This window comes from Ricinus communis, chromosome 5 (genome assembly GCF_019578655.1).
Source record: "Ricinus communis isolate WT05 ecotype wild-type chromosome 5, ASM1957865v1, whole genome shotgun sequence".
NCBI classification, from domain to species: domain Eukaryota; kingdom Viridiplantae; phylum Streptophyta; class Magnoliopsida; order Malpighiales; family Euphorbiaceae; genus Ricinus; species Ricinus communis.
Window position 1 is genome coordinate 22,298,013 of NC_063260.1, and position 55,987 is coordinate 22,353,999.

The window sequence follows — 55,987 nt, forward strand, 5'->3', positions numbered from 1 at the left end:
ACTTGACATAACCCATATTCTAACCGAATTCTCTCAAGTATTCGAATCACCCACAGACTTACCCCCAAAAAGATTACATGATCACCACATTCCATTACAACCCAACATTAAACCAGTAAGTGTCAGACCATATCGATATCCCTATTACCAAAAGACTGAAATAGAGAAGATGGTGAGAGAATTGCTGCAATCAAAATTGATAAGGCCTAGTAATAGTCCATTTTCCTCACTTGTCCTATTAGTCAAGAAGGCGGATGGAGATTGGTGATTTTGCGTTGACTACCGAGCTTTGAACAGTATCACAGTCAAGGATAAATATCCAATCCCAGTCATTGATGAACTCCTTGATGAGCTATATGGAGCCAAATTCTTCTCTAAGTTAGACTTAAAGGCTGGATATCATTAGATTCGAGTGCATGAAGAAGATATCTCAAAGACAGCCTTTCGAACACATGAAGGGCATTACGAGTTTATAGTGATGCCATTCGGCCTTACCAACGCACCCTCCACCTTCCAAAGTCTCATGAACGATCTCTTCCGACCTTACCTCAGAAAATTCATTTTGGTCTTCTTTGACGACATCTTGGTGTATTCACGAACTTGGGAAGAGCATCTATCACATCTCCGAATAGTCCTTACTATTTTAAAGACTAACCAACTGTTTGCTAAAGAAACAAAGTGCAGGTTTGGTGTTTCACAAGTGGACTATCTGGGCCACATCATTTCAGAACATGGAGTGGCAGTAGACCCAATAAAAATACAAGTTGTTCTTGAATGGCCAATTCCGACAATAACAAGAGAAGTGCGAGGATTTCTCGGGTTAGCTGGGTACTACCGCAAATTTATTCGTCACTTTGGATGTATAGCAGCTCCGTTAAATCAACTCTTGTCTAAAGAAGGATTTAAATGGAGTGAAGAAGCTGAACTAGCTTTCAATCAATTAAAAGAAGCACTAACGTCGCCACTAGTCCTATGCCTACCTGATTTTTCTCAACAATTCGTCATTGAATGTGATGCTAGTGGGATCGGAATTGAGTCAGATTTCTCAAAATAATCGTCCAATAGCTTATTTCGTTGAAGCTTTAAAGGGATCAGCTTTGCTATTGTCCACTTATGAGAAAGAAATGTTAGCCGTCATTAAGTCGATTCGGAGGTGGCGTCCATATCTCCCTGGGCAAGCGATTTATAGTCCGTGACCGACCAAAAGAGCCTTAAGTATTTACTAGAGCGTTGAATTACCACTCCCATGACTCGGTGGCTTCCGAAAGATCCTTGGCTATGATTACGTGAATTGAGTACAAGCGTGGGTCCGAAAATCAAGCCGACTCACTTTCTCGTGTGGTTGAGTTTCAGTTTCACATCCATTTCAAGGCCATGTGCGGATTGGTGGCCAAAATTACAAGAGGAAGTGCAACAAGACCCTTTCTATAAGAAGTTGAGTTAGTCACAATCACTCCAACAACTAGTGCAACGGGATGGAGTTTGGTTCAAACATGGGAAAATCTACTTGAGTCCCACTTCAACCTTAATCCAACAAATCATTGAAGATTGTCATTCATCACCAACAGTGGACATTTTGGATTCCATAAAACTCTCTCACGCATTAAACTTAGTTTTGGTGGCCTAACATGCGTCGGGTAGTAAAGGAATTTCTACAACAATGCGAAACATGTCAACGATACAAAACTGATTGCATGAAACCAAATTTATTTCAGCCATTACCCATTCCAAATCGGGATGTGGATTGAGGTGTCAATGGATTTTATCGAGGGACTACCAACGTCAAATGGCTATTCAGTTATCATGGTGATTGTTGATCGCTTAACAAAATATGCCCATTTGTTGCGTTAAAACACCCATACACTCATTACGTTGGCTAAAGCATTCATTGCCAATGTCGTTCGCCTCCACGGTGTCCCAACATCTATTGTCGTTGATCGAGATAAGGTATTTATCAGTTCTTTTGGCAAACACTATTCCGATTCTGAGGGAACTAAGCTATGTATGAGTTCAAGTTACCACCCCCAAACCGTGACGGTGGTGAACCGCACTTTGGAACAATACTTGCGATGTTTTGCAGGTGACCAACCACGAAAATGGTCTGAATGGATTTCTTGGGCTGAATTTAGCTACAATACATCCATTCATTCATCCACCAAAATGACGCCATTTGAAGCCGTTTATGGCATTCCACCACCACATTTGCTAACTTACATTCCAGGTACTTCCCGCATTCAAGCTGTTGATGAGTACCTACGTGATCGTGACACCATTCTACGTGAACTCCGTTATAACCTTTCATTGGCCAGACAACGAATGAAATGTCAAGCAGATAAAAAATGACGGGAAGTCTCTTTTGATATTGGAGACTATGTGTATCTTAAGCTCCAACCATATCGTCAAACTTATGTTGCCTTTCGAGCTTCAATGAAATTGGCCCCCCGTTTTTATGGTCCTTATCAGATTATTGAAAAAGTGGGTATAGTTGCATATCGGTTAGCCCTTCCACCAAATTCTCAAATTCATAATGTGTTTCATGTTAGCATGCTGCGCAAACATTTGGGTCCAGTACACTCTCCTATTTCAAGTCAACCTCCACCAGTGTCTGATGATTCCATTATTCTTCCACAACCTGAAGCTATACTTGATCGCAGAGTCATTTAAAAAGGAAAATATCATCCCAAGTCTGAAGTTTTAATCAAGTGGAAAGGAGCTCCAAGAGAAGATGCCACTTGGAAAAATGAATGGCGCTTTACCAGGTCATATCCAGGTTTTATCCTTGGGGACAAGGATTCTTGAGTGGGGAGGAATGATACGTGGCCTTGTTTACTCTTAGCAAGACTTAGTCAGTAGTTGTTACAATTTATTCCACTTAATAAGCTAGTTAGAACTAGTCCTAAGCATGTTTACGTTATTGTTTTAGTGCAGATGTGCCAGGTGAACTGGCCTTAGTCTTTTCCTCATTTATAGCCTTGTTTGTTAAATTTTGAGCTGTAAGACTATTATAAATAGTCAGTCTTGAGTTCAATAAAGGACAGCAAATACATTACAAATATCCTTCTTCTCTTCTTCTCTCTTCCAACTTCTCCACTTATAATTCAGTTCCAACAGATTTCTGCAAGATACCAATACTAGGACGCAATCGTTGTGATTTTACTCTATTACTCATTTTCCCATGATGGCATTAAAATAAAATGAACCTATGAATAAGTTTAAAGAGATCCTAAATTTAAATTTTATCTCAACATCTAAATAAACATCCTATTATATTGTGTAATATTAATTTCTTGGATTAAAATATTTCCGTCATAAAAAAAGTATTTTTTATGTTCTATTTAGTCATTATAATCAATTGAAATAATATTATAGATTATTATACGAACACAACTAAAACCATAATAAACACGAAGGCAAGAAAATAAAAGACGGATTGGGCGAATTTCCAATGGCAGAAGCTGCTAGAAACTATAAGATGAAAAGAAAAAAAGTTTTTCTTTTTTATACATATTATGTAAAAGTTTAAAACACATTTATAAACAGATTATTAAACTTGAATATATTATATTTATTTACGGATTAGCGAGTTACCAATAAAAAGTTGTGTGCTAAAGACATGATTTTTTTTCCTAACCAAAACATATAATTTCTTTCAATAAGTATATATTTCAAAACAGTCTACATGCTCTGAAAAATCATTTAGTATATAATGAATATATGTATTATTCACATCCAAAGCATAGATTAATTGTTTTAATATATTATGTTATTAAACTTAAGGAAGAGATAAACGTGGTGTAGGCAATTGGAACTCGACTCCATAGCTATAATATTATTCCATATACATACGCTTTTTTCAGTATAAAGTTTTTGGCTCCAGAATATATATAATAGGGGATGGGGTATAAAAAATTTGGACCCGAAGGATAGGAGGCTAAAAGAACCCTTTGTGATTATAAAAAGGTAGATTTCTTGAAATGGTAATATATATAAATACTTTCTTCATAATAATATCTTTTGATTTCAGAAGCTTCAATATATAGTTACTTGCACTGTTCAAAGAAGGAAAGTGTAAATTGGTTACTTGCACGTAAACGACAGAAATAAACAAATGAATATTGGCTCATAGGCTTTTTATTTAGACGAATGGTGGGATTATATGGATTTCTCATCATAATAATGTTTGTCCAACGTATTATATTTATATTAATTAGTTTTAAACCATGAGTTAATCGGTTAATATATAGTAGTTATATTGCGACTTAAAAATAAATAATAATATATGCTACATGTTATGATTATATATATATATTAAAAAATTCATAACTCTATATGACTAATATGATTCACTTACGGAATTTTCGAGTTTATGGGCCAAAAAATTACTTATATAATCACGAGCATCAAGCCAGAAAAATAAAGGGTTTTCTTTTCCATTTCAGAAATCATCAACCCAAACAATAAATTAATATGATATTCTTACTGCTAACCTGAGGATAAAAACTCTGCATCCACAAGTTTACACGTAACTCCAAAAATAGGGTAAAATGTTGATATCAATTATAGTTTGACTTTTATTTAAGGAATAATAATAATAAAGAAAACAACAAATATAGGGTCGTTTTTTCGTAGGAGATCAGCCAAAAAGTGCACTATTTTTAGTGGAGCAGTAGCAGGTTGTTGTCATGTTAGCATTATTAAATATTAATCTGATTTAGAAGTTGTTACTTGAAAAACTCATTTTATAATAATATTTAAATTGCTGAAAATTCATCATAATAAAAAAAATAAAAAATAAAAAAGTTGACTCCAGTGATGAAATTATATTTCATCATAAAATAAGATAAAAAAAAATATATAAACTAACTATAAAAGCCACCCATTAAAAGAAATCCTCATACTATAATTTGTCAATCATGCAGGAAATGTAAAAGGGTGATGCTTAAATGACACGTGGACAGACTTATATAGAACTGAATAATCTCTATCTCTGATAAGTTGAATGTAGACATTAGACAAGCAGCTTTATTAATTTTGTTTTGTTTGTAAAATATTTAGATTTCCCAATCGGAGAAAATGTCCATATCAAGGGACACACTGTGACTAAGGCAGGAACCCAATAGCCACCAAAAGAAGGTGCGCAATTGACATTTTTGGAACAAAATTTTGTTTTTGCTTTTGTTGTTTAATTAGTGGTCGGAATCTGAATGTCAACGAATTGAAAGAAGTTGTTTGAGAGCAAATCCGTAAATTGGCCTTGGCAAAAGTGATGGGTGCCTCTTCTACTTGTTCATAGTTCCACATACTAATTTATGTCTCTTGTAAATTGGCCTCATTAATTTGACACGACTATTTCTAATCCAAACGTAAAATCAAATCCCAAAACACAAGTTCTTAATCCAAAATCAAATAATGCTATATTATTATGAGAAAAGTATTCATCAATTGTATTTTATGGATCCCTCATACGGTGTGTTTCTCCTATTGTAGAAGAAGTTTGTTTTTATTTGAAGAAATAATATTTGATGATGTCTTCATTGTTTTTTTTTAATTAATTAATTAATTATGATTTATATATTTTTGCATTCTTTTATTTCTATTAGTCAAATCAATAAAACTAATAATATTAGAACTAAAACTAATTATATAACCAATAAAAATAAAATTAAATAGATTTTCCTTTTTGTGATTAAAGGTTTTGATGTACAAGTAGGATTATTGTTGGTTATCTCATTAGTATAGCACACTACCTGTCACTATTCAAATAAATAGTCTTTTCTTTTTGTCATTAATTTATGAATTTGATTGATAAAATTCACTTAATGATTGATAAATTACTAATTTGATTCATCTTATAAAAACATTTAGTAAAACTTTCATAAGAACTTGCTGATAAATTTGTCACATAGAAATTTTAAGAATTAGATTTGTATTATTCACGTTAAAAAAAAGGAAGAATATAACGATTACTAAATTTAGAAATGTAAAAATCGTTTATTCTTTTTGTCAGTTATTGACTAAGAAGTTCTAATAAATATTAATTAAAGGGAATGTTTAAAATAAAATGTACTGCTAAAATTAGAGTTTTAATTATAATTTGCAACTCCTTTTTTTTTTTTTTCTTGAAATGGGTTTGAAAACATATGTTTTCCTTAAACCACGTTGGTAATTGGCTAAACATGATTAAAATGGTTAATGTCCTCAACTTAATTGAACTCTTTACTAAATAATATTATAATAGTTATAAAAGGAAGTTTATAAATATTAGGCATTCTGATGTCTCAAACTCAGTATTCGCAAGTGTACGAATTAAATAATAGCATGAATAAATTCACCACGAGGTCGATCTCACAAGGAATTGTAGAATATATATTATAAAAACCAATTATCATACAAAATACTAAAAATAAATATAAACACTCTAAGCCAATGTTTTGAGAATAATTTTAAAATTTAAGAAATAAATTAAATAACTATATAATAAATATACAACTGAAATAATTAATGTAAACTATATGATAAAATAATATTTAATCTAGCTTACATTTAGTAATTTTCTTATTTCTCTTAAGTTCAAATCTAATAAATGAGACAATGATATGTTTTTTTCTTAAGTCACTCAAAATAATGATGCAACTTAGGTTTCTTATACCAACATAGATTAAAGTGATGATGTTTCAAATACTTTTAACCTAAAGATTTTTATAACAAATATTACTATTAAATTGATATGATGATCAATCAATAATAATAGATGAAACTAATACAAATATGAAAATAAAAAAATTATTCATTAAACTCATAATATATAAAGTTCATATATAAATAAAAAGTCAAACTAAACACCTATGAAACTTAGTCTGACATATTTAATCCAATAGTCATTATAATTAAATAGAAATACATAAGATTTATAAAACAGAAGATAAAACTCTATCAAACTCCAGAAGTTATTCAGGGAATGAAGAAGAATGATTTTCTTGAAAGAACAATGTAAAAACTAACTAAATGTTATAGAAGATGAACTGTAGGAAATTCGCAGAGAGAATAATAATAGATCCTCTCCCTTGTTTAATTAACCTTTACTTATTATAGATATTCCTTTTTTTAGAGTCATTCTCAACATAATACTAATATAATTATTTTTTTCACAGTCTTAAATAAAATAGACAATTTAGAAAATAACTATTTTTAATTACATCATAACTAATTAATTTTCCTTTGATGAATTCGCTTGGGCCGCAATATTGGCAGTCCACGTATCTTTATTCCGAGCTTTTTATAGTCGCAGTCTAATTAAAAACTTATTTACACATATTTTACTCATATTCTTCTTTTTTTTGCTATTATCTCCTGAAATTAGACAAAAATACTAAAGTGGGATAAAAAACATATATTTCTATATATTATGTATATAAAACATATCAATAAACTACTAAAATATTTTAATTAACTGTTATTTATTTTCTTTTTTTTTTTCTTTTTCTCACCCTGTCCCGATGAAGTTATCAAACTACAATTATAGATCAAGTGGTCTATAAAACAATTAATTCAAAATCCAAAATCCAAAATCCAAAATCCAAAACCCTTATTTTACCTTTTCTTTGAAAAAAAATATAAATCTAGAATTTAAAAATAGATAATAAAACAAAAATGAAATAATAATTACATTAAAAAACACATAAAGTAAAATATTATTTTCAATATTCTTCAACAGTAATGATAGTAAATTCATCAATAGTCATTGAAATTTGCTCCACTCGGTATAAGACTATTTGGTCTCTATGTGATTCGGTTTGTATAAATATCATCAACAATCTTTTATTATTTTTAAGAAATAAAAATTCGAAAAACTCATTATAGTGATGAACAGAAAAACCTATAAATTTCTATTTAAAATGATATTAAAATTAATAGAACATAAAAATAAAAAGGAATATAATAATTCTAAACATCACAAGAAAAACTAAAATATAAATTAGAAAGAAATATAAAAAGAGAAATATGGAGTGGCTAACAGCATGATTACGAGTATTGGTGGTAGCCTGTATAAAAGAAGAATGAAGAGAAAAAAAAAAATATTATCTCAACTTTTATACAGAAATATTATTTTTTATTTTTATTTTATTTTTAAGCTCACCAATTTTGAATATTTCAGCCACCGGCTACCTAAAATGATTGCTAGAAATTGCGGCCATGATTGAAAGGATCTTAAAGGAGATTGGTTGGTAGTACATTGAAAAATAGGAGCAAGCATATCTGATATCAACCGAGTTTGAATATTGCGTATAAAAATAATCAAGAACTTCCAATCTATTACGTCTCTCATCAGAGTAAACATGTGCAAAGAAAAAGCTTCCTTTATATTTAATTAATAAAATGGTTTTGACGATCCATTCGGACCGCTTGAAAGACATTTTGCTGAAACCAAATTAAGAATTGATTGCCATGCATTGGAAAAGGAAGTTAAATTAATAAGAAAAATAAAAGTTTTTTTCTATATAATAAAATAGAAAAGAAAATCTCACTGGACAGTTTTTAAAAAAACATTTTTTTATGACTTTTTCTCAAATCCTTTATATTTCCTTTTTCAAAATCTTTTAAGTAATATTTTTATTCTTTTATAATTTTATAAAAAATATTAAAAATATCATTTAGTTTGAATATTTGTGAAATTAATCAGATGAATTAGATTTATCATTTTTATAATTGATATTTATAAATTGAAGAATATTATATATTTTATTTATGAAGTATATTTTAATAATATAAAATTATGTATTTTAATAAATATACTATAATATATTAAAATATAATAAAAATATCGTTTTAAGGTAAAGAAAAGATAATAATTTTATGTTGATTTTAACTATTTAGATTTTTTATGACAATAAATAGTGGATATGAATGGATGGTGGAAATGATGTTGTTATAATTTTATTAAGAAAAATGATATTAAAAATATTAATAAAATTTAAAAATATATTATAATACAGTTTTAAGAAAATATATAATTAAAACGAATTTTAAATTTTAACTTGTAAGAAAATTAAACTATAAAAATAAAATTTTGCAACTCAGTCTTTTTGTATTTTAAAAAATTTTAACCACCTTGAATAAAGTTTAAATTCATTTTAAATATAGTCGATATGATACAATTTTAAAATAAAAAAGATTGTAAGTTATTGTTAGATATAAAAGTCATATATAATATCTATAGTATAATAAGAGATTTATGAGTATAAATAGTAAAAGTTGAATTGACTTTGGGTATTGCTATAGATTTATTTGGTTAGTCCAATATGAAACCGTATAATGTAAAATCGGATTAATTAAAATTAATTAAGCTATAGAGTTAGATATACTGATTCTTCTCTTAATGGATAATAGAAAAGCAAACTCAATGAAAATAATTATTTAGATTCTAATGGATTTTTAAACTCTCTAATTTTCTTTAGAAAAATAACACGAACATTCTTCTAAAAGAACATTCTTCTGAAAGTATCTATCGCGCCAATACAGCACTTAGAGAAAAAAGAAAAAGAAAAAACAGGCAAAAACTTGCTGCAGCAGTGGTGTGCTTCATACTAGATGACCATTGCAAACCTACTAAAACATATATTTTAAGTGATTTTCCAGGAAATTCGTATTTCTTTTAGCACAACTAACATTTAATCAAGGGCTTTATCAGAAAAGAAAAAGAAAGAACACCTAATCAAGGGGTTGTTTCAGTCCTTTGACCTCAGAATTAAATTACTAACTATTTATATTTAATTTATTAGTTAGTTGATAAAAAAAAAAAAAAAAACTAAGAACTTACAGGCGCCTGTTTATATTTTTGGTCGATACTGTTATCAGTTTCATGGTTTCAGCTCTCAACTTAGAAACGCTTAGCTTGGACTTCTTCTTTTCCTCAAGCAACCATCTTACTAAGCTTTCTTTGAAGTCTTGTCTTTTCTTCTCAAAGATTCATCGAAAATCCAGCAAAAGATTCACACTTTCAAGAATTCACCCTCTTTCTCCAAAAAATAAAGCTCCACTTTCCAAAGAATCTCACACGTACCAAAGAAAATAATGCTCTTCTTCAAGACTATCAAGAAAAAGATGTGGATGTTTTCTTGCTAAACTTTATCTCCCTTGTCCGTTAAACCCAAACCTTGTCCTTTTTCCGGTATGGAATTCATGATCATCATAATCACAAGTATCACTAACAAAGCTGTTAAACAACAAAACTTCCCGCTTCAAAAACTTTCTTTCTGGTTTGCACCCACTTCTCGTCCACCAGGCCTACTCTTCTTCACTTTTGGCTCGTAATTGAACATAACAAAGATAGTACAAAAAGAATATCCAATCTTTCTTCTTGTTTCAATGGTTTCTTACTTTTATAACGCTAATTCATCATCTGGGTCCGGCTATTTTAACACCTTGGATCCATTTTCGCGTAGTTTAGGGGATTTTAATGGGGTTTTGAAAGGCGGGTCTATGGTATCTCAGGCTTTGGTGCTGGATAGTGAAAAGGGTGAACTTGTAAAGGCACCAGCTCCCAAAGTTGGAAAAAAAGGAGTGTCTGAGGCCAAGGCTTTGGCTGCTTTGAAGAGTCATAGTGAGGCAGAGAGGAGACGGAGAGAGAGGATCAATGCACATCTTGCTACTCTTCGTGGTCTTGTGCCTTGCACTGAAAAGGTTAATATGCTCTCTCTTAGTTGTTTTTCTTCTCAGTTTTGATATTAACATTATGTATTATCTTATTTATTATTCGGTTGTTAAATACTAAAAATTGGACTGAGGGAGACAGTGAAGATAACAGAGAGGTTTATGGTTAATTTATTCTTAGATTGATTTTATAGTACTGTTATATCGAAATGTCTTTGATTTGGTTGCTGAAAGAATCTGCAGAAGTTTGGAAGTCACGATTGAATATGAATTTGTTGTTTAGAGACTTGAGCATTAGGGATGATAAATTACATAAATAAAACCTTAAGCCTTCAACACATTTCGTGTTCTTCTAGTGGTGTTAATGTGTTATGTTCTTCTTTTAAGGAATTCAACATATCCATATACACGGTATTGGATCCCTGTCTTTCTTGAAATTTTGTTTTTTATCAATGGGATATAATCCTCAGAGGTAGTATCATACTTTTTCTCATATGGGAAAGAATACTATATCTTAATTGACTTCATTGCACATCTTCTAGATTACTTGATTTGGTATTTTGTTCTAGATCTTTTAGTAAATAAAGGCAACTAGGGGAATTTCATCTTGATGTGATGTGAAATGTATTGAATCTTGAAACTGCAAATAAATATTAGATGGTGAAAAAGTTTCTGATGAATTTCAACAGCATCTGCAATTAACTTGAACACCTATGCATTGGTTATGAAGAAAAAATAGATATGCAACAGTGATGTATTCTGCTGGGCATTCACTCTCCAAGTCAAATGAGTTTGTGTGTGCTCTTCTCCGGATCAATAGGTCAGGCTTGTCCATAGGAATGATTGGATTGAAACTTGCGAGTATCAATGGAAGTAAACAAAAAGTCACCATTGTGTTCTTTTAGCAAGATCTGCAGTTTTGGCTCAAGGGAAAAATTGAGGGAATAGTTCAAGAAGCTTTTCTGATATGACCGTGCTTAATCAAAGGCACTTGTGATTCTAAGTTCAACCAATAAAACTATGATGATCCTGTGGTTGTTTAATAAGAAGTAAACCAGATGATGATTTTAAATAATACAACAATTTTTAGAGTCAAAGCTATTGTCGGTAGGACACCATATAAGTCTATTCTTAAAAAAATGTGTACATATAAAATATACAACCACAAATAAGTATTTATATAACTTGGTAGGTGATTACTGATCATTATGATTGGATGGTAGGCGCACTATGCCAGCTGCTGTTTATTTATCCCACCATGAGGCTTATTCTTTATATGCATTTATCCATGTGATGGCTTAGACATGAGTTTGTTGGCTGACAAAAATGATATCTTCTGATAGTTGGAAGGGCACGTCTGAAACAGACTTCCGGGGCAAGACAAACCACTATATTTTAAATTGTCAAGTTCTGTATCGCGAGAGTATTAGGGGTAGGATATTAGAATTTATTTCATAATCATTGCCCTTTCTTTTGCTGTTTATTTGCAAATCACTATCGTCTTTTGAGGTTGCAATGTTAACAAAGTCAAATAAATCACATCCTTTTACTTGCTGTAATTAGTATGATTGGACCACTTATGAATATTCTGATGGCCTGTCTTACTCTTGGAGCCTATATGCAAAGCTTTTAAAATAATAATAATAAAATAAATAATAATAATAATAATAGTTGGATGACTCATTCTCCTTAATTAACAAAATTGTTTTTGCAGGTAGCATTGATAAATGGAGACATATCTTTCTGGTATGTCACTGTTAGTAATAAAAATGCTGTTGACAGAAATCATAATTTAACTTGCATATATTCTTCATCATATAGAATTCGATTGTCGTTTGCAGAAAGTGTCACATGAAGCTCGAATTTATCCATTGTTTAACTTGGTACTTTCAGATGGATAAAGCCACATTGCTTGCTGAAGTTATTAGCCAAGTAAAAGAGCTTAGGAAGAATGCAATAGAAGCCAGCAAAGGCCTTCTCATTCCAATGCCTGATGATGAAGTGAAAGTTGAAGCATATGATAATGGCTTAGGAGATGGAACTTTGTATTTTAAGGCATCCCTATGTTGTGATTATCGACCCGAGCTTCTGTCTGACATAAAACAAGCAATTGATGCCTTGCAAATGAAACTGCTGGATGCAGAAATATCAACATTAGGAGTTCGGCTAAAGAATGTGCTTTTCCTGACGAGCTGCAGAAACAAGAATGCTGTCAATGATGCTGAAGCGATAAAACTTCTTACAAATTCAATTCACGAAGCCTTGAATTCTGTCTTGGATAAAGGTTGTATCTCACCTGAATATTCACCAAGAACAACGCTTCCAAACAAGAGAAGGAGGGTGACTTTCTTGGATTCCTCCAGCTCGAATTCTTGAGAGCCAAAATCTTGTTGCTGTTGATAGTGATGTGCATATATGGTGATTGTTACTGTCTCAGTTTGTGTAAGCAGAAAGATTTGTGGAAACTGATTAGGAAAGACTTGCGATATTATATGCAAATATATTAATTTGCATGGTTTGAGTGAAGACAGAGCTGCTGCTACTGAAGTATTAAGTTGGGCAGTATCGTCTTTATAGTTGTAAGCATATGGTTGTGTTGTAACTTGTAAGGTTAAACTAAACTCCTAATTATGACTGTGTCTTGAATTTTTAAGTTATGAAAAAACTTGTCCAATAGCTTGATAATTCTGGGAGCTTTAATTCCTGAAACCTTAATGATGGGCATGTAAGAATGCAGCTATTGTAGCCATTTATGTGAATAACTTTTAAGATAATCTATCTCATAAAATACTAAATATGATCCTCAATACATTTTGCTTCTTTGACCTTGCCTTTGATTTTTCTTCTTATTTACTATTGTTATTATTATTTCTTTTAAAAAATTCAAGTTAATCACTTCCTCAATTTTTCTACATAACTTAATTAGTCTAAAAGAAAAAGAAAATACTACTTCCCCAATTTTATACGAGTATCAATTTAGAAAATGATATTGTAACATATAGGTGAGAACAACATCCATCACAATCACCAAATACATGACTATTGAGTACTTCTTTCTGTATCAAAATTAAAATTCGACATAAAATTGTTTTGAATTGTGTAGATCCTGTTTTTACAAAAAGATATTGCGCAAGGAAAAAAAAATACTAATTCCACACAAACACCGTTACAACGTTCTAATAGTTGAAAAATTTTAAAATCGGAATATTATTATATAAAAATTATTATTATTTTCATAATTTCTGGCTACTCTTGATATACTGCATCCAAAATATTAAATGAGTGACATATATTATTTTATAATGTCAAGATAAATTCTATTTTTACAAAAAACTTGCACAAGAAATAATAAATACTATTCCCACACTAGCACTATTACTTTATTCTAATAGTTGTGAAATTTTAAAATCAGAATATACATATTAAAAAATATTATTATTATTTTTTATAATAATCGACTACTCTTGATATATTGCTTCCAAACCATTAAATGAGTAATATATATCTCTGAGTGTTTTACACTTATGTAATAATAAAGTGATGCATTTAATTCATATATATATATATATATATATCACAAATCCCTCCTCAATTTATTGTGGAGCTTTTTCTTTACCTTGGCCCAAAGTAATTAGGGAGGCCAATTACTATACCTAGACAAAAGTGTCTAAAAAAGTGGGCAACTGGTCCCCGTAAAACTTTTCTGAGAGAATAGCAAAATAGAGTTTTATATTTAGTTAAGTTTTAATTATCAAAGAAATTAATATTTTTACACTTTTTAATAATTTTAAATTTTTAAAAACAAATATCGATATTTTTAATTTATTTTATAAATCTTTTAATAATTTTTCTTATTTGATTAAAATATAAATTTTTTAGCTTTTTTAGTTTCTAAATCAGAAATAAAAAGAAGTAATTAAAAAGAAAAAAAAAAGTATTCTCCACGAATAAACATCACTTTTACTTGCATTTCTATGACAATTTATTTCGCCCATACACTGATCTCATCTTCGCTGTGTCGTTTCATGTTTTTCTTCTTAGTTTTCGTCATTCGCGGGTAGACCTGGTTAATATTTTTACTGCGACTGACGTGAACGGAAGAGGACAACGGAGCAAGGATATATAATAAGACTATATTTCTAAGTATTTTACTTAAAGTTTAGTGAACCTTTCTTTTTAAAAAAACTTCCATAGTAATAATCACCAATCGGAATTGAAACGTTTACAGCAAATAGCAATTAATTAATTCACAATGTCAAAACAAGAACAGGGCGGTGGTGGATCGATACTCCAATTCGCACCGTTTCAAAGCTCCGTTGACGAGGGTTTCTGGCACAGATTATCTTCCTTAAAACTCAACAAATTTGGCATCGACGATTCTCCTATCCCTATCACTGGTATCTTTAACGATTTCACGAAATTTTAATTCGTAATTTTGTTTTCTTAAATTAAAGATATAATCATGACAAATTGCGGCAGGTTTTTATGCGCCTTGTTCTCATTCTCAAGTATCAAATCACTTGACTGTTCTAGCGGAATCCTTGTCATGTGATGAAAGTGAGAGTGAGGAATGTTCAATTCAAGTACTTAGCAACAGAAACAGATGTGCTGTCCCTGGCATTCTTTACAATACTAACACATTAGAGGCTTACCATTCCCTTGATAAAAAGACCATGCTCAAGAAGGAAGCAAATAAGGTCTGCTTTTACTATCAAATCTCCATTGTTCAAATTTTTTTGATATTATTTCCTTAAAGCGTGATTAAGGTACGTTATGGATGATTTAGATTTGGGATGATATTCATACTGGAAAAGCTGTGGAGGATAGCTCAGTATTATGTAGGTTTGTTGTTGTCTCGTTTGCGGATTTGAAAAAATGGAGCTTTCATTACTGCTTTGCTTTCCCTGCTCTTGTGCTTGATCCGCCTGCTACCGTTGTTGACTTGAAGCCCGCTTCACAATGCTTTACTGTACAAGAGGTGATTCAATTATAATTTATAATTTGTTGTTATACACATGTTATTTTCTTGATGTTAACTTTGTTTGGGATGTATAGGCACAGTCTCTGTTGGCAGCTTGTAATGATTGGCGTAACTCGAGCTTAACTGCCGGTAACTTTGTTACTCACATATGTTCTTTCGTACTTTTTATGCAAAAACTCTCAAGTGCATGATCTTATAATTTTGCTGCAGATGTTCCTTTCTTTTTGGTTTGCATTGACTCCAATTCTCATGCTACTATTAGGCATCTCAACAACTGGGAGGCATGCCAGAGTGATGACCAAAAGGTTTATCTTCATAAAATCCTTTGGTTCTCTAGAAAATGGAAGGGCTTGCGCTAATAATTAGACTTGTCCTTGTACATTTTTTTTTATGAAATATGCTCTTTAATGAGCCAAATATTGTTCTGGTGTCTATTTCTAAAAGCTATTATACTGGTTATTGGCAGGTGCTATTTGGTTTTTATGATCCGTGTCATCTTCCAAATAATCCTGGTTGGCCTCTCCGCAACTTCCTAGCACTGATTTGTTCAAGATGGAATCCCAAAATTGTCCGCTTTTTATGCTATAGAGAGAATCGTGGTTTTGCAGATCTGGGGTTGTCCCTTGTTGGCGAAGCCCTACTTACATTACCACAAGGTAGAGCGGCAGAAACTGGGTAACAGATCTATGCTGATTGCTGGGTTGATTTTCTACAGCTTTGATCTTTCTTTCTATACTGGATTACTAGCTTATTGACAATATCACCCAGGATGGGCAGATCCCCAGTGTGTGCCTAATGCAGTAGGATGGGAACTTAACAAAGGTAGACAAATATCCAGGGTTATTCATCTTGCTAATTCCCTGGACCCAACAAGGTATGTTCTTTGCAATGCCATGCTTTAGTGCATAATTATGTTATTACATTTTATCTTCTTGTATTATGTTTTTACAGGCTGGCTGTATCTGCAGCAGATTTGAATTTAAAACTAATGAGATGGCGTGCTTTGCCTTCCCTCAACTTGGATAAGTTGTCCTCTAGTAAGTGTCTTCTCTTAGGAGCAGGTACACTTGGATGCCAGGTTGCCCGCATGCTTATGGTATGTAGCCTTTAAATGATTACTTTAGTAGCTTTGTATTGCATGTTTTGGGTTCTGAAAGATTATGTTTATTGCAGTCTTGGGGCGTGCGGAGAATTACACTACTGGACAATGGCAGGGTGGCTATGTCTAACCCACTAAGGCAGTCCCTATACACGTTGGACAATTGTCTCAATGGAGGCGATTTTAAAGCCATGGCAGCTGTTGAAAGCCTTACGCGAATATTTCCTGCTGTGGTAAATTGATTTAACTCCTAAAATCTTGTAAAAGTAGGGCTTTGCTCTAAGATTTGGGGAGCTCTTCTCATTTTCATCTGTTGTATACTTTGTTTCTTAGGAAGCAGAAGGTGTTGTGATGGCTATACCAATGCCTGGACATCCAGTGAGCAGCCAAGAAGAGGAATCTGTGCTTGAAGATTGTAGACGTCTGCATGATTTAGTTGATTCTCACGATGCAATTTTTCTTTTGACTGATACAAGAGAAAGCCGATGGCTTCCTGCCCTCCTTTGTGCAAATGCCAACAAGGTGACATTTTTTTAGTTAATTATTTTTTATCAATCTTGTTGAATGTAGCTTTGTGTTCCTTCATCAAGCTTAAATCACTTTCTGGAGGATCTGTTTGTCTGACTTCAAACTGTTGGATTGAGCATCATTTATTGCTTGAAGATTGATGCCTTTTTTGTCCTCATTCATCATTCTGCAGATCACTATAACTGCAGCTTTGGGGTTTGATAGCTTCCTGGTTATGCGGCATGGCCCAGGTCCTCTTGGTTCAACTCATGACCTAAATACTGAAGCTGATAATGTATTAGATGCGGCTGTGGATAACCTTGCTGTGGCTGATAGACGAGGGCAGAGATTGGGCTGTTACTTCTGCAATGATGTGGTTGCACCAACTGATGTAATTTACTAGAATGTGACTGGTTTTATAAATTTTTGGTTATCTTATGCATATGAATTCTGGAAATAATTCATGTAATCTATGTGCAGTCAACTGCTAATCGCACTTTGGACCAGCAATGCACCGTTACACGTCCAGGGCTTGCTCCGATTGCTTCATCTCTTGCAGTTGAACTTTTTGTCAACATATTGCATCATCCTGATGGGTAAAGTTTTTAGATTAACCACATGGAATGATTTTTGGTTTCTTACAGTAAAGAGTTATTAATTCCTATTGTGCTTTCCTCTATCTGCCTATACAGGATATTTGCAGAAGGTGAGATTGCAGCATCCATTAACAGTGGAAGTGGTGAACAAGCTCTTGGTATTTTGCCCCATCAGATACGAGGTTCTCTTCATCAATTTTCCCAAATGACGCTTGTAGGCCATGCTTCTAGTAGTTGCACTGCTTGCTGCAGCACTGTAAGTTTTCTCTGATATTAAGATTTTTCAATTACTTTCATTTGTCTGCTTAGTCCTTGATAGTTGTGCCATTTGAAATCTAATTATCTAGTGGTGACCGTAATTTGTTTTCAAATTTCAGGAAGGAAGGTTCATAAAAATGTTTGTATTGTTTATTTATTGGACATACTGTCCCTTGTAGGAGTTGCAAGAATTATTACATGCATACTAACCATATTTGTATATAAGAATCTGTTGGTTTGCCTTAGTCCCCAGTTCTCATCAAGGGAAGAACAGTGTATATCTTTATTTGTCTTCAGTTATCTTTCGAGCTAAGTTCTGATAAAATGAGCTTTACAGGTGGTATCTGAATATCGGAAAAATGGAAGGGAATTCCTGCTCCAAGCGATTAATCATCCTACTTATCTGGAGGATATCACCGGACTCACAGAGTTGATGAAGTCGGCTAGTTCTTTTCAACTGGAGTGGGATAATGAGGCAGATGATGATTGTGTTGAACTTTAAATTACTTGCTATTTAGTAATTGCTTAAGTTGTACATTTAATTGTAAAAAACAATATTCAGATCAGCTAAGCAATGCCAAATTCTTCTCAGCAACTTTTGATCTGTTCTTCTCTTCTTCTTCTTTTTTTGTGTGTGTGAGTGGATGTATGTTTGGGGACTGGGCGTGCACGTTATCTGTAGTGGCATATAGGCGTTGCCAAAAATCATGCGAAGTTACAAGGTTATTTCAACTTGACAACTGAATAACAAAATTAGAAATAAGCGCAAGTGCAGCCTCAGTAGGGTATTTATTCCGAGCATTTACGGCCGTCATAAGGCAAGTGCATCAGTTGATTCGGTCAAAAAAATGTAAATGAACTTATTACATATACAGGCACCAGTGGTCTAGTGGTAGAATAGTACCCTGCCACGGTACAGACCCGGGTTCGATTCCCGGCTGGTGCATGAGCAATGAGGATCACTGTACCTTTGTGGTTGGTGGGGGTCCATCACCATCATCTGAGTTAACGACGAGATAACAAGTGTTGCTGAGCTCTGTTTTTTTTTTTTTTTTTCCTTTTTTTATAATTTCTTTCCGTGACATAGGATGACTGCACTGCACTCTTGTAAGTTGTAATGGCGGGTCCTTGACATGGGTATCATAAATTCAAATTAATTTTCACATTGCTTTGCAATTAATGAAATTTTAAAAATCTAACATTTGAAATACTTTTACAATTGCAATAAATAATGTTGGAAAAATATATATACTGTTAGATTATCTATTTATTTATTTAAATTATACTCAAGCATAGAGTAATGGGACAAGTTTTTTGTAAACTATTTAGAACTCGACTTAGTAAGAACTCGTTAGTTAGCGAACTAACTCGTCTACTAACTTATGAGTCTATTCATGAGTAAACTTATTAATAAACTTGTGTTTAAGCTCGTAAAAAATATATAAAATATTTTTTTATTTTAATTATTTTATTTACATATATATAAACATTTATCAATATATATAAATTAATGTGTAAGAATATTTTTATTTTTATTATATAATATAATCACTTTCTATTAAACTTTAAATTTTTAAAGTTAATCGATTTAATATGATGAAATAAATTATATTATGAAATAATTTAATAAAATTAAATCAAGTTAAAATTTATAAATAAATTCTAAATAAATTTTAGTGAGTTAATATTGAAATAAGCTCAAGTTCATAATTATCAGACTCAAGTTTGATTTAGATTCCAATAAAATAATAAGATATCAAACTCAATTTTATTAAAATTTGAATCGGCTCAGTTTATTTACAACCCTAAATAATATGTTTTTAGTTAAAAAATGAATCAATAACTCTAATAATTCTAATAATGACTAACTTTTTCTTTATTATGGTCAAAATCGTAACCATTTCTAACAATTTTTTTTATTAATAATTCGGTGGAAGGCTAAATTTGAAACCAAAGTGAAAGTATATTATTAGAATTAAAAAGAAAATTGGAAAGTTAAGAATTCGAAAACAAGTGTAAAAGTATAGATTTATTTGGAATAATTATTTTAATGAATTTTCATGCTTGGTGAAGCACCAGTGGTCTAGTGGTAGAATAGTACCCTGCCACGGTACAGACCCGGGTTCGATTCGCGGCTGGTGCATTGTGTTTTTACACTTTTTCATAAAAGTCTACAGCTGAAAGGAGTCAATATCGTGACCCATTGGAGCAAAGTCCACTCCGCTTTTCCTTCAATTGTTTTGAATCTGATTCTGACTATCAAATTGAGAAGCTATGACATCATACAGAATGACTGGACCGTAAAGATCAGCAGCAGCCTTTTTGTTGGAAATAAAGCACAGCGAAATTTAGAGGGTTTGATCCTAACTTATTATTTTATGCAAGAGACTATATTTGTGCTTGAAGACCTAACAAAAGAAATCCATAGTAACCATCAGGAACTTTATCACGTATTTGTGTAGTATATTTCAAAAACAAAAACACAAAAGAAAGCCTACGGAATTGAAAATTCTGCTAAGTTTGGTCACACAGAGATAATCTCTAAATAAATAAAAAAATTCTTGTGTATAATCTACTTAATTCCACGACTCTCAGGCACAAGTCGGCAGACTAAAGAATTTCTATCTGTTGAATGATATGGTGTATCTTGAAAAGCACAAGTCAAAAAGTCTAGGAAAGCTCAAAGTCAAATCATTTAATTGTAAGCTTCATTATCCCCCCATGGAGCGCCAGGTGGGAACATTGCACAAATCACGTAGAAACAGAGTGCAGATTGATACCCAATTCAGAAAATAATGAGAAGCTTCAGGGACGAGCAAACAATGTAGAAAAGGTCTTTCCAAGCTTCAGGTTCTATAATATATATATTTATATGTATTTCAGCAAGAAGATGATAGGCGAAATTCTGCCACCGAAAAAGATCTTCCAAAAGTGGAGCTCTTGCTCTTTTTGGACACATAGGAAGATTCTTCAAAAGCCATAATTCATACGATAATGCGTGAACTTAATATCGCTGCAGATGATATAATCATCCAAATAAATTACCCTTTTGTTTTTCTTTTTGCTTTTTTTGAGGTAATGCTGTTTTTAGTTGTGGACATCCAAATAAATTACGTTTATATATTAGTCAATATATATAAAAGATTTTGAAGGATTATATGTATAGAGATATGCATGTCCATATATTCTGTAAACTATCTATTACAACTTCTGACCTCTTTCTCTCATAAATTAATAATGATGCTAAATATGAAAGGCCGCATACAATCCCATTAGGATGGTTTTGGCAGGCATAAAGTGCATATAACTTTAGCTCAAACATTAAAATTGTGGTTATTGGTGCACTCGAGATTTAAAGACCAAAAGAATAGCAAAGTATATTTCCATTGTTCCTCAGATAAAAATAAAAGGAACTAATATAATAATTTTTTAATTAAAAAAAAAAAAGAAGAAGCATAATTTAAATTATGAATCTTCTCCTCTAATCTGACCCGTTAATTAAATTAATAAAATAGAGAAAGCACCTTATTATATAATTTTATTTTCTTAACAAAATTTATAAACCTATCGATTAAAATATCATAATAAGAAAATACCATAAATTGTTTACAATGCATATTACTGGTTAAGGCAGTTAAAAAGATGAATTGTGGCACACCTCATTTAGGCACCAATTTATATTTATTTATATTCTTTTAGCTCAAGACATAGCCAAGGCATCAACCATGAGCTATTGGTTGCTCATAGCACCTGTTTCACACGTGGGTAACTCCGTGACTGAGCAGGGCTCAACAAATGGATAAAATCCTTAGTGGAATCTGACATAACGCAAACCATATATATATATATCATCTCCAATAATGCAAACCCACCAATATGTTTCATGGCATTAGAAAGAGAAGAGGTCAATTTGGGTGCACTCATTTTAAAAGTTTGTGCCGAGTACATTGTTGACTAATTGTGAATTAGCAAGTGCTGCCTATTGTCTTCAGTTGCCAGCTTTTACTTAATTTCGTTTTCGATTTTCTTTTATTTTAATTAAAATTTAATTTTTAAATATTAATTTATAATTTTATATATTTAAATTTTTATAAATTTAGTTATAATTAAACTAAATTTTAATAAAATAAATAAAATTTTTAAATGAATTTCACGTTAGTTTGTCAAATGCATTCCATAGTATTAAAATATCTTTTTTAATTTTATTATTTCTATTTTATTTCTCTATAATATATTTTTTTAAATAAAATAAATTTCTTAATATATCTCAATCAAATATTACATTAATGAGCCAGGAATTACATACCAAATATAACACTAAAGAAAAATTTTAAATCGACTAAAAATAAAATGTTTATGCCTCTTGGGATGAGGGTGCAAGTTCTGTTTTAGTAATTTGTTTTATAAAATTAAAGATGTTTTGAAATGCATATGATAATCGAATTATGTTCAATCCAATGTAGTTAGTTAAAGCCACATGTGAACTAGTTAGTTCAATTGTTGCTATCAGAAACACCTAGAAAGTTAATGTAATATGGTAATTCGATTTAGAAGCCAATATATCTTCAACTTAATGATGCTAAATTACACTATTTTGATAGATGACAAATAAATTAGTTTATCATAAGCATGTCAAAAGGATTCTCCATCTTGTTATGTTTTATTATTGAATTAGCATTATAATTTTAATATAAAAACATAATCATAACATTGTAATTATATATTTGTAGTAAAAAAGAGAGAGTACCTATCCGTCCTTTTAATGCACTAACTGACTTTGATTTCTTAAATTATTCAGGAATAACGTTATTAAAATTTTAATTTAATTTGGTTCAAAACATTTTAATAATTTTTTCAATTTAATTATTTAATTTTAATTATATCTCAATTTAATTACTTCATAAATAAAAGAATTAATGAAAAAAATTATTAAAAGGAAAATATGATGTGTTAAATTTTATTGGCAAAATAAATAAATTGTAACTCAAAATTAAAACAAAGAAAATTAAATTTTTATAAACTAAATAAAAAGTTGAGTAGCCCCAATTATTAGCCAACCAAGCCATGTGAATGCAAGAAGTTACTTAGCTTTTCTGCCATTAATGTCCATAACATTTGAGCTATAATCAGAGTTCACGCTGGCCAAATTCTAATTGGTTGAGCAGTGAAATGTAAAACCTAACACCAAATTAATACATTATGAAAAGAATAAGCATCCCTATTGCCACACTGTCTCTGCAGACAAGAAAATTATACATGTTGGGTGGTTCCCTTTTCTCCATGTCCAAATCTAGATTGGCACATCATTTTCATGTTACTACATTTAATTATTTATTAAAAAAAAAAAAAAATTACCAGCACATTTATTAATTCACACATCAATACAATACAATGTGAGTATTGTATTTCTGTTTGGATCAAATGACAGACTATAATTATATGAATATTGATTCTTCTAATTTCCGGAATAGGACTGCCCCATCAGCATTGATTCAGATTTCGATTATTCTTAAAAGATGAAAATGAAAATAAAAGTACAACCCAATGGATGGCACGTGTGCTACATAGAGCAAAAACATAATAATTTTTGTTTTAAAATCTTTGAGGGCATCTAGGCTGATGCTATCTGAAATCCACATGCCACATAACCCACACAAACACCAACTCTATGACAAATTCTTTTGGTTAGAGGGCTAAATAGGAAAATTTATAGAACTAAGGTAATTAATCTCGTAACATTAACAAATAAAAAGAAAAAAGTAAAGCTGTATGTCTTTAAAAAGAAATATCTGCCAATTTATTTAAAACAAATGAACATACATTATATTATTCAAATGAGATTTACTCTTTTTCTATTTTTTTAATTACATTCTTTTTAATTTTAATACAAGACAAAAAAGTATTTTCTTTTTCTTGATAAATAAAAATTCACCATTTTTTAAATTGGAAATAAAATAGAAAGAATCCATCAAATTAGAACTAACTTATTTCTCTCTTATGGTATGTAAAGTAATTCTTTAAGAAGTTTTAAGATTAGTTAATTAAGAAAACGATTAAGTAATTACAAACAAGTCAAGAGAGGTCGTATAGGTAGCCGTATGGAATGGTTCCTCCATGAAACTTCCTGAAAATGGAGTTAGGTGACAAGATCAGAATCAAAACTGACCCATTTAATTAGAGCAATGTTGAACCACATGTCGCACTAATCCCATTGTCAAATGGCGATTTGTTTAGTAAGTAAAACCCATAAAACATGTGCATCCATTAAGGGCATGTAATGTAACTATATTCCATTTTAAATACAACAAACAATAACCTCGTTCGTGACTTTTAAATAAAAATGATCTAATTACGGGTGTGGGTTTATGAAGGGACATCACTGTTCCCTAGCATGTGCCCTGTGCTTTCTCTCTTTCTGTAGGTTTTTCTTTTTCTCTTGCTCATCCTCTTCTTCACTGCTCCATATAAATTCTCTACCCTTTTTTTCTCTCAAAACTCAATATTTCTTATACGTTTTTATACAAACAAAACCAAACCCAATAAACAGTTTCTTGATTTTCTTCTATGTCTCAAACACAAAGACCAAACATGTCTACTCTTTCTTCTTCTTCTTCTTCTTCCTCCTCTAATGTTTGGTTGGCCTCTTACACAAAACTTCAATTCTTTACTCGTATTAGGCGCTTCTTGCAATCCAAAACTTCACAAAAGAATAAGCCAAGAACCAAGATTTTGATTGATAATAATAATAATAGTGGTTATTACAATAAAGAAGTACAACAAGTAGCTACGGATATTGGAGAAGGTGATGAAGATGATTCTGTTGTCTTACAAAGATCAGTAAAGAAACTTCACTTTGGAAACTGTGAAGACAAAGAGATGGCAGCTACGGAAATTGGGAGGTTAGCTAAAGAAGATGTCAAAGCAAGAAAACTGATGGCTGAGCTTGGTGTTATTCCGGTCTTAGTAGAGATGGTCTCATCGGAGGTGCCTTCCCGTCGGCGAGTGGCTGTTAAGGCTCTGATTGAACTTGCTAATGGAACTTACACGTAAGTTTTAACTTGGTCGAAAAGATTTATTACAAAACGTTCATTTTTATTTGTTTTGTTTCCAATGCATAATCGATCATAATACACTTGCTGTGCTGTTGGGTTTTTCTTTTTTCTTTTTTCCTCCAATTAATTAGTGGGTTTTTCAAAAGGAAAAAATAGCAAAGTTTGTATAAAAGGGCTAGTGGGATTTGATTTTTTTCTTTTTCTTTTCTTGGGTAATGGGATTGGATTGTTTTCATTTTTCAACAAAGTCTGAAATATGAGAGTTTGATTCGTTTGTTTTTTAATTGTAACAGTTATAGAGTTAAGGGTAAGAGATAGAGAGAGGGACCATAAAATCTCATAATTAAATTTATTAAATTAGAAAATTGTTAGAGGTTAATAAGAAGTTGGCAGCCATATGGTTTGATCATTTTAGGATCAAATTGGGTGATAAAGTCCTTATTTTAGCATAGAAGAAAAAGAAAACTTGCACCTATAAAAAGATGTTCTCGAAGTTTGAAAAATGAAAACTAATATTGACTTTTATTAAGGAATAAAAGGATGAGACAGAGGCACAGTAGATAGCCAGTGGACCAGTGGGCACATGGTAATTGCTCTTGTAGGAAATTTTTGAGTTTGGACCAGATTCTCAACTATTTTTTCTTTGCTTTTATTGGTAGAATACTACTGACAGGACCCCATTATGGGTATTGCGACCCTTATGGCTAAAGCCTAAATGTCTGCTTTATGTGACGTGGAAATTTATTAGATACAATCCTTGTTTCGTGTGGAGATTTACCTGTTCATACTCTAAATTGTATGTGTTGAGTAATGCCCTTAATAACTATGTACCTTCAGGCTTAACTCTGTTATTTTACATTAGTAACAGTAAGTTAATTTGGGTAAATGTTATTGGTAGCTTCTTTTTTCCTAACAACTGGGACATGCTATTATCCTTTGAATTCAATTCCTTGTAAAAAGAAGAAAAGGTTGCATCACTGAAATGGCTATCATATTTCCAAGTGGGCCTCAAGAACATGTTGCAGTGTCAGATATTTTTGGCATTTCATGTTTGTTCCCTTTGCTGAAATTGATTCTCCATCTTAAGTTCTTAGATCCAGAAACCATAAGTTATAAGAATCAATGGTATGTTAATAATCTGACTAATCCAGCTGATTAACATCGCCTGAAGTTAATTAAGAAAAATGCCAAGTTAATTAGGAGGCTGGAAAGATGCTAATTACTTTCCACCATTAGAAGCTAATTACAAGAGACATGAATAGACATTGTTGTCTTTAAATAGAAATAAGGTACAACTAATAAAGATTAGTATAATAGATTCGATTCCCTATGATCTCTTGAGCAATTAACCAATTCATTTGTTGACTTTCAACACGGATCTAAATCTTGGAATCTCATTGACTTTCTTTTGCCATTAATTTATCTCTTAATACTTTTGGTGTGCATAATGTATTATAATTTGATAGGTTACCTGATTAAACTACCCTACACTAATATAAGCATTATCATGCAATGATGTGCAACTTTTTGGTTTTTATTAGCTATTATTTGGTTTACTCACTAAATCATGATTAGTATAAATTATGCAATTTGTTTCCTGTTTTTGTGTATTTTAGTTAGAGAGTATTACATCAGTTGTCTAATTTTAGTGATATTTTATTTTTCTTCAGGAACAAGACTCTCATGGTAGAAGCAGGAATACTCTCAAAACTGCCCAAGGACATAAATGTTTCAGAAGAGTCAACGAGGCATGAGTTTGCAGAATTGATCTTATCATTGTCGTCTTTAGGAAATACCCAATTCTCAATAACCTCATCAGAAGTTCTTCCATTCCTAGTTGGAATTCTTGAATCAAACTCAAGTGTAGAAACCAAGCAATCCTGTTTAGGTACTTTATACAACCTCTCAGCTGTTTTAGAAAATGCAGGGCCCTTACTCTCCAATGGGGTAGTTCAAATTCTTTTGAGTCTAATATCAGTAAAAGAGCTATCAGAAAAATCCTTAGCAACATTAGGCCATTTAGTAGTGAGTTTGATGGGAAAGAAAGCAATGGAAAATCACATAAAGGTGCCAGAAAGTTTGATAGAGATACTGACATGGGAGGAAAAACCCAAATGTCAAGAATTATCAGCTTATATACTAATGATTCTTGCTTATCAAAGTTCAGCTCTTCGCGGAAAAATGGAGAAATCTGGGATTGTACCTGTGCTTCTTGAAGTTTCATTGCTTGGAAGTCCATTAGCACAAAAGAGAGCATTAAAATTGTTACAATGGTTTAAAAATGAGAGGCAAATGGGGCCTCATTCAGGACCTCAAACAGGAAGGATAGCTGTGGGGTCGCCTGTAAGTCCAAGAGCAAGTCAAGAAGGAAAGAAGATGATGAAGAATTTGGTTAAACAAAGTCTTTATAAGAATATGGAGATGATTACAAGAAGAGCTAATAATAATAGTAATGATTCTTCTTCAGGAGAATCTTCTTCAAAGCTAAAGTCTTTGGTTATTAGCACAAGCTCTAAGAGCTTGCCTTATTAAAGATTTTCATTAGCAATTTTGTTGTTTTTTTCTTTTTCTTTAGGATTCACTTAGGAATGAAGTTTTTCTCTTTCAGTAATGGCATATGTGCTGTATTTGTTGATTACAGCAGTGTAGTTCTTACAGGAAAGAAATGAACCAACTCCTTGTAAAGAATATTGCATTTCTTGTGCAGCATAGCTCAGTTCAGATGTACATGTTGACCCATAAGAAAAGATATCTTCAAATTTCCATATGATGTCTCCTTTCCCCTAATAAGAGTCTAGGGTTAGTTTCGTACCATTTCTTTTTTTTTTTAATTCTTTTATTTGTAAAAAATTAATAAACGTTTAATGTTTTTAGTTGTTGTATTCTTAAAATAGTTTTTTTTTTCTAATTTAGTTTTACATAAAAGTATAATGAGATAAAAAAAACAATAAAAAATAAATAAGTTGTGGGGATGAAAAGTGGAGAACAAATAGGAATGAAAAATTTGGATGGAAAAATAGGAATCATAAATTATAAAACTAACCCTTTGTTTTTTAAAAGTTATGCAAAAAGTTTTGAAAAATAAATAAAAACAATTTAACAAATATTTTTTATTTTTTTATTTGGAAATGAAACAAAAAACAATAACAATCACCTTCTTGGCTTTTGTCTTTCAAGTTTTATAAAAAATGATTAATTCAACTTCTCTTTGTGTAAATTGTCCCTCACTACCAAGATTCTAGATTTAATATTCAATTGGTATCTTATTTTAATTTTTTTATGCTCATAATTCTTTCTTGTTTTAATTTACAGCATTTATAACTATTTTATTTTATTTTATTTTTACTAACGTGGTTATTGGAAATATAATATCTTTAACTAATTCATCATATTAAATATATAGGATTCACTATTAAATTTTATTTTCAAATTACACATATTTATAAGTGAGCTCTATATGCTCAATGAACAAGTTATTATTAAGATGGGTATATTAATATCATAAATTAATTAAAAATATTTTATTTTTAATATTTATGTCAACAAAAATATAACATAAAAGTTGTAAATATTTTAAATTGAAATAAAAATAAAAGTGAAAATAATGAAAAAGTTAGAATATTAATATTGATTAGACATAAGATTAAAATATATGGTACTAACAAAGCAGTTTACTTTTATTACCTTGCACACAATTTTGTACGCTTTGTCTTTTAGTAGTGAATAAAAGCTTATATAATTAAAGAAATTTAGTATCGGGTTTAAAATCAATTTATATTTATTAATATTAAATTATTGAATATGTAAGATATATAATGTGTATTGATCAATTTAAGCATGTAAAAAATATGTGTTTTAGTAATATATATACGTGTCGAGCCTTTAATGTTTAAATATAAAATATATATTATGACTTATTTATGTGGTATAGTTTGTGCTGCCCTCTCACCCAAAAAATGTAACTTATTTGTTATGATATATTAGAGTGGAGTAGATAACTAAGAGTATTTCTAATAATATTATTTTTATGTCTATCTATTAAGTTATAAATAATTAATTTTTTATTTTAATTTGTCTTGAAATTTTTATGTATTTTAATAGTACTTTCTATTTTACTCCTTAATTAATTTTTACTAATAAAGTAGAGAAAATGAGAGAAATAAGTAAAGAGAGACAATGTAACTTAAAAAAAAATAAAAATAGTAAGAGAGATAATATAATATATTTAAGAGCGATTTAAGAACGATTTTCTCCCTCTATAAATTTAAAGAGAGAGAATACCCTAAAGTAATTCTAGAAAAGAATGATGAATTATAAAGTCTTTTGGAAACTTAATTTTTACATATGCTCCCTATAATAGAAAATAAAATATGCAGTTTTTGACATAATCTAATTAAAAAACACAAAACAATATGTAATTAATAAGTTTTAGTTTAGAATAAATGAGTTTGGGTCATTGATTAGGTCAACCCATTTATGACACATAAATAAATTAGGTTTAAACGATTTGATCTGCCTAACTCGTAACTCGTAAATGACATGAATAAATACGTTTACTTAAACGGGTTCATAGGTTAACAAGTATATATGATATGTATAAATTTGTTTAAATACATTTATTCTCTCTTTATATATTAATAAATAATATTATCATTTATAAAGACATAATTATATTTTAAAATAAAAATAAAAATAAAAATTATTTTATAATTAAATAAATATATTTTTGAAATTATAATGGTTAGTTTTTTTATTTAAATTTTTTTTAAAAGAATTAAATTTATTAAACGAGTTATACTAGTTAATCCATTTAACCTATTTTTTAAATGTGCCTGTGTTTGGATTTAATATTTTGACATAGTTAGTTAAACGAGTTGTGTTTGGATTAACCATTTTTATGTTATATATGTATCTTGACATGACAAGATTAAACACGACTCCACACGAATTACGAGTCCTAATAAAAAATAAAGAATAGGGTACAATTTGACCCTCGTACTTTGCGATCAAGTTCAATTTGGTTTTTTTTTTTTATTATGGTCAATTTGACCCATAAACTCTTTGAATAAGTTTAATGTGGCTCATTTTAAGAGAGTGAAATGCATATGTTATAGAGTCTAATTTGGTCACTCAATTTTTTGTGTGGCTCAATTTAACCCTAAAATATATTTTGAATTATATTTGATTTAATTATATAATCAAATTTATAGAGTAATTTTTTTTTAGATTTTGAATTAGTTGGTAGTAGTCATGTGGAGGTTGATAAAATAGTGGCAATGATGGTGTTGGATTGTAAACTCTTATTTATGTTTTTATATTTCTAGTAATACTGTTGATAATATTTTTTAACAAAAATATTGGTGATAATGATAGAAAAGTAATGGCTCTGAGATTAAGTTAGTTTTGATGTTTTATTGATTTATGGTAATTAAAAAAAAGTATATTTATTTTTTAATTTTTAACTTAGAAAATGAATAAAGTTCAATTTGATTCTTCAATTTGTGGTTCAAGTTCAATTTGGCCCTCGAACTTTGCATTCAGACTTAATTGGGTCTTTTTTATGCTTTTATCATAGTACGGGCAACAAACTCATTTAAAAAAAGAAGCTAAATTGGATCTATTCAAAAATTTCTTGGCTGTTAAAGTTAAAAAGGGCCAAATTGCACCTAATTACAAAGTTTAAAATTTAAAGTAACCATTAATCAAAAAAGAATCATGCCTTAAAAGTTTGTTGAGAATGCTATGATACATATTACAAATAGCTATTTTTTCATTTCTATGAACAGTTTCTACTCCACTCTTTAGCCCAATTAAGTTGGGCCTAAAGCTTGTCCTTTAGTTCAACCACAACGAGTTGGGCGTGGCCCAGTCCCTAATTGAAGTTCCTGGGTTTATCCAAAAACCCAGTTCGAAGGATAAAACTGAACCTAGAAATATATTTTAATCAATATATATATAAAAGCCGTGTGTAACTAAAACGAAAAAATTAATCCTCCACCTCGCATCTTGTTTAGGTTTTCTCTCTTTCATCGCAATGGATTTCACAAAAAAACGCAAAGCCGACGAAAACGGCACCACCACAATCACCACCACCAGTTCTCCGCCACCAACCACCACCTTATCCCCACAAGACATTCGCAAAATAATCGAACCATTTACAAAAGAACAACTTCTCGAAATCCTTCAAACCGCCGCAACACGACACGCCGATGTCCTGGAGTCAGTACGAACCTTAGCCGACAGCGACATCTCGCTCCGAAAGCTCTTTATCCGAGGCCTTTCCTCGGAGACTACAACCGAAACTATTCGCAATCTTTTTAACAATTATGGAGAACTCGAGGAAGCAATTGTAATCTTTGATAAGAATACAGGTAAATCAAAAGGGTTTGGTTTTATTACGTTTAAACATGTAGATGGTGCTTTAATTGCTTTAAAAGAACCTAGTAAAAAAATTGACGGTAGAATGACTGTTACTCAGCTAGCATCTGCTGGTTTATCTAATAGTAGTATTAATAGTTCCGGTGGCGGTAGTGATGTTTCGGCGCGTAAGATTTATGTCGGGAACGTTCCTTATAATATTCCTTCGGAGAGATTGTTAGGATTTTTCTTAAATTACGGTGAGGTTGAAGAGGGACCGTTAGGGTTTGATAAGTCGACAGGGAAGTCTAAAGGTTTTGCCTTTATTATATATAAGACTGAGGAGGGAGCAAAGGCAGCGATTGCTGATCCTGTTAAGATGATTGATGGGCATCAAGTTGTCTGTAAAATGGCTGTTGCTAATAATAAGAAGGTAAAGACTCATGGTAGTAGTGGTGAGAATAATGTACAAGTGCAATCACAGCCACAGCCACAGCCACTGCCACAACAACAACCACAATCATCGATGTCCGGGAATCAGTATGGTGTTGCTCCAGCTAATATGCAACATTATGGGGGGTATTCTGGTAATGGGTATGGATTGAATGCTTCAGCTCCAGTTGGTGGTGGAGGAGCAGGCTATAGTGGTGGTCCATATGGGTATGGAGGAGGACCGAATTCTGCTGAGTTTGGTGGATTGAATAATGCAGCAGGGAATTCAATGTATAGGATGAATCCAAGTTCAGGTGGAATGGCTTCTGGGGGATATCCAGATGGTGCGGCTTATGGATTATCTCAGCCTCATCAGCCATCGGCTTTGCTCCCTAGAGTTCCACCTGGAGGGATGTATCAGGGTATGCCACCATATTACTAAGGTAATATCATTACTATTGCTTTCTTATGGTTTTGATTACATGGCTATTTTATGTGGTTTATTTGGTAATAATATTTTTTTATTTTCTTTTTTGCTGTAATTTTGTCTTCTTTTTTGGTGTTGCCTTTCAGTTGTAATGTGGGGTTAATTGCTAAGTGAGTTTTATTATGCAGCTGGTTTGTTCTTGTGTATACCGAAGGCTTTTCTTCTTAGAGATTTTTTGTTCATTCTAAAATTGAACGTTTTCTATGGGTTCTTTCTGTCTGTTTTTCATTCTGATTCTGTTGGCTAATTGGTATTCTTCTATCCAGTGTTAGGTGATTTTAGGACTTTATTGGGTATCAGTTGATTCATTTTGTCTCTTCTAGCTGTGTACTTCTTAGTCTTTTAGGGACTTATTTGGGTTGCTTTTTGTTCATGGCTGTGTCTGTTAGATGTCTGCTTCTTCCTGGATTTTGTCGGTTTTGTGATTTGCTGCATGTTTTACTGGCAGATATTGTTCTTTCTTTCATTATGGTTATTGCTACTTTGGTCACTAATAGTCAATGGACATGTTACTTCTGAACTATATCTTGAGCTCTCTTCATTTAGCTTCTGATATTAAATATTAGAATATAGAGGGTTGTACTCTTTCATTTTTGCATCTAGTCCTACAGTTCCACATTGTTGATTAATCATGGAGGTTCGTCGCTGTTTCCATTTTTGTAGCTTTTGAATGTGTCGGTGTGAAGTTAGAGTACGTTTATCTGTTTCTGGTCCTACCTACACTTGGTATTTTCTGGAGCAATACCCTGCGATACCTCCTCGAATAGAGTTTTGCTCTCCTTTTAATGGTCTTACTTTTTTAGATTTGCATGTCTAGATAAGTGGATATATTTTTCTGAAACCTTGTTATTGAACAAGATTTGGGTGTACCCATAAATATGTTACCTGCTATTATTTGTTGGTGTTGGAAAATAGTTTTTATCACTTCTACAGAAGTTTAGAGTCTGCTGTTTGATAGCCAAATAAAGTGAACTCAATTGTATTTTTTTATAAATGGCTTCCCAGTATGTTAGATTGCTAATTTCTGCTTTAGAATCTGCTGTTTGATTGCTAAATAAAGTGAACTCATTGTATTTTTTTATAAATGGCTTCCCAGTATGTTAGATTGCTAATTTCTGCTTTATTTAGCAATGTTTTTTTACATGTTTGACGTTGAATATGGTTTGTGATCTGATGGGTGTTTGGTTCAGGTGCATGAGAGCTTCTTGGGCACAATGCTTTAAATGGTTGTCGTGATTTGGTGAATGCAGACAATGAAATCTTTGGTTTAATTATGTGGACTGCTGTGCTTTTGTTGCTGCTTCACTTCATCTGCTTCTATTTGATTTGTAGAAGTTAGTTTAGAGACTAGATCAGTATTTTTCTTATTGTGTTGTTTTTGGAGGATTGCAGAACCAATGTGTTGTTTCTTGGGATATATTGTGCTTAGTAAGTAGGAATCTTCTTTCCTGCCTAGAAGTATGCTTTTGTGCTATTCATGCTTCCACAAGCTAATATTTTATATTTGAGATTGCTTCTCTGTCCTTACCTCTTTATGGTTGGGAGATCTAATGTTTAATCAGTGACAATCATTATGTAGTAATTCTTGTTGTTGGTGTATGCATGTTATCACTGCATATATGCAGGAATGTAAAATTACATGCATATATTGCATAGATAGCTTATCTTCCATTGGAGCATAATTCTTATGCCTTCCATTTTCTTTTCTAAGTAATTTTTATCTCTTGTAAATTTAGAGTCATATTGTTGATGTGATAGAGTTAATGAATATTGTGGCCGATTAATCAGGTAATTCAAACTGGGGTAAAATGGTTAAGCAGCTATCGCATTGGGGTTACTTGAAGTAGATCCTGTGGACTTAACAAATTGTGTTTTTCTTCTTTTTCCAGCGGATGATTGCTTTAAAATTGATTGCTAATGCTCCTTTTTATGCTCAAATGATGAAAGAATAAAGAAGTGTGTAAAATCTTATCCAAGTCAGTTTTCCATATTCTTCTTCAATGTGTGGTCTTCCTCTTTAATAAGGAAGCACAAAGATGCTTTAGATATTCTATCATTACATGTTCTTTTCCTTATCTTTTCCTTATTGTAAATTGATTTCGTCTATCTCTTCCACCATTTTTTCTATTATAACTGAATTTATTCGAGGTTCTTTTTTTTACTTGGGGGGGTTATAGCATAGCGAGCACAATTAATTGTGCAATGAAATTTGATGGTATTTGGCTTCTGGAATCTTTTTGATGCTTTTAAGTGATGGAGGCTGTGTTGATATCTATTTTTTGTTCGCCTATGCTGAGCCTCCACTTTCTTTTATTTGTTATTGACAATGTGCTCTAGGGCTTGTTTGAGCTTTTCGGTTAAGTTTTTCTTTTTTGTTTTATCTTTTATAAATTGCTTTTTGCAAACTTGTTTTAAAAATAAAACAAATTTACCTACTCTCTAAAAGTTGTTCTTAGAATTCAAAAAAAAAAAAAATAGAAAAAAGAAAAGCAGTTTTTAGAATTCCAAATAAAAAAAAAAAACAGTTTATAGAACTGAAAAAAAAAAGAGTGCTTTTTTTTTTTTTGTTGAAAAGTGTTTATATCCAATACAGTCTGAAACGGTACATCAGTGGTCTAATGTAGCTAATACTTAATTAGCTTGACCATCCTTTTATTTCATTTTGATGGCTGCTGTGCTCCTGTCAATATTTTAATCTCTGAATTATTTACTTTGGAATCTTATTAATGTAATATATTTGTAATTAAGGCGTGTTGCTGTTGTTTTTTTTTTTTTTTTTTTTATATCTTGGAAGTTATTGCCAATACAGCCCAGTGTTGGGCCCGGAAGTAACAACAATGGATTTTGGCCTCTTTTATATTTATATATATATAAAATTTTGTCCCTTTTTTGTTGTATTTTTGTGCCATCCGGATTATCAAATGCCATTTGAAGTTGGGACTCAAATTTGCTTTAACCACCGAAGGAAAGGGCAACGAACGGATCTGCCTACAGGCTGTCATTCTTGATTTTGAAGACTTGGAATGGTCTCTTCTTCTAATGTAATTTCTTGTAACAAAAAGGTTTGTTAATCTTAATAGATTAGTTGAGCAACTCTTTGCGTCTTACTTTTCAAAGTCTTTGAAACTTTTAATATTATGAGAAGTGATCGTTTACTGATTCGATGCTGGACATCACATTAACAGCAACTGTATGCAAGGATTCTGTTTAATGACCATAATACTTGATTCACTCCAAAAGAAGTGGCAACACGAAGCAACTCTTTTTTTTCTGTCTAATTAATGGAGTGTTTTTAGTGTTGAATTAAGTCCACGACTCTTTTAATAAATATTATGGTACTGTTGTTCAAAAAAATCTGAAAGTCATATGATGATTATTTCTTTTGAGGCACATCTGAGAAATAACCTTCTTATCTAATGGTTGTAATTTTATATGCTTCAACCTCCTCGTGCTCTTATTTCTAACCGTTATTTTGTAAAATATGTTTTGATGTTTTCAATAATTGAAATATTATCAAATACTACTACTACTAATACTATAATAACTAATAATAATAATAATTTTTTATATATTTTAATTAATAAAGATAATAAATTATGTAAGATAAAAACAAAAAATTCAGAGCTCATTTATCTTAGGTATAATAACTTTTGTCATCTGAATTTCAAATTTCAAATAATATTAAGAAATATCTAAAACATATTTGATCAAATATATCTCTAAACTATGTTTAAACAATTGAGTGCAAGTTGAGTTGCAGCTTAATACCATTATCGTAAGAGGTTCAATCCCATATGAATGTAAAATTCGTATTAAACAAAAATAAAACAATTGAAAATAATGGAAATAAATAAAAAATTGTCATTTAACTGATTAGACCGAATTTTTCCTTTTATTGTTACTCAAACAAAAAAAAAAAAAACTCTGGTTTGAAGCAGAAGAAAAACAAAAGAAAATATCTCTCCTCCTGTTCCAACAAGAAGAAGAAAAAGCTTTTAAAAAGGTTCGTCCTTTTCTTTTCTTTCTCTAAAAAACCCAAACAAACAAACACATTAGCATGCGCCCGTTCGCTTTCACTATTCTCTTACATGTTTCTTCCTTCTGTAGTATCACCAACTCAAATTTCAGGGTGTTCTTCAAGGTTTTTAACTCCAAGTTAGTTATCCAAGGCTTTCCAATCTTTTTTGGTATTGGAGCTTTTTTTATCTAGTCAAGCACTGCTCTTTTTTTATGGTATTATTGGGTGTAATGGTGTTTCTTTTTTGTGTGATAATGATCATCTAATCTTTGTTTTGTTTTGTTTTGCTTTGCTTTGCTTTGCTTTTTTGGTTCAAATTACTGCTTCTGCTTTCCCATTGATTTTTTATTATTAGTTTTAGTTATCTCTCTGGTATCTATTCGAGCTTATCCTATAAGTTTTGCTATGTTCATGTTCTGCAGCTTCTTAAATATCTGAACTTTAATATTTTGGGATGCTGTTTTTGGTTTATATCAAGATAGCTGGACTTGGGAACTGATTCCGTTACGAAAGTTTTGACAATCACCATTACTATCTACCTTTGGTTTCTACCTTTGCAGTTTTTTTCTTTTTTTTTTTTCTTTTCCTTTGTGGTCTTATGGGATTTGATTTTGGCTTATTACGTGCCCGAATTCTAGTCAGGTGTTAACTCGTTTTACCATCAATAGTGGTCATATCACTACAGAATATATAGAGCTGATTACTGACCTAGAGCTGTGTCAAATCCCAGAACATTGGAGCTCTATTTGAATTATGGGAGATTACTGATCTAGAGCTGATTATCCTTAAAGGTTGATTGGCAAGACAGCCTACTGTTTGAATGATGTGCTTGTTTGATATTTGATTTACTTGGGGCCTTAGTTTAACTGATCAAGAGCCTCTATCTTGTTTATTTAGATTCTATTCTTCTGGGATTTGACACAGCATTATTTAGCCTAAATATTTTTTTCCAGCACTTCTTAGAATTACAAACCTGTGGATAGTGTGTTTTAATATTCCCAGTGTCTCAATGTTATCGCTATGGACGACATTAACAGATAGCCTTCTTTTATACAGTAACTGATCATCTTTAAACTCGAGTGCATATTAGATGACTTAATTCTTTCTTGTTTGAGCAGGATTGTGCTTTTGGTTTATATTTGCATGCTTTCACTAATATTTATTTAGTTTTGCTGTTGTCTATCTGTTCTGCATTCATGTTTAGCAGGTGAAGAAAGTTGATTTATTGCATCTGCATCCAAAAGAGAGACCTGGATAACAGACTGCAGATATGTCTTGGTTGGAAAGTATATACAGCATATTTGAAGATAAAGTTGAAGCTATGCGCTTAGAGGTGGATGGTATCATGTGGCAGCAGCAGGTAGTCTTTTAATTTGATGAAAAATGTCTTGTCATTTACATGTTTCTGCCCAGTTGTTGAATATTTGAGCTTGGTTTATATTTTTGACTTACTGGCCAATTTTTTGACTGAATTCTTTCTTGAGGAATTAAATGTTTTTGATCCATGAAGTGGAAATTAAATCCTAGTATGTGTAAAATAATTTGTGCAAACTAGCAACAATGACTCAATGAAGACAACATACTTATCCTGCAACCCTGCATGATTTTGTTGAGACAGTGAATCTTCAAATTCTCAATCTATTTTCTTGTGCGACTGTGCTAATGTTGCGTGTTTAATAGTTGTTGCTTCAGTAGTAGCATATGTTTATTCCTGCTACTACTGATTTCTATCTCATAAAAGTTTGATTGCTTTATTGGACAGGACGGATTTGAATATGTGGGAAACAGGTTGCAAATGGTTGGTACCAGTGTCAAGCAATTTTGCTCAGATTTTGTGCAAGAGGTTCTTCCTCAATGTTCTGAGAATTCAGCGGAAGCTTTTGAATCTTCTTTAGGTCAAAATACTGATGGGGCCAATATATTGCCAAAGGAATGCATCGAGGAAGGCCAGTTGGAGAAAGAACCTTGCAATGCGAATCTGTTGCACCAGTCATTGCCTAAGGATCCTGAAAAAGGTGCTTGTTATTTTTGTGTGCAAGATATTGTAGACCTTAACAATTGGATTGAGGATCCTTATGAAGAAAGGCTAATTCAGCTTGAGATGTCTGATAGTGTCACTTCAGACAAGAAAAATTTAAGCTCGTCAGTATTGTCCACAACCTTGGATGACCTACTAGCCAGTAGCTACTATGAGGAAAATCGACTTCAGGTTGAGATGTCCAATTGTGTCACTTCAGACAAGGAAGATACAAGTTTTTCAGTATTGTCTCCAACTTCAAGTGACCCACTAGAGAGTAGCTTTTGCCCAAAAATGGTCCCTTCAGGTTTTCCATCTTCAGATTCTGTTAGCTCTTTTCACTCCTTTGAAAGTGATGTTTTGGATTTTGAAGATATTTCTAGTGGTGCTCCAGTTGAATCAATTGGTAAGTATTTCAGCTTTTTGACGTGTCCTTACTCTATATTGATTCTGTATCAATGCTGCATGAGTTTGAGGTGTAGATGATGATTTAGAACCTTGCTTTAAATAGCTTAATGCTCTTGGCTGCTGAGTCTTGAATAGTGTATTCCAGTTGACATGTAGGAAGTAGGAACTTGACTAGCTTTCTTATCATTTGGAGCACAAATTCAAAATGACACTTGTTTTCCATCTGTCATTTTTTGAAATTCATTATCTAATGGAAGAGAGGGCTTCAGACAGGGGGAGGGTGATATTCTGATTTTAAGAAACTTAAAATAGTAAAGGAAAGTCCCAAGAGCTGAGCTGATGCTAAGAAGGAAAACACCCTCTATTTAGATGTTTCACTAATTTCTTTCTTTCCTACTTTGTGCATTTAGATCGACCCTTGTGATAGAAGAAGGTAGCAATAGTAATAAAAATTAATTTTGGGTGCTACATTGTTACAGGAAAATCAGACAACAGTATTGATGATATTACCTATGTGGGGTCATTTCATAAGATAGAGCTTGATGAAAGTTGCGTTATCGTAGAGAGTAGCGAGTCTTCTTATGATTTTCATGAAGCAGCAACATTCAGGTCTTACAAGGTATGACTCTCTACAGGCTTGAAAAGAGCTGTTCTGTTTCAATGAGGTTGGAAAATTCTAGACTTGATGCTTCTTCTTTCTTTAATTTAGGAAAAACTCAATGCTTCCTCTGGAAAAGAGGGGGCAGCAAAGCAGGATGATGATACTCGTCCAGATTCTGAATCCTCTCAGCAGGAAAAGGAAGGTCCTGTGTCATCAAGTGCAACGGCATCAGATGATGAATTATGCGAATGTGATTGGGAGATTGTCTAGTTAAATTATGGGGCTGCAAATATTCAGCAATTCAATTGCAAGTATGCAAATAAAAAGGATAAAATATTTTGTTGACATTGCTTATGAATGTACTTGTAGAGAGACACTGAGCTACAGAATGCTCTTCGGAGGTGCTGTACTCAAGCAGAGGCAGGAAATAAATTATTTTCAAATATTTTCTTATGTTTTTTTTTTTTTTTTTTGGGTGTGCTATTCATTTATATTTTTGGAATTACAACTCCCTTTATTTGAAGGAAATATCATTCAACATATATTGATGATTTTCAGCTGAAATTGGAGTTGAGCTTTGTCAATGAATAATAACTTTAAATTAAAAATTTCTCTGACGAAGATAGCTGCTTGTTTCGTCAATGTAAAATAATTTAATACTTGAAAAAACTAAATTAAAAAAGTGAATTTTTGATTTGAGATTTCCTTGGAAAAATATAGTAGGATAAAGTAAATATCATATGACTATATAATAGAAAGTTTATTTGAATTTAAATTTAGGAAATTCCAGTTCAAAAAAATAAATGATATCCCGTACCACACGGCGAGGGTTGTATTGTGCACAACTTTAATAAGCCAAGGGAGCCGTAGTGGTAGTCGAGAGAAATCGCGGGAATATGGCTAAGCCATCTATGGGGCCTCCAATAATTAAAGGAAATCCAAGTACTCCCTTTTTATTCCCTTCCTTTTCAAAATCCAAATCTAAACGACTTGTCCCCATGGCAACTGCTTCGGCTTCCAGCCCCAGGCCCAATCAGCCTTCTCTTCTCGTCTTCTCAGGTCAATTTAGTTTTTCGATCTTGAACAATTCCTAACTCGCCTTGTTTAATTTGATTAGTGGTAACTTCAGGTGGTACTGCATTTAATGGAGTTGTGGAAGAGCTTAAGAAATTAACCACACGTGTTGCTCATGTTCTCCCTGTTTCTGATGATGGAGGCAGTACTGCTGAGATTGTTCGTGTTCTTGGTATTATTTCATTTACAGTAACATCATAAGTAAATTTAGAGTTACATTTTGGGGATAATAATGATATTGATTAGTTACCGGCTAAATTTTTTAGTTTTGTTTTTAAGGTGGTCCTGCCGTTGGAGACATAAGGTCTAGATGTTTAAGATTGTCTGACCAAAGTACTTGTGAGGCTCTTGCTGTTCGAACGTTGCTTGGTCACCGTTTACCTCTTGATGCTCCTCTTGCCAAATTAGAATGGTAAATTGTCCTACCATGCCGTAATTGTATTTATTTCGCTTGACTACAATCTGAAGTACATGTTCTGTCGTTGTGACTTATCTTGTGCATGTATGTAAAATTTCACATAAGATATCATGAAATTTGGAATCCATTCCATTTTACATTTTCATTACACATTCATTGTCATATTATTAATCAGTTACCTTGTTATTGGATTTTGATTTTGATAGCTAAATGATCTGTTGCCTAAAGTGTTGTTCCGTTTTCTTTTTTCTTTTGGTTACAGATATCCTGAATATTGCTCATTTACTTGCTAGGTATAACTATAGTATGCTCAGTTGAGAATTTGACAGGTATGACATTGTGGAAGGAGAACACCCTTTATGGACTGGTGTATCAAGACCGTACAGAGAAACAATTCAAGCTTTTCTCGTTTATTTCCAAAATGAGGTACTCTATTACTGATTGTTCATCATCTTTGTTTTTCTAGTATGCGATATACTGTTTGGTTGCCTTATCTTTTTGGCTATTGAAGAACTTTAAATTCTTGCTTTTATGATTTGAACCTTAGCCAGGAGGGGATATTTTTAATATTTTTTAGATTATTCATTGCATCATTAATTAATTTTGTAATTTACTTGTTAAGCAATTTTGTATTCTACATGTTGCCCATTATATTCTATCATTTTAAGCCAATTATAGATAATATGTTGTTAGGTTGACAAGAGCTGGTGCTTGAAGTATGAACTGGTTACTACATTGTGAAGGGTCTTATACAAAGTGTAATAGCTTTTTGAAATGCTGAATTTTAATTTAATAATTTACTTGTGTTTCCTTCCTCATCCTACTAAAATAGAGCTCATTGACGTGATACTCAGTGCGGAATTAATACAATGTTTTATGAATGCAGATCCTCCGTCGGCACAATGAATCATTTTGCTTTAGTAATGGCAGGTAAAGGGAAGATCTTAGAAAGTCCATGGACCTGGATAACAAAGATATCCATTAAATATTGAATTCCTCCTCTTCAATGATTATCAGGGCTCTACTGACATTCATCATTTCTTTGCAGCATAGGGAATTTTTTTTTTGCAGGAGCACGGATATTTTTTCAGTCTTTAGATGCTGCAATATTTTTGTTTTCACGTGTTTCAGATATTCCCACAGAAAGTTTGGTCCTCCCCGTGATCTCAACAAACGACAGGCTTACATTAGGATGTGAATTATGGGTATTACTGCCAATTTACATTTCATTCAGTATATTTATGATCTGTTCAGCAAATGTTTTTGTTTCTGCAATATGCATTCCGCATCACCCCCCACCCCCCTGCACAACTATTTCACCTTTTCTTTTTCATTTCTTTTGCAATATACTTGTAGGACGGGACCATTATACGAGGTCAGAATGAAATTTCTCATCCAACCGGTGGTATCATGCAACCAGTCAATAAGGTATTCCAGGATAGGTGCTTTGGTTAGAGGTCTTAATTTTACTAGTTTCCATTTAGTATTTCTGTATCATATATTTGTTGTCAGTTTACCAGACAAAGTCTCTCACTTATCACTCAATCTTATTGAAGAAAGTTTTATGGTAGGGATGTTCTTCAGTTCCAGCACTTCCTTCAAGAATAAAGAGGGTGTTCTACATGTCAAGCGAGGGTGGAAATTTGCTTCATGAGGTGAATGTTACATATTTTTGTTCCCTTATTCTACGTTAATTTGCCATTTGCTGCTTGTTCTTTTTCATGTCTTCTGATGATATGTTATGCCAGTGAGCCAAACTTTGTGTACTTAATTCATATTGCTAGAGCCCGAAATAAATTGTCTATAAGAGATATCATCTAACCGCCTGCAATGGGTTTATATACAGTCATTATATGGACATGTCAAATCTGAACCTTGGTTTTCTTCCTCTATGTGTTTATACCAGTATACGCTTTCTCTATTAAAGTTTAGGCATGCCAAATGGAACACCAGTTTGTCTTCCTCACATCTGTTTGATATTCTGCTTTATATTAATTTCATTAGATTCTTTTTTCTGTGCTGGATAGTCTGCTTTAAACTAACTTCATTAGATATGTTTTTCTTTTGGAACTGGACAGTCAATACTCTTTTTCATTGGATCTGTGTGGTACTCTGCTTTATACTCCCTTTACTAAATCTTTTTTTTCTTCCTCACGTGTGGATGTTGGTGTATTATTATGAGATTTTATTCTATTTTATTTTATATGGAAAAATTTACTTCTGTTTTGTTAATATATTTACTGATATCCAAGTTTGGCTTGGATGTTCTAACCATTCTTGTTTTTCTCCTATAAGGAAAAGTTCTAATCCTTTCTAAGCATTCTTGTTTTTCTACTATAAGGAAAAGTTCATTGCCATGAATGAATTTGTCCCCAAATTACTCCTTGTTTTAAGTGGCATTGATTGTGTCTCCACTTTGAACTTTATTTTCTTACCAAGAAATGGGGAAAGTGAAACAATTTTGGACTGTCTCTCATGTTTTTACATTCAAGTGATGCAGTGGAAAATATTTTCAGTTCTTAATGTTTGTTGTTCTGATATTCAGAACTTACAATAGTTCCATTTTTCTGATTGATCAGGTCTTTCCCCTCGTTAACTCAGCTGTACTGGATCAATTGAGTAATGTGGATTGCATTGTCTATGCTATGGGGTCTCTCTTTACTTCAGTTTGTCCATCGCTGGTAATGGCCTTGACTCTTGACCATCTATGAGCATACTGCTTCCACCATCTTTATACACCATGCTATATATCCTTTATCCATCAAATCCATCCTGGATTTGATATTTTAGGAATGGCTTTATTGTCAGTTTAAATATATGTTTTCCAGTCCAATCCTGTATGTATCAAATCCACGCTGGATTTGATATTTTAGGAATGGCTTTATTGTTGGTTTAAGCATATGTGTTCCACTCCAATGAACCTCATTTTTTCTGAAGGGGCAGTTGTCTGGGCTGTAAGGAGGGCCCCTTTTCTTCTCATAAAAAAGGATCTTTTTTAATACTTTATATTTAGAAAAAGAATGATCAGTAAGTTAGGCTTAGCTGTATATGCAATTATGTAACCCCAAAATTGTGGCAGGTTAACATCTCTTTACAAGTTCGTTTCTGCTGTCTCAGACTGTTATTCTGAAATATGTAACCAATCACATATAATGCTGTAAGAAAAATTACAATTAATATGCAGCCTCTATTTGCATTGACAGGTTTGGTAGGCTTTGTAATTTGAAGTTTATTTGCTACGACCTTGCTTCAGTCAATATCTCTCTGTCTCAAAAGTTAACTAGGTCGTTCTTGGGAAACTTTACAGTCATCAGAGGGTCGGAAGGGAAATGTTGTTTGGAAATGTTATTTTCTTTTTTTATAACTACTATTAACTGTGAAATATTTAGGTGTTACGTAGCATTGGAGAAATCATCTCTTCAAGAACCTGTCCCAAGGTACCTCTTCTTAAAGTTATGAGTACTATAATCGATGCAAGAGGACAGTTTCTTGCTAGTTTATTTGCATGTAACCTCACAGAACCTGAGAAGGGTCGTGCAATAATGCTATTGGAATTTAGTGTTTAGTATGCAGTTTTAGGATTTAGCAGACATCTACTCCATTGATTTAGCTTTCTCCAATATTAGGTACTTTTGCTGAACGGGACCCGTGATCGAGAAACAAGTGACTTCTCTGCTTCTTGCTTTGTAACTGCCATTACAGATGCCTTAAATAGAAAGTATGGAGATCCCCATAATTGTCTAGAAAACTCTGTAAGTGGTTAATAGAGATACAGTTTAAAATGCCCATGCTCTATGAAAGTTATGAGCGTAATACATTCTCCTGTTAACTATGTTTAGAGCATAATCTATCAACTACTAATTTGGTTCTATTGAAATGGATTATCTTTAATATTTTTTAAGGATTAATCACCACAAAATATCTTGAATTTTTCCTCAATTTGCTATTTTAGCCTTTACTTTGAACTTAGCTGATTGTAGCCTATGCTTTTTTCATTTATCACAATTGTGGTCTTCTAACCTAAATGTATTTAATTACTTCAAAATAGAGAAATTAAAAACATATACTAGTAAAATTAGCTCTGCAAACAGTTTTGATAGCAAATGACAAGCAAAAATAACAGAAGGAAACATGTTATTATTGCAGCTGACGTTTGATGTTCTTATGCAGCCAAGCCAGTATATTAATACACTTCTAGTGCCCAAAGAAGGTGAGATTCCCATAGATGCTCACTGCTTGGCGACCCAAGGAATCTTTAATGTGGTATGGTTTCTATCGAAATTTCTTTGAACTGTAACATATAGCTTGCAGGTTACAGAGCAAATACTGTTATATTTTATTTCTTTGAAGTATGCAATTTTTTTGAACGAAGAAATAACAACTTTGACCCATGCAGTTATAATTACTTCTAGTGGTAACTACTGAAGTTTTTATCCAGAAGTTGGGACACCATGATAAAGTCAATACTTAGAAAAGTAATAATTTCCACATAATTAGCTCTGGATGTCCTCATTACCTTTTCTCAATTTTTAAAATTTCTAGATTTTTATTTTATAATATAAAGTATATTGTTACTAATGTTGCTTGTGATGAAGGTATAATTTGCATGGCTATGATTTTTTTGCTTTCTGTTCAGAATTTGCTTGAGTTATTTATTTACCTCGGTGGTAAGATGCTTTATCTGTCTATCACTTAGAAACATGTGGTTCTTGCAGATCTTTGTTGACTCTATTCGTGATCCCAAAGTTGGTGTAATATTTAACCCAAATTCATTGATAAATGCACTGGCGAATGTGGTTGCCAAATACATGAGCACAAATGATATTATGGAGGGTTAACCAAAACTTGAGAGGCCAAATGATATTTGGCATAAATATTCATGTCGATAGGAAATCATTATGTTGGATTTTTCTCCCAAGGTAACAGTTCAAGCAAGAAAGATACCAGCTGCACATCATTGTGGAATTATGTGCTAGTTTTGCACTCCTCATTGAATGTGCAATTTCTTGTTACTCTGAAATATTTGAAACTATTGTGTGATTTGCAGATGGATATTTTGCTCCTTCCCGTCTCAACGCTGATGTTCTTGGATTCAAGGATATACCTTAACTGAATTACCTCGCAGCTAGCTTATTGGGATTCCAAGGAAATTTCACACAGGCTGTAATCAAATCCTGTACAAATGACCATTCGTTCTGATTTGGTTCTAAGATCAAACAAGAAAAAGGTGTCAAATTCATATCTGAAAATTGTAAAGGATGATTTCTTTTACTTCGTATTGAACAAAAGTTGGATATTAGTCTTGTATGCCAACAACCTATATAGCATGGTTGGCGGTGTAGAAGTGCTGTTATCACGTGCAAACTTATACCTGTTGACTGTACTTTCATGTTTTCTCTCAGTTGCTCGAATTTCTCCTGCTTTCTCTGGGGGGAATCAATGTATCAGTCCCTCGACCCTAACAAACCAAAAGAAGACAACTTAACGATTAGGTAAATGAACTCGCAAGAAATTAAGCTTCTTATAACAATCCAAAAGCTACATAATTTTGAATGTGAGGTAGATGCACAACTTGCCTGATTCACCAGGTAATTGGCTTTTATAATTCAAGATTTACAAGATCACAATGGGAATGCAATTTGAAAGAAATCTCCCAGGAGTCCGATTCTTCTTCTATAAATACCTATTAGAATTCTGCAAGGAAGCACGTACTCTTCCCCTTCTGCAATAACCATCTTGGACAGATTTTACACCTAGCAGAATGGCTACTGTTCCTGAAAACAAACTGTTTTTTGTGGCAGTGTAGGTGGTGGGCCTCTGGGCATCTCAAGCCTGGTCTCGGTTGCTGTATGATGCAACCATCAATGAGAGGCATGAGATGTGGATGGCTAAATATGGACGAGTGTATAAAGACAGGGCAGAGAAGGAGGAACGCTTTAAGATATTCAAGGAGAATGTGGAGTTTATTGAATCTTTTAACAAGGCCGGGAATAAGGCTTACAAGCTAAGCATCAATGAGTTTGCAGATCTAACTAACGAAGAGTTCAGAACCTCCCGAAATGGATACAAAAGGTTTTCCAATCCCGTTTCCCCTAAAACATCATCATTTAAGTATGAAAATGTCACTGCAGTATCTACCTCCATAGATTGGAGAAAGAATGGAGCTGTCACCCCCATCAAAGACCAAGGCCAATGTGTTAAGTCACATTAGCCAATTCAATATTATTTGGTCTAAAATCGGTACTTAATAAACTATACGTAAACTTTGGTTTCTTAATATATAAGTATAATACACAAATGCAGGATGTTGCTGGGCATTTTCTGCTGTGGCAGCAATGGAAGGGATCACAAAACTCTCAACAGGAAATTTGATCTCTCTCTCAGAGCAAGAGCTAGTTGATTGTGACACAAATGATGAGGATCAAGGTTGCGAAGGCGGTCTAATGGATGATGCTTTTGAATTCATCAAACAAAATGGAGGACTTGCTACTAAAGCCGATTACCCTTACTAAGGAACTGATGGCACTTGCAACACCAAGAAGGCAGCTAATCCTGTAGCCAAGATAACTGGCCACGAGGATGTGCCTGCTAACAGCGAGGACTCCCTATTAAAGGCAGTATCCAACCAACCAGTTTCAGTTGCCATTGATGCGAGTGGGTCTGCATTCCAATTCTACTCAGGTGGGATCTTTATAGGAGATTGCGGAACCGAACTAGACCATGGTGCTACTGCAGTTGGATATGGAAAGAGTGATGATGGTACAAAATACTGGTTAGTCAAGAATTCATGGGCAACTGTTGAGATTTTGTTTCTAGAAGAGTTGTTAGGGCTATTAGGATATGATAAGTATTTATCTTTTAAATTTAAAATCTAGCTATTAAGAAGTTGTTATTTAGTTTCTATCAAAGTCTTACATATGGGTATAAATATAAGGCTGATGTATCTCTTATTTGATATTAGAATACAATAATGAAAACCTAATTCTTAGGTTATCTCTTTCAAGTTGGTATCAAAGCCGACCAAAAAAAAAAAAACCTTGAAACACTTAAAACAACATGAGTGGTAGAGATGGTGAACCATCTGGATCGAAACCTATTATCATTCAATCTGAAGGAGCAATCAATGCAGGAATTACGCTTACAGAATCGAATTATTGACGTCTAGTCCCAACTAATGGAAATGCATATTGCTGAAAGAGAAAAGCTTTCCTATATTCGGGGAAAAACAAACCACCTACTGAATCAGAGGATGGATATGAAAAGTGGTATACTGAAAATAAAAAGGTGAAGAGATGACTACTAATATCTATGAGTCCAGAGATCATGAAGCGATATTTAAGCTTATCTACTGCCCATGAAATCTGGACTGCTTTATCAAAAGCTTTTTATGATGGCAGTGATGAGTTGCAGCTTTTCGTCTTAAACCAGAAAGCCTTTGCAGCCAAATAGAATGGAAGATCTCTCTCTGAATATTATGGAGAACTAACTGCAATTTTTCAGGAATTGGATCACAAAGACAAAGTGGTCATGAAGGATCCTGATGATATGGTTGCATACCAAAAATCTATTGAACGACTACGGGTGCATATATTTTTAGCTGGACTAGATGATCATTTTGAGCAGGTTCATGGAGAAACCCTACATCAGGAGTCTACTTCAGGCCTAGAAGAAAGATATGCCCTAATTCGACAAGAGGAGAACCGCCATGTAATATTAAAAGGAGACTATGGAGACTCTGATGCTACTGCTATGATGATTCGCAACAAGTCAAAGACATCTATTGGTATTGGAAAGTCTACACAAAAATGTACTCATTGTGATAAGTCAGGCCACATCAAAGATTGTTGCTTTGAGCTTGTAGGTTATCCAGATTGGTGGGATCAGAATCGATGATCACAAAGAAGGAAAGCTAAGAATTCCCTGATTTCTGCTATTGCTGAAACCAAAACAAGTGTGGACAATGTTGAATCAACTTCAACATTAGTAGCAACCACAAGCAAGGAAGGTAAGGTGTTTAATGTTTCTACATCTGTTTGTGATAGTATATGGATAATTGATTCTGGTGCTTCAAATCATATGACCTTTGATTTTGGACAGGTTAAGAAACTTAGACCATCCTTACAAAAATCTGTTTCGGTAGCAAATGGTAATGAGGTTCCAATTATTGGAGAGGGTTCTATTACTGCCACCAATTCTTTAAATTTAGACTCAGTTTTAATTGTTCTATCATTAAATTACAGTCTTTTATCTGTTTCCCAAATAACATCAGCTTTGTCTTGTGTTGTTATTTTTTGGCCTAATTTCTGTTGTTTTAAGGATATTCAAACGAAGCAGACGATTGGTGTAACACCCGGAATTTTTATATATTTAATAATGAGTTTTTATTTAAGTTAATTTTAGCCTCATTATTATTGGGTTTAATTTAAAATGATTATATTTTGGTTATTCAAATTTTTCCAAATGCATATTTATATAAGTAAAATTATATATTGGAAAATTATGGTAGAATTGTAAAGGATGTGTTTATAAAAGAATTTTGGAAAAATTGATTATTTAATTTAATTGTGTGTTAGGACTAAATTGGAAATTTATTTTGGAATAAGGATTGAAAGTATAATTTTATTTTTATGGGGTTTTAATGGAAATTTGTGAGTTTGGTATTTTCGTAAATAAATATGTCGGTCAGGGGTATTTTTGTAATTGTGTATTTTCAGTAATTCTAATTTGGCCCAAATTAAATAGTTAAGGGCTTAATTGATAGGCTAAAAAGAAGTTTGGGGGTCAAATTTAAATTCTGCAGGATGAAATTGTAAGTAATTAAGGAAGTTGAGGGACCAAATTGTAATAAGGAAAAGTTCGGGGGCCTAATGTCGATATTGAAAGAAAAAGAAGTCGGGGAAGAAGAAAGGAGGAGAGAGAGAGAGAGTGCGGCGTCGGGAAGAGAGAGAAGGGGAAGTTGCAGGCGTCGGCGGCGACCGTCGAAGGCGTGGAGCGTTGGCCGACGGAGCGGCGTGCGCTGGCGAGCGCAGCGGCGATGGCAGCAGCAGCTCCAGCGGCGGCGGGAATCGCGCGTGTGGCAGCAGCTTCCAGGCGTGTTTCCGGCGTTGTTGGCGGCCGAGTTGGGTGGCGATCGGCTCCTCTCGACGAGAGCTTTCTTTTGGTAGCAGCGGCGACGCCAGTGGTGGCCGAAAACGGAAGATCCGGTGGAGAGAGAAAATGGTGGCAGCCGGCGTTTTTCAGCTTTTCCGGCGAGATCCGGCGGAGGAGGGACGATCGGAGGATGTATCCCGACTCTCCTCAGCTCAAGCTTCGCGATGGCACCGGTTTCGTGGCGATCGGGCTTCGTTTGTGAATCGACGGTCGAGATCGTCCGCAAATTTCTCCGGATGGTCGGGTGTCAGATCGGAAAATCGAAAGCGGGGATCGTCATCAGCGCGTCGTTGTGAGTCCGATGGTGTGTTCGGATCGTCGATCGGACTCCGGCAGTCGACCAAAGCGAGCGTCTTGGTAATTTTCTTTAGCCCGTCATTTTTTAGAAATTCTTAGTTTAATTGTGTCTTTTGGTTTATATTGTGTATTTGATGGTATTTGTGGGTCAAAAATAATTGTCTGTCAGTTGCCTGCCTTGTGTTTTGTGCTGTGTGGCGGAGTCGGGAAATAGTGAAGTTTGGGGACCCGACTCCGTTGTTTTAATTGTAAGTATTTGGAGTGTTTTTCGGCAGTCCTGGACCCGTTTTTACGGGGGTAATGTTCGTGTTGTAGGGGAGGTTCTGCCGAATTTTCGGTAGTTCCGAGTCGAGATTCTTAGAGCGGTCGATCCTAGGAATCTAGACCTAGGATCTATTGTAATTGTTTCATCGTTTTGATAAATTGTTTTCCGTGATTAGATGATCATCTGGCTCGCTTCCTACCGAGACACCTGGTACGAGCTAGGAGGTCGCCCTAATTCGTGAGTTAAAGTCATATATCGTTTACGCACGTGTCATGCATAAAATTTGATTTGCTCGAGAATATTTATTTGCAATTTCAATTTTCATTCAATTATTATTATTATCATTTGCATGATGCTTTTAGTTACTATTTAAATATGTTTTTCCTTTATTACCAATTTTAATATTGCATGATGACTCAGGATGGGACGGCAGTAGAACATAGGAGTTGGATGAGTGTCCAATATAATATGAGAGAGATAAGAAAAAGGTAAAGAGGTAAAAATTTTGAGAAAGAAAGATTAGGACTGCCTACGGTCGAGCATCGCCTCTCGGGCTTAGTAGAGTGTGGTTGCTTGGGAGTAAAGGTCCCCGGTCGAGCATTGCTCTCGAGCTTATTTGGATATTTAAGTGACCAGACTGGAGGTAAGGTCCCTGGTCGAGCTTTGCTCTCGGGGCGCCAGTCTTATTAGATTAAGAGAGTCGAATGGCTATTAGATTTCTTATTTGGATACTTAAGTGACCAGACTGGAGGTAAGGTCCCTGGTCGAGCTTTGCTCTCAGGCGCCAGTCTTATTGGATAAGAGAGCCAAAAGGCTAAGGCCGAGAGTTAAGTGGCCGGAGGTAAGGTCCTGGTCGAGCTTTGCTCTCCGGGCGCCAAATCCTATTGGAATGAGAGGTTTGAGATGATAGAGTTGAGGTTAGTTGAGACATAAGTGTTGAAATAATCGAGATTTTAGAGTTGGGATTAGAGTTCTACTGAAGTAATCTGTCCCGTTGCATGTGGAATAAATTTTGTTTAAGCATGGCATGACACATATGTTTTAACATGACACGTATGGTTCGCGTGATTTATTAATTATTTTAAAATTAAATGAATGTGACATTGAGATATTTGAAGCTGTTTTAGATGTATGATTTTAACTCACTCTCGGTGGCGGTCTCCATTTATTGTTTTGATTCGTATTTGTTAGTTCTCTCGCGACTCTTATTCAGTAACCCGACTCCTTCATCATCGGGTGAAGTATTTGATTTGGTATGTAAAATGGTAAATCTTAGATTCTCCGCAGTAGTAATTAGTATATGTATCAGTTGTAAATTTTCTGAGCTTCGGGTCTCGCCTAGTATTTTCTGGTAGACCGAAGTAATTTTGTAAAGTGTAACTATTAAGATAATTTATGGTTTTAATAATATAAATTTGAGTTGAGATTTGTTTAAATCAGTGAGTGTCAGGCTTACTACGGGTTTCGGTGGCCTTAAGCCTACCCATTCCCTAGTGCCGGTCACGGGCCCACGGGTGGGGTCGTGACAAAGTTGGTATCAGAGCTTAGGTTTAGATTTCCTTCGACCTAAGTTAAGATTTTCCTAAATGCTGGAGTTAGGATCAAGTTTGTCTTGTTGTTTCGATAGTGGGCACCGCAGTCTGTTTTAGTATAGAGCGTGGTTGCAGTCATGTCATGAGCTGCCTCGTCATCGCATCAGGCATCGTCTTATTGAGTAGCGCCGAAAGTAGTGCCTGGGAAGTCGAGTAGATGTCAGAGCTCTATGGTTGAGTTTTGGTGATTGTAAGAAGCTTAAGAAAGGTGGCAGCAGTATTTTCGGACGCTCAGAATCCAGAGAAACTTAAGCGAACATTATTTATTTTTCTAAGTAGAACAAGTGTTTTAAAATACAATATTGCGCCCAGTTCCGTAAGAATGCATTATGGCATTTCACTGTTAGGCATGCATAAATTCATTTTAGGACATGCATCATACATTGTGCATTGCAACCCTTGGTGATAGGGGGCATCATCACCCTGGCGCGCGATATTGTAGAATTTTATATAAAGAAAAATGGCTAGAGATTTTACGATTTTGTAAAAGTATTTTTCAAGATAATAAAGTTTTTATCAGTGATGATTATAAAGTAAATAAATAAGTAAATTTTTCAAAGTAAATAGTGTTAGCTTGAGAATTCTCTGGATGACGAGCTGAGTTGCCGTGAGAGTAAGTTTGTGGAGCTGTAGGCCCCATGTTAGATAATAAAGGACGCTTTTGGATTTCAGTCAAGGAGGAATCTTGTGTCAGGATGGCATGGTTGTGTCGGTTGATGCGATCAGATGGATGTTATGTCGAGGATGATGTGATGTAGATGTTAAGGATTTTTCTGTACGTGCAAGGGGCGCGTCATTAGGAAGGAAACTTGGTGAGTGGATTTTTGGCAGGATCAGAATTGGCCCTTCTTGTGTGGAGACCCTTGGTTTTGTCGGCAGGTTGGTGAGGTGGCATGTAAGTTGGACTTGCCGCCAAGTATTAGTAATGTTCTCTGAGGTTAAATCCAGTTGTTTGTAAGTTTGAGCTGAGGAAGTGTATTTTCGATCTTTGCTCGTGTTGGACCCTTAGTGTGTGGAAGCAAGTGAAGATTTGGTTTCCGAGGAGTAGTAAGTGAGGATCGCGGATTTTCAGGTTCGCCAGTTTTGTTTAAGGGTTTTGTCGATGAGTCTTGTGGTTTAGTTAGTTTCTGCCGAGGGAAAAGTTTCCGAGAAGCCGGGTTGGAGATGAGAGGTTCCTAATTAGTTTCAGTCTTAGAGTGTAGCCCCTTTTCTTTTAAAATTCGAGGTCGAATTTTTTTTTAAGGGGGGGAGAATGTAACACCCGGAATTTTTATATATTTAATAATGAGTTTTTATTTAAGTTAATTTTAGCCTCATTATTATTGGGTTTAATTTAAAATGATTATATTTTGGTTATTCAAATTTTTCCAAATGCATATTTATATAAGTAAAATTATATATTGGAAAATTATGGTAGAATTGTAAAGGATGTGTTTATAAAAGAATTTTGGAAAAATTGATTATTTAATTTAATTGTGTGTTAGGACTAAATTGGAAATTTATTTTGGAATAAGGATTGAAAGTATAATTTTATTTTTATGGGGTTTTAATGGAAATTTGTGAGTTTGGTATTTTCGTAAATAAATATGTCGGTCAGGGGTATTTTTGTAATTGTGTATTTTCAGTAATTCTAATTTGGCCCAAATTAAATAGTTAAGGGCTTAATTGATAGGCTAAAAAGAAGTTTGGGGGTCAAATTTAAATTCTGCAGGATGAAATTGTAAGTAATTAAGGAAGTTGAGGGACCAAATTGTAATAAGGAAAAGTTCGGGGGCCTAATGTCGATATTGAAAGAAAAAGAAGTCGGGGAAGAAGAAAGGAGGAGAGAGAGAGAGAGTGCGGCGTCGGGAAGAGAGAGAAGGGGAAGTTGCAGGCGTCGGCGGCGACCGTCGAAGGCGTGGAGCGTTGGCCGACGGAGCGGCGTGCGCTGGCGAGCGCAGCGGCGATGGCAGCAGCAGCTCCAGCGGCGGCGGGAATCGCGCGTGTGGCAGCAGCTTCCAGGCGTGTTTCCGGCGTTGTTGGCGGCCGAGTTGGGTGGCGATCGGCTCCTCTCGACGAGAGCTTTCTTTGGTAGCAGCGGCGACGCCAGTGGTGGCCGAAAACGGAAGATCCGGTGGAGAGAGAAAATGGTGGCAGCCGGCGTTTTTCAGCTTTTCCGGCGAGATCCGGCGGAGGAGGGACGATCGGAGGATGTATCCCGACTCTCCTCAGCTCAAGCTTCGCGATGGCACCGGTTTCGTGGCGATCGGGCTTCGTTTGTGAATCGACGGTCGAGATCGTCCGCAAATTTCTCCGGATGGTCGGGTGTCAGATCGGAAAATCGAAAGCGGGGATCGTCATCAGCGCGTCGTTGTGAGTCCGATGGTGTGTTCGGATCGTCGATCGGACTCCGTGGTGGAGGCGAGTCGGCCGGCCAAGCGTCTTGGTAATTTTCTTTAGCCCGTCATTTTTTAGAAATTCTTAGTTTAATTGTGTCTTTTGGTTTATATTGTGTATTTGATGGTATTTGTGGGTCAAAATAATTGTCCGCCTTGTGTTTTGTCTTTGTGTGGCGGAGTCGGAAATAGTGAAGTTTGGGGACCCGACTCCCGTTGTTTTAATTGTAAGTATTTGGAGTGTTTTTCCCAGGGTCTGGACCCGTTTTTACGGGGGGTAATGTTCGTGTTGTAGGGAGGTTCACTGAATTTTCGGTAGTTCAGTCGAGATTCTTAGACAGTCGATCCTAGGAATCTAGACCTAGGATCTATTGTAATTGTTTCATCGTTTTGATAAATTGTTTTCCGTGATTAGATGATCATGCATTCGGCTCGCTCCTACCGAGACACCTAAGTACGAGCTAGGAGGTCGCCCTAATTCTGTGAGTTAAAGTCATATATCGTTTACGCACGTGTCATGCATAAAATTTGATTTGCTCTGAGAATATTTATTTGCAATTTCAATTTTTCATTCAATTATTATTATTATCATTTGCATGATGCTTTTAGTTACTATTTAAATATGTTTTCCTTTATTACCAATTTTAATATTGCATGATGACTCAGGATGGGACGGCAGTAGAACATAGGAGTTGGATGAGTGTCCAATATAATATGAGAGAGATAAGAAAAAGGTAAAGAGGTAAAAATTTTGAGAAAGAAAGATTAGGACCTGCCCTGGTCGAGCATCGCTCTCGGGCTTAGTAGAGTGTGGTTGCTTAGGAGTAAAGGTCCCCGGTCGAGCATTGCTCTCGGGCTTATTTGGATATTTAAGTGACCAGACTGGAGGTAAGGTCCCTGGTCGAGCTTTGCTCTCGGGGCGCCAGTCTTATTAGATTAAGAGAGTCGAATGGCTATTAGATTTCTTATTTGGATACTTAAGTGACCAGACTGGAGGTAAGGTCCCTGGTCGAGCTTTGCTCTCGGGGGCGCCGATCTTATTGGATAAGAGAGCCAAAAGGCTAAGGCCGAGAGTTAAGTGGTGGAGGTAAGGTCCCCGGTCGAGCTTTGCTCTCTGGGGCGCCGATCCTATTGGAATGAGAGGTTTGAGATGATAGAGTTGAGGTTAGTTGAGACATAAGTGTTGAAATAATCGAGATTTTAGAGTTGGGATTAGAGTTCTCTTGAAGTAATCATCCCGTTGCATGTGGAATAAATTTTGTTTAAGCATGGCATGACACATATGTTTTAACATGACACGTATGGTTCGCGTGATTTATTAATTATTTTAAAATTAAATGAATGTGACATTGA

General features: G+C 33.5%; 6 protein-coding genes, 3 non-coding genes and 1 pseudogene across 26 annotated transcripts; all 10 read left to right on the forward strand.

Annotated features, from left to right (window-relative positions):
- The first annotated feature begins 9,679 nt into the window (after nt 1-9,679).
- LOC8259226 (transcription factor bHLH30) lies at nt 9,680-13,335 on the forward strand. Its single transcript, XM_002522520.4, has 2 exons — nt 9,680-10,680; nt 12,544-13,335. The coding sequence occupies exons 1-2, from the start codon at nt 10,366-10,368 to the stop codon at nt 13,024-13,026; spliced, it is 798 nt and encodes a 265-aa protein (XP_002522566.2). The 5' UTR covers nt 9,680-10,365; the 3' UTR covers nt 13,027-13,335.
- A 1,384-nt stretch (nt 13,336-14,719) lies between these two features.
- On the forward strand, nt 14,720-18,695 carry LOC8266798 (ubiquitin-like modifier-activating enzyme atg7). Of its 2 annotated transcripts, none has more exons than XM_015721436.3 (14): nt 14,720-15,047; nt 15,130-15,347; nt 15,437-15,628; nt 15,706-15,760; nt 15,842-15,936; nt 16,098-16,287; nt 16,409-16,505; nt 16,583-16,727; nt 16,805-16,963; nt 17,064-17,252; nt 17,431-17,628; nt 17,718-17,833; nt 17,930-18,089; nt 18,429-18,695. In XM_015721436.3, the coding sequence occupies exons 1-14, from the start codon at nt 14,903-14,905 to the stop codon at nt 18,591-18,593; spliced, it is 2,124 nt and encodes a 707-aa protein (XP_015576922.2). In that variant the 5' UTR covers nt 14,720-14,902; the 3' UTR covers nt 18,594-18,695. The 2 variants fall into 2 exon arrangements, with proteins under 2 accessions (XP_015576922.2, XP_002522565.2); XM_002522519.4 differs by having other exon boundaries at nt 14,723-15,047; nt 16,400-16,505.
- A 271-nt stretch (nt 18,696-18,966) lies between these two features.
- TRNAG-GCC lies at nt 18,967-19,037 on the forward strand. The gene has a single exon. It is a non-coding gene; the product is annotated as a tRNA-Gly (tRNA).
- Nucleotide 19,038: 1 nt separating this feature from the next.
- On the forward strand, nt 19,039-19,128 carry LOC112535382. The gene has a single exon (XR_003079537.1). It is a non-coding gene; the product is annotated as a small nucleolar RNA snoR114 (small nucleolar RNA).
- Nucleotides 19,129-20,163: 1,035 nt separating this feature from the next.
- On the forward strand, nt 20,164-20,234 carry TRNAG-GCC. The gene has a single exon. It is a non-coding gene; the product is annotated as a tRNA-Gly (tRNA).
- A 4,182-nt stretch (nt 20,235-24,416) lies between these two features.
- On the forward strand, nt 24,417-27,908 carry LOC8259224 (U-box domain-containing protein 7). Its single transcript, XM_002522518.4, has 2 exons — nt 24,417-25,137; nt 26,814-27,908. The coding sequence occupies exons 1-2, from the start codon at nt 24,656-24,658 to the stop codon at nt 27,673-27,675; spliced, it is 1,344 nt and encodes a 447-aa protein (XP_002522564.2). The 5' UTR covers nt 24,417-24,655; the 3' UTR covers nt 27,676-27,908.
- Nucleotides 27,909-31,100: 3,192 nt separating this feature from the next.
- Nucleotides 31,101-35,580, forward strand: LOC8259223 (UBP1-associated protein 2C). 2 transcript variants are annotated; one of them, XM_015721428.2, is made up of 2 exons: nt 31,101-32,375; nt 34,208-35,580. In XM_015721428.2, exon 1 carries the CDS (start codon nt 31,178-31,180, stop codon nt 32,372-32,374), a length of 1,197 nt encoding a protein of 398 aa, XP_015576914.2. In that variant the 5' UTR covers nt 31,101-31,177; the 3' UTR covers nt 32,375; nt 34,208-35,580. The 2 variants fall into 2 exon arrangements, with proteins under 2 accessions (XP_015576914.2, XP_002522563.2); XM_002522517.4 differs by lacking the exon at nt 34,208-35,580 and adding an exon at nt 33,610-34,001.
- Nucleotides 35,581-36,140: 560 nt separating this feature from the next.
- LOC8259222 lies at nt 36,141-39,908 on the forward strand. 7 transcript variants are annotated; one of them, XM_048374347.1, is made up of 5 exons: nt 36,141-36,422; nt 37,645-37,797; nt 38,200-38,860; nt 39,342-39,481; nt 39,572-39,908. In XM_048374347.1, exons 2-5 carry the CDS (start codon nt 37,708-37,710, stop codon nt 39,731-39,733), a joined length of 1,053 nt encoding a protein of 350 aa, XP_048230304.1. In that variant the 5' UTR covers nt 36,141-36,422; nt 37,645-37,707; the 3' UTR covers nt 39,734-39,908. The 7 variants fall into 7 exon arrangements, with proteins under 7 accessions (XP_048230304.1, XP_015576874.2, XP_015576878.2 ...); XM_015721388.3 differs by lacking the exon at nt 36,141-36,422 and adding an exon at nt 36,429-36,574; XM_015721392.3 differs by lacking the exon at nt 36,141-36,422 and adding an exon at nt 36,435-36,652.
- Nucleotides 39,909-40,253: 345 nt separating this feature from the next.
- Nucleotides 40,254-46,894, forward strand: LOC8259221 (uncharacterized protein YNL011C). Of its 10 annotated transcripts, XM_048374340.1 has the most exons (15): nt 40,257-40,522; nt 40,581-40,709; nt 40,817-40,949; nt 41,285-41,381; nt 41,842-41,885; nt 42,004-42,160; nt 42,312-42,383; nt 42,527-42,610; nt 43,535-43,636; nt 44,345-44,392; nt 44,582-44,707; nt 45,126-45,218; nt 46,003-46,182; nt 46,358-46,447; nt 46,757-46,894. In XM_048374340.1, exons 1-13 carry the CDS (start codon nt 40,360-40,362, stop codon nt 46,066-46,068), a joined length of 1,314 nt encoding a protein of 437 aa, XP_048230297.1. In that variant the 5' UTR covers nt 40,257-40,359; the 3' UTR covers nt 46,069-46,182; nt 46,358-46,447; nt 46,757-46,894. The 10 variants fall into 10 exon arrangements, with proteins under 10 accessions (XP_048230301.1, XP_048230302.1, XP_048230297.1 ...); XM_048374341.1 differs by lacking the exons at nt 46,003-46,182; nt 46,358-46,447; nt 46,757-46,894 and adding exons at nt 45,352-45,430; nt 45,671-45,794; XM_048374336.1 differs by lacking the exons at nt 46,358-46,447; nt 46,757-46,894 and adding an exon at nt 45,671-45,874 and having other exon boundaries at nt 40,261-40,522; nt 46,003-46,356.
- Nucleotides 46,717-47,830, forward strand: LOC8259220 (annotated as a pseudogene).
- The last annotated feature ends 8,157 nt before the right edge of the window (nt 47,831-55,987 follow it).

What these genes read in the sequence shown, in the direction of transcription:
- LOC8259221 (XM_048374336.1), top strand. Translation starts at nt 40,360, where the DNA reads ATGGCTAAGCCATCTATGGGGCCTCCAATAATTAAAGGAAATCCAAGT. An exon ending in TTTTGCTTTAGTAATGGCAG is followed by an intron (nt 41,886 to 42,003) that starts GTAAAGGGAAGA and finishes ATTTCTTTGCAG; the next exon opens with CATAGGGAATTTTTTTTTTG. An exon ending in TCATGCAACCAGTCAATAAG is followed by an intron (nt 42,384 to 42,526) that starts GTATTCCAGGAT and finishes GTTTTATGGTAG; the next exon opens with GGATGTTCTTCAGTTCCAGC.
- LOC8259222 (XM_048374347.1), top strand. Translation starts at nt 37,708, where the DNA reads ATGTCTTGGTTGGAAAGTATATACAGCATATTTGAAGATAAAGTTGAA. An exon ending in TGCTCCAGTTGAATCAATTG is followed by an intron (nt 38,861 to 39,341) that starts GTAAGTATTTCA and finishes ACATTGTTACAG; the next exon opens with GAAAATCAGACAACAGTATT. An exon ending in CAACATTCAGGTCTTACAAG is followed by an intron (nt 39,482 to 39,571) that starts GTATGACTCTCT and finishes TCTTTAATTTAG; the next exon opens with GAAAAACTCAATGCTTCCTC.
- LOC8259223 (XM_015721428.2), top strand. Translation starts at nt 31,178, where the DNA reads ATGGATTTCACAAAAAAACGCAAAGCCGACGAAAACGGCACCACCACA.
- LOC8266798 (XM_002522519.4), top strand. Translation starts at nt 14,903, where the DNA reads ATGTCAAAACAAGAACAGGGCGGTGGTGGATCGATACTCCAATTCGCA. An exon ending in TTTGTGCAAATGCCAACAAG is followed by an intron (nt 17,253 to 17,430) that starts GTGACATTTTTT and finishes ATCATTCTGCAG; the next exon opens with ATCACTATAACTGCAGCTTT. An exon ending in GCACTGCTTGCTGCAGCACT is followed by an intron (nt 18,090 to 18,428) that starts GTAAGTTTTCTC and finishes TGAGCTTTACAG; the next exon opens with GTGGTATCTGAATATCGGAA.
- LOC8259224 (XM_002522518.4), top strand. Translation starts at nt 24,656, where the DNA reads ATGTCTCAAACACAAAGACCAAACATGTCTACTCTTTCTTCTTCTTCT. An exon ending in CTTGCTAATGGAACTTACAC is followed by an intron (nt 25,138 to 26,813) that starts GTAAGTTTTAAC and finishes ATTTTTCTTCAG; the next exon opens with GAACAAGACTCTCATGGTAG.
- LOC8259226 (XM_002522520.4), top strand. Translation starts at nt 10,366, where the DNA reads ATGGTTTCTTACTTTTATAACGCTAATTCATCATCTGGGTCCGGCTAT. An exon ending in TTGTGCCTTGCACTGAAAAG is followed by an intron (nt 10,681 to 12,543) that starts GTTAATATGCTC and finishes TGGTACTTTCAG; the next exon opens with ATGGATAAAGCCACATTGCT.